The following is a 62,726-nucleotide window of genomic DNA, read 5'->3' as shown; positions in this document are numbered from 1 at the left end:
TAGAAAGGCTTCAAATATTCAAACTAACAGACAAGCTAACCGGTGTTAAAAGGTAATAACATGGGGGGAATCGTGAGGTTAGGGTTATGGATGGATTGCTCCAAATGGTGTGCTGAAAGTAATGGATACACAGTTGAAATAGATAAAAGTGATTTATACTTGATGTAGTTAACTGTGAGCTAAAAGTCATGAATAATTGAAAAAGATAAAAGTAATGGATAAATGGTTGAAATAGTTAGCTTACAGGCTAAATGAATGACGCGCTCGGGACACTTTGAATTGTACCATTGTAGCACAGGGGAAAAAGACACAGCCAGGTTGTATGAAAACAATGTGGGAACAATAAGCTGTTATTGTTGAGCCTTATTGTGTGACATAGGCTATTTAAAGAAGGCAACCCCATAAAACCCTCTGTGGTCCTGAAATAAAGACGTGCCTGGTGATCCTTAGAGACCAAGGAAAGACTGTTTTTTGCACATTATCAGATACAAGGATCATTAACTGACTGCAAACACTTCATAGTCCTCCTTAGTTTGGAGTAAACAGCGTCTCATCATTTTCTTTGGTCTTCTCATTTCTTCCTCCAGTACAGCTTCACCCCCGCAAGGACCCAAGACAGGATGTTTAGCGGCCGCACTCCCAGGTTTACTAGCGTCTTACTCACAGCCCTGTCCCTCCCTTCTGCTGTGGGAGGGAGGGAGGGATCTAGGAGCCAAGATGATGAAGTCAACATTTATTATGTACACATACGGCTGATGCAGCATATTTGGAGTGCAGCCATTCATCAATGCCACATACTTGTGGAGAGCGTCTAATAGCTGTATTAGTATAAGTCATCAGTAAATACATCCCAGATTATAAACTCACTGGGACAATGTTCTATTTTGTTAGCTCTTTGTGGGATGGCTGAACAACCCAGAATAGCTGCCTCAGATTGTTTGAATTAAATATGATTTTACACAACGACCAACTTCCCCTTCCATTGTCATCGAGTGGAATGAACTGAAAACACCTTGACGAACACACAACACAACACACACAGAGTCCAGTAAAAGTCAGCCTGAGAGAGAGAGAGAGACTGTACAAGGGAGCTGTTGGCAGATTAATAACGTCTGTCTGCGGGCAAAAAGAGTCCAGGAGGACCTTTTGCTTTGATGTGAGTGACACTTAGACATGCCAACTGAAGCCAGAGACACAAACAACGAGTGGGAGGAATGGACTTCATGCTCACAACAAAGAAAGAAGACATCTGGGGAATATCTCTTTTTGCTGATTGTAAGTTCACTCTCTCCACAATGAAGCCCTTTTACCTTTACCAAAATGTAAATGAATCCATAGTATCAAAACTGTATGTTCTTTTTTCTCATCCCCTGGGCATATTTTTGAATCTGTTATTAGGTTATTAGGACATTTTCCTCTCAGCAAACACTTTGCTGGAATCAGCAGTTTTCTTCTCGAGCTGCACTGAAGTTCCCTGGTATAATTGCTTTCCAAAGCCAAGGCAGGAGTGGCATGTTCATGAAAAGTCCCCATTTTAAAACCATAGATTATTTAAAAGTGGGCGCCGCCACCGTTGTTCATTGTTGGATATAAGCTTTATAGTTATGCACCATGCAACTTTGAAGGAGCAATAACACAAGCTGATTTCACAAGATTATCACAAACTTCAGATAAATAACTTTGGTACACACATGACTCTGTCAGCTTTTTGCCGGAATCACTCTTCTCTACTATTGCTGTGAATTAGCATTATGTCTTATTGCCTGGAGCTTTGACTGGCTCCAACACCCCCCCCCCCCGACCTGGAGACGGATAAGCGGTAGAAGTCGAGTGTGTGATACATGGTAATGTGTAACCTTGCAACGTGTAGGCCTTAATACCTTCTGGTCACATGGACATTAATGGCAAGCAAGGATTTAGTTTGAATGTAAAGGGGACCATCATCAAATCCTTGATGTCATAAAAGGTGTCAGAAACTACAAATGTGTAATGTTGCATTTACTTACATTGTGACGGCTGAAAAAATGCTACGAAAATATATTATTTTGCAGCACAGAAACGTAGTAGATGAAAAAACATTGAGAAATTACTTAGTTGCTTTCTAAATAGGAGGTCAGAGGTCAAACGCACAGCCACAGAGCAGCACCCCCTGAAGACACCTTATCGTGAGGAGTGGGAATTCAACATACGTCACGTGGCTTAATGCTAGTTTTGCCAACTGACGTACCGTCTTTAAAAGCATCAGCTGCTCCTGTTGCAAAACTGCTCCTATTTACAAAATCAGATGAGAGCCATTTTTCATGTCAGCTCATTTGCAGCTTTAACCCTGAGCTGTTAGCATTCATTTAGCAAGGCAGATATGCTGCAAATGGCTGTTTCTACTCCCATCGCCATTGTTTGCTTTGGCATCGATCAGACCATGGCAATTATTGTCTCCCTGCTGTCTCTCGGTTTGAATACCACTCAGTGGAGCTGACATCCTGTTGACAGACCAGGCTGGAATTAAAGAGAAACTCCAGCCTGTAAGACAGGCTTTCAGCTGGTTTTGTAAGAGCCACACCTACTGTCTCAGCTGCTGGGCCTGACTCTTAGGGCACATGTGTGAACGCTGTGCATGTCAGTTTGTCAGCAGGCTGTTTGATACTGTGACTCTAACCTCCAGAAAAAAAAAAGAGAAAAGCACAGGAAAAAAAAACATATGGTAATGAATGAGTCATTCATTTTCAGTTTAAAATGACATCGTATGGACGCCCAAGTGAGCTATGATAAAAAACCATCACCATCAGCATCGGTCATACATATTTGAGCAACTTTTTATTTTAGTGACTCCAGTGAGAAAGCTACACAGAAGAGTGGAGTTGGAGCTCATTGGACACCAGTGAGGAGGAATAGATGACAAACACTCCCCCTGACGCTGTGAGTTTGTACTGAAGCGGTCGTGGTTTGGCAGCAGAGCGCAGCGCGCAGCTCCGGACGCACCTGAACGGTCCGAGCGGTGCGAGCTGGAGTGACCTGCTCACACACACACACACACACTCCTCCTCCAAAGCTGCCAAGTCGTCTCTGTTGCAGAGAGGAAGAACCCGACGGAGTCTTGGTTGATCTGGATTAATATTTTCTCCGCTCCTCGGAGCTGCAGCCTCACATGGACGTTTGAAGGAGACCTGGAACATGTGAGCGCTGCAGGCTGACATCCAGTCCACAGTCTCACACCGTCTGCGGGGAGAAAACTTAAAGAGGCATGCTGCATGTTGAACAGACAGGCGAGCTGAGACAGATGGAAACCAGCTCAACAGCAACAACAACACACCGGGTAAGTCTGACTAAAAGCATCTCAGCGGCTGATTTGACTTCAACTGTACCACAGTCAGGACAAAAACACATGCGTGATGGAAGAAACCAGCAGGACTATCAAATGGGACAAACTTCTTCATTTTCATCGTAATATTCCACAGCTTTTCCTTTGAGAGGAAACGAGGACGCTCAATTAATGCCTTCATGTCCTCCAGGTATCTTTGATTTATTAACATAGCAAACCCCTTCATGTTTGTGAAGGAGCTCCAGCTCTTCCACAAGTGTGCTTATTGCACTTAATGGTATCTTCCCCTGAAGTGTTCAGACAGTAATCGTATTGGGGGGGTCTGTATCATTACATGATCTCCCCTCATCACCTTTGCTCTCCATCTAACGGTGCTCTGCTTTAAATTTGATCTAACTGTGCAGCGCCCCTCTCTCATTACACAAACTGTACCTTACCACAGAGTGGGCCACAGATAATTGGATTTGCCGGTCAATATTTCACTCAAAGGGTTACACTTTAAGTAGATGAGAAGCTTTTAAAACAGTCATCGCCCCCCCCCCTGCCCTGCCCCTGCCCCTCTTACTTTTACTCTATGGATTGGTCATATAAATGTCACTGCCTCCCTCTGCTGGGATCATTAACCTGTTGATGTGTGCAGAAGGATTCTTGTGTTGCCGTAAATTCAAATACTGGCACTCACAGACAAACACACACACACACACACACACACCTGTGGGGCCCTTGAAACCACAGAGAAAGGACCTAATGAGAACAGATTGAGCGGAATATGGCAATCTGCTCCAACACACAAAGGTTTTTTCAGCGTGGCGTGCATCAGGTTTGCCGTGCAGCCAAACACTACAGCACCTCGTCTCAGTCATCGGTCCTCCTACTCTGCGGTTAAAGGTGAGCTAATGGGATGAAGGTGTTGGGTGCCGAATCTCACGGGGCCCACACAAGCTAGAAAGTTTTACAACTAGAGGGACACAATGAGGGGGCTGGACAGAGAAAACTGGGGGGGGGGGGGGCTTGTTGCTCTTTCTTTTAGTTGTTTTTGTTTTCTGCTGTGATCTATCAACTCCATCTGTGTGCTAATAACTGTGCCTCCACACAAACAGCACATCTACCAGCAACACATCCTTTCACTTTCACCCCCCTCCCCCATGTTACACTGTGTTAAATCCAGCCTGTCGAATCAGCTGATTGACACTGACTGTCAGACTTAAAATTTCTATTAGAGATTGCAATGTATCTTTGTAATCTTTGTAAAAGCTGAATTAAAGTGTAAAACCGTCAGGCTGTCGGTATTATGAATGAGCTTTTCCAAAAGTGAATGGGCTGATTTTTAAACTGTACTTCATGAAATGACGTCAAATGACTCACATAGCAAAATACTTTTACTGTGCAACGTTTTGCATGTCACGGGCAACACTGCCTGCACTGCATGTTCAGAAAGCTGTGTCAGCTGGTCAAAGGCCGCAGCTCCCAGACTAAAACCTCTCTTTTACAGCCCAGGCTGTCCAAAGACAGCAGGTGAGTTTCTTCTGCAGAATGTATCTGAGAACCAAAGTAAGTTAACCTGCACTGTGTTTACTCTCACTGCACAAATTACACTCTTACAACAGGAATTGCACACCATGCCCCGGATAAAGGTAAAGCTCATGCAATCGTTGCTCATTAGATTTCACACATGCTGCTGGGCCTGTAGCATTAAAACCTGCCCAATGAAACAAAATGTTTCATGGCCATTTCTGAATGTTTGACAGAAATGTGCATAATTGGATGTTACGCTTTGCAAAGAAAACATAAACCTCTGTGGTGAGAAGCACTTTCCCGTCCTCACTGTGCACACATGTACTCTCACATTTGGCTGTAAATTAACGTTTGAAACACGGCGTTTTTTTTTTTTGTGTGCTTCTGATTTTGTTTAAGTTTTAGTCTTAATGCTCAGGTGATTTTTTTTTTCTTAACCGAGAGAGAGCAGAAATCTTTGCTGTATATAGTTGCCATGGTTACAACTTTTGTCATGCCACTCGCGGAAGTGGGAAAGGTAGTGTTCACGGCATGCTTTTCTCCTCACTGTCGTCTGCTGGAGAAGCCTCTTGGCCCTGAATACACGGGTGAATGAAACGGAGCGAGTGCCTTAGTTAAAGTTAAGTTAAAATGTCCAATTTTACTGCAGAGATAAAAATGTTTCCAACTCTAGGGCATAATTTTCATCCAGCTAACCTGTTTATATGTATTTAAAGTTTAGATGTCTAAATAATTGGGATGGTGACTCTTTTGAATGACAGGTGTGTGCAGTCACCTCAGTTAATTGAATGTGAGTGAATGCCCTTAGCTGTGATTATGAAACTGGTGCTGCTAAAGTGATTTTTTTTTTTTTTTGTTCATTTAGTTCTTCAGCATGATTTAACAGGTTTCAACAACGCTCCCTCTCCCCCACCCCATTGTCCTTTTTTTTTGGGTCAGCTGGGACTTAAGCGGTGGCAGGCAGGAAGACTTAGATGGCTGACTGTCTAGCGTCTATACTTTCTGACAGAAACACAAAAGGTTCAGCGACAAATATATTACATATATAACACAAAATAACTGTATTTATAAACAACTCACCACTGCAGACGACTGCTCCCAATTGAATGAGGGGCGCTTTAAGCCCTTAATGCCTTTTAAATAAGTAAATTACAGGGTTTTGGATATGAAAAGTATATTCTGCCCAGAATAACCCATTCATAATTTATGCTGCATGAAACATGAGGATTGCCATTCATGTTGACGGACATTGTAAATAAGCCGACGGTCATAAAGCATCTCTCACGTCAAAACCCAACCTGTCAACGAAATCATCAGCTGCTGTGACTCATAATGTCATAGTTGCTCTACATCGCAGTGCCTCGCACTCGTGTGTGATTAAGTTGTGAGAAGTGCTCTTTTATGGTTACTGCAGTACAAGAGATACATTTTGCGTCATTTTAGATTATGAAATCTACTGATTGCTAAGCTGTTTCTTCGGGCAGAGAAACTTAATTGTTCTCATATTTTCCAGTAGAGACCATCACCGACACAAAGTCGCCCTGAAGACTTCAATCAGTCTGATTTCGTAGCTGGTCAGGTGACAGTTCAGTGTCACTCAAGCTCTCTGTGTCCTTAAAATAGACCTGTACCTTGACGGAGAAGAAGACTGAGTGGCTGAGGGAAGGCGGATGTATCAGTGATGCCTCGGTTATACATTTGAATAAAGCCTCATGTAAATCATATTTGCATGGACAACTGGTTGTAGATAAATATTCAGAGTTGAAAAGTAAAGCATCTTCTTCACATTTCCCTGACCGTCCTTGAGAATTTCCTGCAGGTTTGGAGGAAATGTTTTTAATTTGCAGCACAAAGCACTCAGTGTTACAGGTCTATGGGAAAAGGCTTCTTGTCCAGAAAATGACACCACGAGCTGCAGGCTGATTGCTTTGCAAGGACAGAAAGAATGAAGAGACGAGCATTTTTTGCATGAATCCAATGGATTCTATTTAAGCATTCTCTGAAAGAAGTGCAAGTTTTGCCCTGATCATAACAGTTGTTGGAATTAATGAAGTTTCTCCTCAGGAAGCCCTGAAAATCAGCAGTGCATTTCCTGGTAATGCCTGTAATGGCTCCTCATGCTGCTCACAGTGCTGAAGGGAAAGGTCAGGGGATCACAACAGTTACTTGGAGTAACCTTCTGGGACCCATGAAAATTTCATAGCAATCCTTCTGATAGTTGTTGAGATATTCCTACATGGTTAAGGCAATGGAAAGACTTATATTACCTTTCTTCCAGTTAGCTCGTCTGAAAGTAACTCTGTGTTTGAACAAGTGTGTCTTAACCTTCAATTAACAATTGCTATTCCTTTTCACTCTTGTCAGTTGGTGTGAGCACACCAGCTATTTAAATAAGATGTTCTATATATTTTAACCGCTGCTGCGTTGTTTTAAGTGCTACGTATAATCTATAACATTTAAAACTGAGCTAATTCAACTTGAAATACCCCTGAGCCTCGTACAGAGGAGGTTTCCTTTGTTACAGTCAGAAAACTGCAAAGTGAGAAGACTTCCCACTTCATTCTCTTTGGTTTGTTGAGTTCAGTGACCTGATTTTATTTCCATAAAGCTCCACCCGACTGGGACCTGCAGACAGATAACACAAAAGCACAGATGCTATGGTTATAAGTATACATACTTCCCCTTTTCCCAGTATGATACCCATATTCCCCACAATGCAAACTGACCACGTTCAGTTCATCCAGAGATCTTTTTCTGTCAAATGAATATTCTTCAGCCTCATGTGACATCATGTGAGGCCCTTAATCAGACTTTGTGTGTCTCTCAGACACGGACCCTTACATGAAAAGAAATAAGTGGTAGCTGATAGCTTAGCTTTAGAGGAACTGGGGGCAACTAACTGCACTATGTTGGAAGGTTAAAACAAGTCCACCCACCATCAGCTCTAAAGCTCCCCAGCAGCCTTCTGTTGGACCAAGAAATTGTCCCCCTGGCAAAGATGTGCAGTCTATGCCTTAAAACTGCAACCTGTCAAGCAGTTAAAGTTAAACTGTCTGCTATATCGATTAGTCAGTGTTTAAATATTCCTTCAGCAGTGATTAAATTACAAAACATTATTTTAGCAGCAGCAATCAGCAATCCTGCTGCAAATGTTGCACTTATCTGATTATAAATGTAGGATTTCCACGAGTCAACGCACCTTATGTGACACGTTACTCCTCTGTGGTTGTAGCTTTTCCTGTAAGACTTGAATTCACCCTCTGTGCTGCCGAAGCCAACGCCTGGCTGCAGTGTCATGCTCAATAAACCGCTCCTGTCACAGGCACTTGCTGAGTGGCTGCAGAGGTGCCGATCTCTGACCCTCTGCCCCGGAGAAAGTGGCCTGTTTCAAAATGACTGGCCTCCCAACAGAAGAGGAAACTCTGCGATAGCTGGAGGGGGTCTTCTCTTAATTTGTCGTGATGATGTGCCCGGTCGCACTACATCATCCCCACTGCCTGTGGCCCAGTGCAGGCATCCTTATCTGGACTGTGTATCCAGATGCCCATGTTGAATAAGTAAAAATAAAATAAAAAAAAAGTCCCATCTTATCAAGACGTGTAAATGTCATTTGATCTAAAGGCACTGATCTAAAGAGCTTGTTTTTGGAGAAGTGAAAAGAGTCAGCACTGGCAGACTGACACACTGCTTGTTCAGACAAAAAAACAGCAGAGGTAGATCTCACTTTTTTGATGGGTTAAAAACTAAAAAGTAGATGGATGTTTTTTGTTCCTCATTTTTAATTCTACGGCTTTTTAAACCCTCAGTGGGACTTTACAGGAACTAAAGTTTATTAAAACACTGGTGCCGTCAGAATATCCATAAATAAAATAAATATACAGGCAGCATGGTGGCATAGTGGTTAGTTGTTGCACCACAACAAGAAGCTTTCAGGCTCGATTCCCAGGTCTGGGGCATTTATGTGCACAGTCTGCACGTTCTCCCCATGTCTGCGTGGGTTTCCTCCCAAAGACATCATGTTTCGGTTAACTGGTGAATCTAAACTGTCTGTAGGTCTGAGTGTGAGTGGTTGTTGGTCTCTGTCTGTCTCTGTGTGTTGGCCCTGTGATGGACTGGTGACCTGTCCAGGGTGACCCCTGCGTCCTGGAAAATGGATAAGCAGCATTCAGAAAAAAAGGAGCTTGTGCAGAATAGTGCAACTGCTTGTTTGGCCACATTCCTTCCAGTTTTTGTCCTTTGACATTTCCATTAAGAGCATCAGAGGGGAAATCATTCTGATCTAAAGATTTCCCTCCTTGATTTTTGTCATTTTGTGCTATTAACTCTTTCTTTCCACATATAGTCGTGGTTAAAAGGTTTCCTCGACTGCCGGAGAAAAGAAAGGCAAAAAACAAAAATGAGGCGAACACTTCAAATTCTCCTCAGTCTGTTTCAGAAATATAATAAATGTGCCTATGTGGGTTGTGTTAGAGAGCTGCGTTCAGGCTTTTATTTTGGATTTTGGTGTCAGTGAAGAAATCCACAGAAGCAGAAATGCCTACAGTAGCTGTTCCTTTGTTCTTCAGAACACAGACAATTTTTCATGCTGTTTTGAATAATACATACATTCAGCAGCTGTTTGTTCATATGAAGTGAGAAATGAACAAACCACGTCACTTCATCACGTACATGGAACCCTTTTGATGTCTCACGTGGTTTTATACAGTGTAGTAGTGGTCTCAGTGCGCCCCTTTATTGAGTTTGTGATTTCCTACAGTTTGTTAAACAGAGCTTTAAATTGTCTCATTCCGCAGCCTGATGATGCTGTAAATAGAAAAACAACATTATTAGTTTCTCAGCATGGCTTTGGACCACAACTTGACATTGAATTGCTTTCCCTCTGTGCTTTCATTGCAATTAGAGTCCAGGGAAAAGGTATTTGACATTTCTGTCTAAAACACGGGAAATGTAGACTTTTGACAGACTGTTTATTCCTTTTTTCACTCAGACACAACAGTAATTAAAAGCCAACAACTTTAGGATTCTGCTATTCAGATTCATATGGTGATTTTTTTGTCCATGTGATGATTTCGAACACCTTGCTGTTCCAGACGTTGTTGGTCTGTCAGCTCATGGTGTTCAGAGCCTCGCTTTGATGTATTCCAATTGAATCAAATAGGTGCTTTTGCAATATATCAAACTAAAGAAGTTCCTAAAGGGCTTGCTCCAAAGCTCTTTGTCGTTTGGCAGCCAAAGAGGGAAATTCTGCTAATTTTTTTTCACAAATGTAAAGAGCAGAATTTCCCTCCTTTGGATTTTCCCTGTTTGGGGTCACCACGACTTCCGACGAGCTTCCTACGACTTCCATAATTTATTTGGCTATAGTTTTCATGCCAGATGACCTTGCTGATGAAACCCTGCCATTTATTCAGGCGTGGGACCAACACAAGTGTACTACTAGTGGGAGCGCCTTGTGGCTGGGGTTCCTTGTCAGGTTATCCAACCCCGGTCTACCACAGCAGGTATACTCACCTCAAATGAGGTGAAAGAGCGGAATGTAACCCCATAATATTAAGAATTATTCCCTTTGATAATTTGACCAATTCAATTCAGTGGCAAACATAAAAATTTGAATTAACGAGAGACAAAAAAAAAAAAAGAGAAACCCCAAAATAACTAATAACACCATCAAAACATTAAGCATTGTCATACAAATCACACATCCTTGCATTATTCATCACATCTCTTCATCATATTTTTAAATGTTCCTGATTCCGCAATATAAAACAATAAAACAAAGGCAAATTTAAACCTGCAAGTCGTCCTCACATGCAAATGTGATTAGGAAACAACACAGTGATGATTAAGGTCAGGTCTTATAGAGATACAGAAAGAGAGTCCTGCATGGTTTTACAAACCTGCACCTGTTCCACACCCACAAAGCTCAGTACAGCACTGCCCACTGACTCTAAATCAAACCTGATACCTGCTGATATGTGACCTGGTGTTGTCCAACTCAAAGTTTTTCTAGTTGCTGGGAACCGGATGAAGACGCTGCAGTTGAAAGGCATGGTCGCAACGGAAAGTGGCACAGCAAAAGTACATCTTTGATAAGTGTTTGATTCCAGAAGGCCGATGATACAACTGCAACTTCACGTAGGGATAGTGGTTCATATTTCTGTACTTTCTCCCTTTGAGGGCAGTCCTGGTGTTGTACTTATTTATACACCTGAACATTGGTGAAGTACAGCTTCAGGAATGACAGTGGGAGCTTTAGATAATGGTGTAGAAATACCAGCTTCCTCCACCTCCAAAGCCTGAAAGGTGTGAACAGATTTCACACATTACAATGATCCAACACACGCTTCATTTGAAGCTGACTGATCTGTTTGGTGTTTTTGAAAGATCAAGACTGCAATCCTAAAGAGTGTGTAAAGACAATGAAAAATGTCATCACTGACTTGTAATTTCTGCCCAACAGAGACGTGCCGTGTTGCTGAATGGGTGACAAGCTCCCGGTCATCCCACATACCCTGTGAAGCCCCACCCCCTTCACATTGTACAGGACAGGTTCCCCCAAAAGTGTGGCAGGGATGTACCAGGAGGTGGCCTTCCTAGCAGGCAACACTGATCACCAGTTCACCACCTTCCACTTCAACCGTGTGGAGAACCCACAGGAGGTGACGTCCAAGAAGGGCCTGTTCTACAAGCGAGCCCAGCTCCTGCTCCACCCTCAACCCCGGCAACAGGATGGAGATGAGATCGGCCTGGCTGATGGGGCAGCCATAATCAATGTAGGGGGCATCAAGTACCGTATCCCATGGTCAACGTTGGAGGAGTTTCCCTTATCAAGACTGGGCAAGCTGCGCAGCTGCAGCAATGAGGCCGAGATCATGGACGTGTGCGATGACTACGATGGCAGCCGCAATGAGTATTTCTTTGACCGGAGCCCTTTGGCTTTCCGCACCATCGTGACTTTCTTGGCAGCAGGTAAGCTACGGCTTCTGAGGGAGATGTGCGCCATGTCCTTCCAGGAGGAGCTGCTGTACTGGGGGGTGGAGGAGAACAACCTGGACTGGTGTTGCCTCAGGAAGCTGCGACTCAGGCAGGAGGAGTACAAGGAGCAGCAGAGGCTGGAGGAAGAGGAGACCGAGCTCACATCGCCACAGTCCTGCGAGGAAAGCCAGCAGACTCCAGGAGCCGGAGCTCAGGAAGAGACCCGTGTGGGAGGCTGCATGCGGCGACTGAGAGACATGGTGGAGAATCCCCACTCTGGCCTACCAGGGAAGATCTTCGCCTGTCTGTCAGTGTTATTTGTAGCCATCACTGCTGTGACGTTGTGTGTCAGCACCATGCCTGACCTCAGGGAAGAGGAGGAGAGGGTGAGTTTCCTCTCTTGCTTCCCTAAGAACATATTTCTTATTCTTAATCATAGGTTGCATTGAAATTCTCCAAAAAGTCCCGGCATGCCCCATATTTCATTTCTGGAATATCTTTAGAAATTGTATTTTTCTTCAGTAGCACCAGTAACAAGCAGCAGCAAAATCATTGAGAAAGTATGATTAAACAAAGTGACAGCAACGAATTACCAATTTTAGAAAAACAATAAAGAGTAGCTTAGTAAAAGTGAAATCATCCGAAAAAGGAGCTAGGAATGTTTTGTTGTTGTTGTTGTTGTATAAAAAAAAATCTACAGTTGGCTCTAACAAACAACATGCTGCACCATACTTATGATTTTACAAAACACATCATTATGAAGGAAAGGAACCTCAGTTTCAGTTTTTTTTTTGTTTGTTTGTTTGTTTGTTTGTTTTGTGCTACAGCCTGAGGGATGTGTGTGCTTTTTACAGTCCAATTCAGATTATGTTGATGCAGCAGCCCACATACCAAGTCTTCCTGAGCTTTATTGTAAATCATTGTAATGCAGACACCGAGGCGAAGGCTTAGGGACAACAAGACTTCCTCTCCTTTCACTCAAATACCAGATTATTGTGTAGCAGCCCTCATAGCAGCATTCATTGCTTCATAGCAACATGAGACCCATATTCTCCCATGCATGTGATAATTGACAGCGCATACACAACGGCAAAGGGCTATGCATTCACACACACACACACACACACACACGTATAAATGAATGAATACTGTTTGGGCTTGGTATTTGCAGAATCCCACAGATGTTTCCCCTGTACAGTTGGTTTTACTTGACCTCTTTCCAAAGCTGCATATGAAATAAGCTTAAATGAATGTGAAATAAGATCATAACAGTTATGCAATATGCAAATTCGCTGTGGAATCTTAATGTTCAGTTAAAGGCTTGTTTACCCAAACCTTATCTCGGCCGGCTGACCAGTAATGAAAGTAAGGGCTGTATTTAGGTTCTTTTATGCACCATACACTGTCATGTTTCTGTTCACGCTTAATTTAAAAAGGCAGATTCTAACTGGCTTTTTGTGATGCGCCTTTGAGGTTTCGGTCCAAAGATCATGTGCGCGAATAAATATGAAAAACAAGACAAATCATTATTTCTGTTGGGGATGATCTGGAGATCAGCATTTCCAAAGTTAGATGAGCATAGCATGTGGACTAGTCAGAGGTTGGAACATCTAGCCTGAATATTTCCACAGCAAAACAAGACAAGACCACGAACTGGTACATCCAGCGTGGTGTGAGCTGGTTTCAGCCCTTTAACTGTTTGCTTCTCTCAAACAGCTCTGCTACTGACAAAATCATCAAACACGCAAGTTAAAGACCAAAACTCTGATGAGCGTTCAGCTATATTTACTTAAAAGATCAGGGAAAGTTACACAGATGTCTTTAACACAGCACGGGTTTGTCAAAAAAGTGGCTCCATTTGTTGTTTGGTGCTTTAAAAAAAAAAAAAAAAAAAAAAAAAGTGCCTGAAATGGGCACAGTAGGCTGCGAACTGTCTCTGATAGAAACCGATTCATTTTTGAGAGCAGCAGCCACTGGGGAAACTCATTTGAGCACTTGGCCTTCATCTGATCAATGGTGATACTATAATTAGCCAACTCTGTCATTCAGTCAGTCAGCTGAGGTTATAGGGCCAGCCCTGCTGTGATGGTGAGTAAAGAAGAGGATGTGAATTGGCACACAGAAATGTAAATGGACTAGTTGGAATAAGTGTATTTATCTGTCATAACTTAAATGCTGCGGCCATCTGCTGACTATTTACAGTGAAAAGGTGCAGTGTCCTCCTCAGAGAGCCGCCTCGAGGCTTATAAATGTGTAATGTTATTACACTGGGATTTGCATTGCCGTAAAAGACAGTATTTAAAAATGTAACTATTATGCTGTCAACATTTATTTCAGAGTGTAAGTGGAATTTTTTAACTGATAGTGAAACAATATAAGAAGCAAGACAAAGAGAAGAGCAATGATCAAGAACCTTTTTCCTCTGCTCAGTCACATTTGTTCCAGGTGTTGTCTGGCCGCATCGACTGCATCTGGCAACTTGTAGTGCAACTCAATATGAAAACACAAAGGAGCATGTGAATTCAGCGCAGATTGATCTGTATGTTTGTCATTCAATCAAAGCAGTAGGTAGCCTGGAATTCAAAGGCTACCATCATAAGTCTGTCAGAGCCTGACAAGCGTTAGCTGCCAGTTAGCTGTCATGACAAAACGACAAGTCCCTGGCTGCTGAAAGGTGACTGAACCGACGTGACCTTAGAATCAATTTCCAAAAATCAGTCTCAGAAAGTGAGCACAAAGCTGCAGTTAAACAAACTGCAGAACTGTTCTTGTAACTGCATCCTAAGGAATCTTTATGTGACATGGCTTATAATACGGCAGAGCTGCAACAAATAATCACACTCATAACTTTCAGTCTCTGGTCTCTAATTAGGGATGAAAGTAGGAGCAAAGCACGCCAACTTATTTCTCTTTCATCTTCAGGAAGAGGAAAATTGCCACCTTAGGCTTTTGTTCCAGCTTTTTTTTTTTCGCTCTGACAAGCAGAGCGAAAAAAAAAAATCACATTAAAACTGACAATGTCTCGCTCCTGATTCTTTTCATGTCTGCTTCCGCCTCGGAGACTTCAGAAAGCCTTAGAGATCTGGATCCAGATTGGGCTAATTCACCTCTTGAATGACATCAGCAGACCAGATAATGATTAGAGGAGCCCTGAAGCTTCTCCCTCTGTCAAAGAGGCTGCATGTCTTCATCAGTAGGCTGGGAGGGGGTTGTTCGGATAAAGTGCTTAATCCTCAAAGGGGAACTCAACAAAGAAAACAATGCCGCTGAAAGCAGAATGAAGACCGGATCGGATCAAACATTAGTCTATAAATGTCGTCTGTCACTCCACTCGGTATGACTCTGCAGCTTTAACTATTTGAATGAGAAGAGCAACAGGTAAGCCTATGATGGCAGACACAGCGTGTCTCAAACTCTGGACTGCTGAAATCTGTCACCAAGATGTTCTCATTCATCCAGAATTGAGCCGAGAGCAACTTGACTTGGTTCTATATCCTCTTTGGATAACCACAATCTCCTCCGAGAGAGAGCATCAGGTGCGGCTGCTTCATTAGGAGGGAGAGCCCAACTGGAACCAAGACGAAAAACACAAGGGTTAATGGGCGTAATGAGGTGGCTGTGTCATTCCTGGGGAACCCAGCATGACTAAAGGAAGGGTGGCTAACCACAATCTGCCACTTCTTCACCGCCATCAAGCCACACCAGACCAGAGATGGTAAATTAAAACGGAGTGGCATTCCTTAAGAAGTCTCTTACCGTGGCTACAATTCTTTTTTATTGCAGTTTTGTGGAATAATGGAATAATGAGCCCCATGCATATAAATCAGATGGACAAAGTAAACTCTCTCACAATGGACTCTGTTTCCCTCCGGATCTCCCGGCAGTCACGGCGTGACAGGCGAGGTGTCACGCTGAACTGGCTGTGGAGCGTCTCCTCTCCTCTTTACCATGTTAGGAGAGGTGTTTGTGCGGGCACGACTTCCTGCGCTGCCTTCATTTGCGCTGATGTCAAGCAAGGATTTAATGTCACTGAACACTTATGCAGTCAAGCTCAACTTGGTGATTGCTAATTCCTGTATCTTTTCCAGTCGACTCCCCAAACTTGCCCTCCTCTGTTACAGACCATCCTAATAACCATTAGCCTTGATAGCCGCCGTTTACTTCTGCACAAAGCCACTAATGGAACAATAAAGTGATCATTGCATCAGAGACCCATTTCCATATTACAAGGCTTCATATTATGTGCAACTTTTTGACACATAAATTCTGACAGCGGGGGAATATGAAGGAAGCAAAGCACTCCGTGTCAGATGCTGTTTTCACACATGTTTTGGCCTTATTTAACAAACTGGACAGCTTGAAGAGTGTCGGGAAACGGGAGAGAGAGAGAATCAGGAATGACACGGGACTACTGACACTGGCTGGAGCTGAACCAGTGTCGCCAACACAGACCCTGTAGTCTCCTGTTTGTAGGCCGCACACTATGCCAGCGCTGCTTCACGGCACTAAACCGTCTAAGCTGACCGAGACTTGCCATCTGCTTTATAATATTGGTACCATTCAAAAGCCTCAGACTGAACCAAATGTGAACTTTTATTATTAAAGTAACCATTTAAACCTGTCAAGGTTGTGCGCTGGGGTGAAGAGCAAAATGAAGCAGGCCGAAGCGGGTGGAAGGCTTTTAATGAAAAAAACAAAATACGAGGAACAGACACAACCATACGATTAACAGGACTCAAAACAGGAATGACTAAACTGGAGCAAATACAAAAGAAAAATAAAAAATGGCAGGGCTCTCAGGAATACAGAGGCGAAAAGGACAGGGAGAACAAAGGATCCGACAAGGACTGGACAGAAACCAAGAATTAAATACAAACTGAACTTAACGAGACAACAAGGGGCAGGTCTGGGGACAGGAGCAGGCAGGGAGCGGACTGGTGTGCAGGCACAAGAGGAGGAGAAACACATTAGGGCAGGGAGGGCAATCAACAGGTGGGAACTTGACAGGACGAGGGAAGAGACAAGGACTTCAAAATAAAACCGGAAGTGATGAACTGAGTCAAAAAAGAAACTTAAACTTAAGAAATAAATATCTTTGACAGGCCACACACACTGAGCTTTAATACAGTGATTGTTTCTGAAAACAGTTGCTTCAAGGCTTCAAGCACCTTTTCATCGCTACATCAACCGCCTGGAAACCAGTTCGAGGAGAGTGGTGACAGTGAAACTAATGGCTAAAGAGGTAAAACAAGGTAGTTTTTTGACAAAAATATTTAACATAGCAGCGTTTCACTCTATGAAAGTCAGAGAGAAGATCAAAGTGCTTGACCTTTTTATTTGGCAATAAAGGAAGTCGCGCTTTGGGACTGTCGATTCCGGTCTGAACAAAAGTGAACAATGACGCATGAGAGCAATGCAACCTAAACCCAGGAAGTGGCTACTTAGATGCATTTGGTCACTTGATCAGAAACCATAAGTTTTTAGGGAGCTGCTTGCAGTGGAAAGCACTTAGCCTGTCTGTCGAATATACAGTAATGCAGCTCTTAGAAGCATTCATTGGCTGAGAGACTCTTCCTCTCACAATACACACATAAGCAGGAGCAAAAAAAATGGAAAGATGCAATATTGCATTTACCATTTTATGGTCTCTCATCCACAGTCCTTGGATGAATAGTGGATTAAACATCTCAAGTGATTTTTTTCGATTCCTTTCCTCAGAACTGCTTACTCTGTTCTCATAAGCATTTTTGAAAACTGTGTTCTTATCCCATTTATCTCTTTCTGGAGCCCAGGATATGGATCTAACCTTTCAGTGACTCGGCTCATGCCTCACTGCACCAAACACTCCATTTTGATATAAATCTCAGCCACTTTAAAGCACATCCCTACCACAGCTATATATCATCACAGGGGACCGGGGAGCCAGAGCTGAAAGGGTGTGGATGGATGGAAGAGAAATGTGTGCAAATGGAAGAATATAGAGCGAATTTTGTCTTTGTCTGTGCTGAAAATAGGACTGGCTGTCATGTCTCCTGTGACTGTGAGTTAGACAAACCACTGTTCATGCGCAGAGAAATGTGAAAATTTGTGTTTCTTGTCCAGTGTTTGGTGAATAATTCCTGGTCACTGATTTCCACAGTGTACACGCCCATGTGAAGATTATGTTTGTTTCATGCTGGACTTTTAACAAATCATCCAAACTGCCGGCTTCACAGTATTAGTTATAAAATATGTACCAAATGACGAATAATGTAACATATCGGTGATATGAATGCATTTTACTAGAGTACTCAACAGAAAAGGCAAACAAATATATCATTTTTATTAAAACAGGCCAGAACCCAATTCCTTTACCTCCCACTAATTTCAATTTGTTGCATGTCTCAAAATGAATTCCTAAATCTACATTAAGCTGCTGTAGCTGCCCGGAGTTGCCAAGAGTTTGGCAACAACCATGCAGGACAAAAAGAAGCTACAGGTTGCTATTTAAAGGCTGTTTACTTCAAACCTGTATCGAAATATATATTCTGTATTTGAACATTAATTGACTAGTCAATTATCTTTATATATGTAAAGTAATGGTTATCAAATTGGTCAGGTTTGAAGTGTCAGTGCTCCCGCACAGCACGCCCACACAGACTAACATACCACCGACATAGCTATAAGGACCTGCCTGCAAAGCTCTTCTTAATGTCACTACACTTGGATTCGTGCAGGAGTTGTCAGGTGGCTGCAAATAGTAGATTTTCAAGGGACTAAATGCCCCCGACAAGTGAGAATAATGCAAGTGACAGCGTCTGCCGAGGCAGTCAGTCTAACATGCACAGCTGAGTTTTTCTGAAAGGAACAATGGATACAGTCAATAAGCGACGGACATTGTGCTAATCACGTGGCACTTGCCCTCCGCAAGCCGCAGTGTGTCTGAGTTACTTCTGGATTCTTTCTGCCTCTCGAGACTAATATTGACTAATATTGGTTCAGTACTGCGGCTAAATTTAAACCCTAAAGGCATGTTTTTAAATACATATGCAACTACACTCAAGCTTTGCTTCCTCAATTAACTCTCCTTTCCTTTATAATATTCAGCACGAAGGGGCATGGCCATTTGGATTCAAGACAAATCGGAAAAATGCAAAAACAGAGAGTAAAAGTGTTTAAATGATGCTTTTTTTTCACAGCTTTTTGGCTACTTACTGCAAAGAGAGAAAAAAAAGCTCCAGTTGCTCCAGCTCTAATTGTGCCTCTCTGTGGAGCTGCAGGCATGTCCAGTTGAACGGCCTCTCAACACATGAAGAAGGACTGATTCAGATGCTAGAAAATGCTTCTCCTGTTACCATTCAAGCATTTACATTTGTAAACATTTTCAGCTAGATTAGTTTGCCATTAACTGAAACCATGTCAAGTAATACCCAACATTCACACATTATTTTCTTCCCCACAAAGTAGTCACAAAGGAAGCACTTTGTTGTGGAAAAGACAAAACATATTGAGTGGTGATCCTCCAGGGACATGAGGATACAGTTCTGCCAAAACCTAATCAAAGCATGTAGAGGACGTCAGGTCCTCTGCTACATACGGTCGGCCTGTAATGGCTTTGTGCTGAAATGCTGGTGAAAGAGGCAAATGCTGACTCACGGTAAGAACACCCTGTCCAAAATGTATTAAGATACATTTAAGGTTTTAAAACCTGTTCACAGAGAGCAAGAGCATGCACTTGTCAGGCAACTGCCGTCAATACCGACGGTAGTTTAGATTTGGTTAGATTAGATGACACTGGAATGACTCCCATGGGGTTTACGTTGTCACACCAGCAGAGAGCGGGATATAAATAAGGCTGTATGGACATACAGTGTAAAGACTACCTGTTCCTATTGTTGTAGGCTGAAGTGGATGGCCTTCGATTCAGGTATACCATTATCAGGCATGCAGATGGAAGAGTGCATTATGTTTCCAGAAGTGCAAATAAAGATCACAGGCTATTAGCAAAACAGTAGTTACAGGTCATATGGATCCATGAAAAGGCTTAATGTGTGTCATTTTTCAATGGGAGCAGTGTATGTGTTTACTGAAATCTGCTCAAGGTTGCGGAAGGGCTGCAAGGTGAGGCAAATAAAACATTTTTCTCCAGCAAACAGGAGAAAACACCAGCTGCTAAGTTTTCCCATTATTATTATATATTGAGAAGAAGCAAATCTGCTCTGGTCAGGTTTCAGATTACTGAAAGTAAATGACTCAATGAACAACTAGTTGGACCTTGTCCTCTTTAAAGGTGACGTTTTTAAAAAGAGTCATGTTGACAATGTAGTTATTGAATCTGGTTTTCCGAGATTCAGCTTCATCGTAGGCACTGATGTAAATACCGAGGTAATAAGACGTACTAGTTTGACTGTTCGTATATTTTTACATGCCAGCTTTGTCTCGACTCACACCGGGGCACTGTATGGTGTTGACTTAGCGGGAACATTGACCTTATTTATTGTAATTTGTGTGAAATTGCTTCTTTCTCCCTCGTGCAGGTTTCCCTCAAACTTCCTTCCGTCCACTTTCTCAGGCGTCCCTGTTTCTCACATTAATCTCAAAGCCAACGTGCAGCGTCAGATTTCAAATTGAATAAATGTCATTTAAAGGTTATTGGAGAAATGTGTGACAGTGTTTGGATGTATGCACAAGGCCTCATGCTGATGGTGACATGTAGTAGGTTAAAGAAGTACTAATGGTTATTGAATTTATCATCACTGTGCGGAGCAGAAGCATCTCCCATCATGCACTGGGTGAACAGTAGGGTATACTGTACTGTACCCAGAAAGGTCATCCGCCTGTCACTGAAGTAGACATGCACTACTATGGGCTTTTTTCTGTTTTTCCTATACTGCAACAGGTCCATAAATGACCAGAATTATTTTTATTTATTTATTTATTTTGGTTTTTCTTTTAGCAACTGTCGGCTTCCAATTCACAATAATATCAGATCATTAGTAGCCTTACATGTAGCTTTCAACCAAAGTGAAATATCTCAGCAAATATTGAAATTATGTGCAGATGCCACAATGCTCTCACAATGAATTGAAATGAAGACCATGGTGTCGGTATTTTAATGTTGTCTTGGTAATATTTGGCCCAAAGCTCTCTGTGACTGATGCATCCCACATCCCATCTACTGTGTAGGAGATGATTCCTATTGAAAAGCTCTGGGAACGTGGGTGTGCGTGCATCTGGTAAAGCAGGTAGTGATCATTGAATTATTTTCCTTTGTGAAACCATGACATAACACATTTCTGCCCCTTGTCGCTGATTGGAGGGGGGGGGAAAAACCCACTTACAACAACCGCAGTTCTGTCCAACTGCAGTTCTGCAGGGAGCAATAATAAGCACATTAGGACTTGATGCAACCCAACGAGGGAAAGAAGTGCTCTCGAAAACATAAGCTCTCAGTATGACCGACATGGAAATGCTGGAAATGTGTGCATGTAGTTGCGGCAGTTGTCACTGTTTTCCGATGCTGCAGTGGGAGCTGTAGCTCAATCAATAGCAAGAGAATCTACCTTTTCCCTTTTTTTCCCCGTCAAGTTGGTTATTTGATTACCTCTGTGTGTGTGTGTGTGTGTGTTTTTCAAGCAGTCTGAAAAGGAAGTGGCTGTCACAAGAATGACATAATGAGTGTTCTGGACAGTCATGATGAGGCAAACGGAACCATGATGAGTGCGCCGGTTGAATCTTCAGCTCCCAGTATGTCTTATCAGAAGCTGGCCTTTCAAAGCTATTATAAAATCTTGATTTCTAATGCAGTCACTCCACGAATCACTTCATTAGAGAACAAATCCCTAGCCTGTAGATAAAAGTGGCCATTGTACAAAATTATGCATAGAAATGTGTGGAGCCATGTGTGGAGAAATAAATGCTGGCTTCCTGAAAGCATCCAAACCCACTGAACTATTTACATAACTCTAAGTCTACATAAAACAATAGTAATAAAAAAAAAAAAAAAAGCGATATACATAAAAATTCCTGTACGGCTGTCATGAAGAAAGAAATTAGTTCCAGAGACCAAAACAGTCTTTTTGTACCAGGCTGTATAAATGTAAATTTCTGCTTTCAAAATTTTTGCTTTGTTTTTACCATTCTAGGGAATGCAGTTTTTGTTTTGTGACTGCCAGCTTAATTTTTCACCCCCGAAGTTTGCTTCTTGGTACAGCCCAGCTGTTAATCTATGTACGTTTTAGTATTTGCTTTTTAAAGAGCTGATATGCGTCTTGGCACATGGAGGGAAGGGGGGCTCTCTGTGTCAATAGCACATTAAATCTGTCATTTAATATTATTAATGTAAAATCTGTTGTCCAAATTTGAACTTAAAAATCCTGAGGATCCACATGACACCATGCCATTGTTCTGTAATAAGTCTTTTTATGTAAAGTAGCAGATTGAGATGGTTTCTTCAATATGGTGACAGACTAAATGCACAGTCTTCTCAGTGAAGCCCAGTGATGTGCACAAATTAAGTGAATCAATTGAAAGCCTGGGCGTGTCGAGAACAGACCCAGCTCTTTATTTGAAGTCCGCCTGTTTGTTAAATCACGCCCACTCGAGCTTATCTGCAGGGGTCAGAGATCGGCTGTCGCTTCCTGCATTGTTTGGTTTGCATGCTTGTCTTCAGCTCTGACAGGGTCAGAATCCCCTGATTACTGAGACGGATAATTGTGTGCCTCTAATTTGATCCCTGCATGGTTCTGTGTTCATCATCATAGGCTGTTTTGGGTGGGAGGAGGAGCAGGAGGGAGTGGAAAAAGCACTCAGCCAGCAAGCCTCTGAGAAGCGAATGAAACGAGCCCGCTCAAAGCCAAGGAAAGGGACAGCATAAGCTTCAAACATGTGACAAGCAGACTCAGACTCTTGTGGATTTAGAGGAGAACAGTGACAGGACGTGCGAAACATTGCTTTGCATGGTAAAATGAACAAAGTCCTTCGGGATTTAGACAGAAGCACTTTTATTTTGTTTTGTCTTTTACATCGCACAGTAGATACGAAGTGTCAGGTTCACTGGTTAGAGGGTGGATTTCACCTCACATTCCACTTGTTGTGCTGCAGAAGCACACCAAGCTTCAAGATGGCACAGTGCTGTGGCGCTGGGAGCAAAAGCTGAAGAAAGACAGAAAGTAAGAAAAATACTTGCACACCCATCAAAAGATTCACCACAGGAGCATGGCCATTTGAAACAAGAGCATTTTAGAGAGCGAATATCACGCTGAATCAGATTCACTGAAATGGTGTTTATACTTTCAGAGTTAATCATTCCATCCAAATGTTTTTTAAAAAGACAACATTTCAGTAAAAGAGCCTTTTTTTGTTTCTGGTTCAGTTGGCCGAAACTCAACCCTCATAATTAATGTGTTATTTCTGTAAAACAGAGAGCATGAAGCCAAACTCTAGGCTCGGTAGCAGTGGTGCTACAGAACAGACTCTCTCTTGTTTATTTTAATTCAGCTGTGGTCCCAAGCCAGGATGTGACTGTGTCAAACAGAAAGTAACATGTCTGTGAGCTCTGCTTTCACTCCTCACTAAACAGATTACTGTATGAGGGCATCTCATCATTTCGAGATATTCTTCAGACGTTGTTATTTGACAGTACAACTCAACCATTGGTAAAGATTGAAAGAGAAATTTTAAGATGAAGACACAACACCTTATTTTTTGGCAGTTTTATGGGTCAAATGTATTTTTTTTCAATAATTTAATCAATAGTAATTAACAAACACTGACAGAATAGCTTGTCTTTTGTTCATTTGTTCCCAGGACTGGGAGACCTGTTATCTACCCTGTGTTGAAAGTTAGTGACGTTAGTTTCATTCTGGCAAAGTGATGCAATTTGAAGTAACGAGGGGATGACAGGTGATGTCAGTGTTCAGGATCCGCCTGTTGAATTGGACATTAAAGTGGAAGTTAACCAGACGTAGCTGCCCTTGCTTTATCCACAGCCCATAAATAGATTACTAGAAAATAAATTAAATTTTAATTCATTCTGATACTTAACTCTGTTTTAATGTCTCCAATGCAAAGATCTTTGACATCCAGCCTATGATGAGATGGGACAGGAATGGTTTTCCCCAAATCCAACAATTGACAAATTTATCGAGGCCTGTTTCTGTTTCAAAAGGAGCACCTTTGTCTCTCAGCCTAAAAATATGGACTGTCACTGTCTCTTTAGTGAAAAGATACTCCTTGATGGCTCACATGTTTGAGCAAGACACATAAAAAGTGTGAAAAAAACAAAAAAACAACAAAAATATATAATGCCAAAAGTAGAGAAATTGACAGATCAGGCTGTACTTTAATAAAAGCTAATAAGTCCATATCCTCAATATTGTTACTTAATTTAATCAGTTCTTTAGTGAGCCCCGACTTCAACCCCTTGTTGTTGCTCCTGTGTGAAAAACTGCAACTCCATTTTTGCTGATCAGTGATTTCCACGGTCCGTAATGGCTCTAGGAAGTTTGGCGTACTGTGGGCAAAAACCTGTGCTATATTCAAAACTAAGTGTATGTGCTTAAAAATGCATGAGACTAAACCCCAGAGGAGCCTTTTCTTTTCCCTGTGCGGGGAAAAGCCAGTTGGAATGACATCTCAATGGAGCAGAGATGTTGACGGAGCAAATACAAAGGAAAAAACTGGTTCGCTCACATTCACAGTTGCCCACCTGCTTTATGTTAGCGTGCGTTGTCTAGTCGTGAATATCTGAAACAGCCAACACTGCAGGGAGAGCACTGAAGACATTTCATCTCAAACACCGATTTCACTGCATTGCATGACATTACGGAGATGAAAGATACATTTTAAAGGAGAAAGCAGGGGAAGTTTTCTCAAATGCTCGATTGTTTCCCCATATTTTAATTAATCCACATAATTATCCGAAACAAATATGGCAAAGATTCCTTGTCAGTGATTAATGACACTTTAACTAAATGTGGAAAAATGAAAAGCATTACCCACGCACTCCTCTTACACTCCTCCAGGGGTGACTTTGACTTAATAACCAAGTAATCCCTTATAATTATATTTTCAAATATTTATGAATGCTATTTCAGCAAGTCTGGAAAAAAATACAGTACAGGCCAAAAGTTTGGACACACCTTCTCATTCAAATGAATAGGAAAGTGTGTCCAAACCTTTGGCCTGTACTGTAGATCCCCATCAAAAGATTGAAATAGGGAATATTTCAGATCTGGTAGTTTTAACAATCATCCGCCGGTGCACACCTTTGAGGGAGCTTCCCTAGATAAGATAATCAAAGCCTTCATTTTAATCTTCTTCAACCTTTCGGCACTTGGTTGTATTTGGCAAGCAGAAGACTCTTGTTTTGTGAGATCGAATGGTCAAACTCTTGTCAGGGACAAACCCGCAAATCAAATGCACTCTGAAACAGATTGTTAATTACTATCTGCACGCCACCTCTGTCTGAGTTCACCTCTCTCAATGCCTGGACGCTGCCGTAGCTGTTGTGTAATGTAACACAACCCCTTAATGTCTGTCTTTATGTGCTTTTTATTTTCCGCAGGGTGAGTGCTCCCAGAGGTGCTATAACATCTTTGTGCTGGAGACAGTGTGCGTCGCCTGGTTCTCCCTGGAGTTCGTGCTGCGGTTCATTCAGACGCAGAGCAAGTGTACGTTTCTGCGCACGCCCCTGAACGTCATCGACGTGGTGGCCATCCTCCCCTACTACATCACACTCATTGTGGACTCTCTGTCGGTGGGAGGAAAGCCTGTGGGCTCAGGGAACAACTACCTGGAGAAGGTGGGGTTAGTCCTCCGAGTCCTGCGAGCCCTACGGATCTTTTATGTGATGAGGTTGGCCCGACATTCGCTGGGCTTGCAGACACTTGGCCTGACAGTGAGGAGGTGTACGCGTGAGTTCGGCCTATTGCTGCTGTTCCTGTGCGTTGCCATGGCCCTTTTCTCCCCACTGGTGTTCCTCGCCGAGAGCGAAATGGGCGCCAAGCAGGAGTTCACCAGCATCCCTGGGAGCTACTGGTGGGCAGTCATCTCCATGACCACGGTGGGCTACGGAGACATGGTCCCCAGGAGCATCCCCGGCCAGGTGGTGGCGCTCAGCAGCATCCTGAGCGGCATTCTCCTCATGGCCTTCCCCGTCACGTCCATCTTTCACACTTTCTCGCGCTCCTACGTGGAGCTGAAGGAGGAGCAGAACCGGGCGATGAGGCAGAAGCTGGACTCACAGGACAGCACCAAGTCACAAAACAGTGACGACTCACAGGAGACGGACAGCTACCACGGCATCATGGAGGCCACAGCGTCAGTGGTGCAGCGGAAGAAGTCCATGGCTCTTCAGAATGCGGCTGAGATCAGGGCGTCCAAGCAAACTTAGCTGTCGCTGTGCAGCCGGCAGCCTGGGAGGCCATGACTCACAGGCTGGGACTGTAAAGCTGAAAGGGAGACGTTCCTCTCTTGAGTTTGAGGTCACTGCTTTGATCATGTGGAGCACTTGTACCCGCATTTCCTGATTTTTACAGGGAAGCTGCATATTTGACTTTCAAAGATGGGTAAAGATGGGCACAGTACTCATTGTAAACAACTCAAGTCGAATGAAGTGAAATATTGAAAAAAAGACAGCTCTCTCTCTCTCTGACTGCGATTCAGACTACAGGCAAGTCTGTACAAAATGGAAACCCAACACTAAGCCATGACACGTTCTTATTCAGTCCTCAGACTAATAATTCATGTTCCTCGTGTAGCTGCATTGGAGAGGATTATCTTGAATAAAGGTGAGATGCCAGACATGCAGTTCATTGTTGATGTGGAATATGATCTTAGTTCACCCTGTGTTTGCACACTGCCAATAATTTACTGTAGGTAGGGCTCCATTATGTAAATACACACGGATGGTATTGTATTTATTTTCAATAAAGCAGAGCCAATTAATCTCCAACATAATAACAGAATAGTTATGTTTGTGTCAAAGGGCTACACAGTGAAAGGTTGATACCACTCCTGTCTGTGAGGGCTCATTTGCTGACGCCTTTCGAGAAATAGTTTGACATTAGTGCAGCTTTTTTGGAAATTATTCGATGAGAGCGTTGACACCACCTTTGCAGCTGTGGTGGCAGATAAATGTAGAGCTTTAGCTTTGCGTAAACTTTGAGGTTGCTTGATGATCACGCGTGAATCGATTCTAGTGTTGAAGCGAAGCTCGCTCTTTTGTTCGAAGCTGAACAATTAAGCTTTACATGTGTATATGTGTACAATCTAATGTTGTGGCAGTGGTAGCAACCTTCTGATGTAATTCTTAGCAAGAAGGCAGAAAAAAAAAATGCTTATCAAAACATCTACGTCTTAGATGATACCATAATATACGTAAATCCTTAAAATGACCACTTATGACTTTTTGCTGGTTTTTAGCATGACAGACCATTCTTGGCCGGAGGAATAGTTGTTAACAAAAATAACTTGTGGACTGTGTACTGGCCTATTCCAGCACTTTTAATCACATCTCAAGGTCTTTAACAGGTAAGACTCAGGGGTTTGTCATGAATTTGGCTCAGCTGTGATCACGACCCCTCAAGAAAAACAAGACCCAGAGGAAATAAAAGCCATGAGATGCTTTTCAGAGTTGCGGATAACACAGATGACTGTCTCTTAACTAAAGATTTTTTTAGCGTGGTTGTTGCTCTTCTTGATCTATTTGTTCATCTCAACTGGAGAGCAACTGCCAAAATTGTTATGAAATCTGGTTTGGCTATTTGTGTGCACTTATTCAGTTATTCAGGATTGATGGAAGATTAATATTAAGCATTTTGGTGACCTGTTGCAGTCATACATGATGTGTCAAACTGCAATTTTTTGGAAACGATATGGAAATGAATCATGATCTTTAATGTTAAAGAACAGGTTGCATGGCGTTATAAGTGTAAGAAATGGGATCTGAAGTATGTTGAGGGCTGAGAGAAATCTGCTTTAAACAAGTCAGTCAGACACTTACAGAAGATAATTGTCATCAGAGAGGCTGAAGGATTTTAGTAAATATTATGCACCCAGCTTAGGGCATGGAAATGATGGGCCTGAAATGCTTAATCCTAAACTCTTTCAAGGTGCTGCAAATGATGTCCACATTCTTGCATGGTTTCCCCATATAATTGCAAATACAGAGCTTCATTTTTCTTTGGCTTGAGGACCTTGTACTTTGAAGTGACACATTAATTCCCCCAAAATCGTTCAAGTTGAAACCAATCAACGCATGTAAGTGCTTGAGAGTGCAAATTAGACTGAGATATTTTATGTGCCACAAAGATTGTAGGTATGCGTTTAGTCTGCCAACTCTGAATCGCAGTCACCGTATTAATTGAATCATTAAAAAGCATGAAAATATCACACAGAACACTGTTAAAACCATTATATCTACACTATATGAAATTATTGTTTTGATGAGGAGTGGATGTTGCAGTGGGACATCATCTGAATAGAAACCCAATTTAAATGGATTTGTGCTTTGCCTCATGAATCCATAGCCTGAGGAACAGCTTCTTTTGAAAAATGTAATAAAGATTATAATGAACACAGTCCCACATGGAGAAGCTTTGATTTAACAATTTATTATACACAAGGACTTTCTCTACTTTGGAAGACAGTGCAGGCTGTACTGCAACATTTAGAACATTTTAAATTGGTCTGACTCTGGCTTCGTGTAGCCCCCCCCCACCCCCCCCATGTGCTATTAAAAATACATATGTTATTGCTGGAGCCATGTTGTTTCAGAGCTCTGTAAAAACTGACAAGTGCTTCACTGAAGGGTTCGGCCAAGACCAATAATGTGAACAACGTCCCCATTCTTGTGACCTTCACCACTTCATCACTACCGCTTTTAGACTGTGGAGCCATGAACAACGGAGTATTTTGAAGGTTTTGTTGGACAAATTCTCCCGCGCCAACTGTCATAGTGCATAGCTGCTAGAGTAGGTGTACTTCATGCAGCTATAGTTCCCACCTGTCATCGTGAACATCCATCTGACACAAGGCAACAATTATAGTTACCTTTTTTGTTACCACACAGATGTAAGTTCAATATTCACTCTCCTTTAAATGCTTTTGGCCTCCTGAAATCAGTCTTGGTCTTTTGTAGTGAAATATACGCCATGTTCATCTGCTAGTTGCTTATTTTCTGTAGATACAACAATGGGGGGCTCCAGAAAGTGCATACTTAAGGAAAAGCAAAGAAATTGTTGTCTGTGGTCTTTTTCAGAAATTAGCACGCGCTATTTATATGTCTACGGCTACACTGCAATGTTTTCATCTTCTCACAGTGTTTAAAACACCTGAAAACGAACATTGTATGTTCATGCAAGCAAGGAACAGCAGAAGTAGTTGTGGCAATAAATTACAAATCTAAACTGCTCAACAGCTGCTACTGAAGACAAAATTGTCAGTAACGTCTGTTTTTCTTGTTTTCACCCTTGGGGGTCAAGGCTCACAGGACCAATCGGTGAGTGGCCGCAGGTGGCTACATTTTTATTTCCAAGGATTTCAGTCTTTTGCCAGTTCAGCCGCAATGTAATCCTGGAGAAAAACTAAAACAGTGTCAGCAGCTTTTCTAAAAATCTGCTCAAGGGGCTGAGGGGGCTGCATTCGCTCCGAGTGTGAGCTGGGATTGGCTCCAGCAGCCCCGCGACCCGAAAATGGATAAATGCTAGAAGACGAATGAATGAACTACTAAAAAGTAATTCTCGTGTAGATATATTTTTGTAAGTGGTAATGTAAAATACCCTGCAGCTAGCAATCTGCTGTATTTCCTGGACACCACTTGATGTGAATTTTTTCTGCTTCTTATAATTAATGGATTTTTAGATTTACACCCAGGAACCTAAATAGATAGTATTTCCTTTTCCATACATGGAAACCTTCACTTGTAACATAAAAGTAAGATGTATATAAATGTAAAAAAAGCATTTATTAGCAGCTGTGTTGGCTGACTGATAAATGTTAGTTCATGTTCCTGTATTAGAGAAGTGGGTTACGCCAAATAGTAAACTGATATGGTCGGATAGATAAATAATACTCAACACAGCCGACTGCGAATTTAGCTGATAATTCTGATATTACAACAAATATAAATTGGAGCCACTTTAGATTTCCAAGCTCGGACATTTGATTAGCATTTTGGAAGTAAAGTGACAGAGTTTAACCTGTTAACAAATGAAGGGGTCATTTTATCTTAGATAAGTGTTCCAGTGACAGCTCTGCCATCCCATCTGGTTTGAAGCAGCAATCCACTTTGAAGGCTTGGGGCGATAACTCTACGGAACCAGCACAAGGTTCCGCAGGATTTGCATAAGTCTGTGCCACACATTTATCCTGCAGGAAATAGTCCATCATATTTCCAGGCCCCAATTTAGGCATTTTAACTTTCTGACTCCTGATGTTAACTTCAAATCCGAAACATATTTCTTTCAGCAAGGGAACATGTGTTTTGTTTATCTATATATATATATTTATCACACAGTGGATTGGGCCTTCATAGTTTGTTATGTAAATATTATTTTATGTTTTTCGGCAGATAAACACAGTAAAAGAACTTGAATTAACAAATAAGCAAAGCCAATGCACAAATGTTATTCTGGCCTAATCTATAAGAAACAGGGATGTCTTGGTCTAATCAAATTTTGAAAGACTTCAAAGGGGAACATTATGAATCTGGATTTGCATTTAGAAAATTTCTTTTCAAAAACCCCTTTTTACCCCTTTTTGGCTGGTAAATCAATTATTTGTTTAGCGTCTCCTCTGTGAACAAGGAGCTTAATTTGAAATTATGCCTCAAATGGCAAATAAACAAAACCCAAAGAGGGACCATGGCTGGTGGTCTTATGCTTCCTTTGACAGCTGATGTCTGATGGGAATATCACAGTATGCCTGTACAACTGACACACATCAAACAGAACATGATTCACAAGTGTCTGTGCTCTTTATTGGGTGACACTGCCATATTTCTTTCTTTCGGAGATGGGCTCGCATTTACATGGAAAACACAAACAATCAGAGTCAATGTACAACAAATATCATAAAAAATATCCTTGTATTGACTTGTGGGAAGATACTTTCACATGAGTAAATACATGAAGCAAATGATACAAAACAAAGTAGGAAAAAAATGAAAATCAGGTACTTGAAAGGAAACAGTTTAACAAAGTGGAACTCTGCTGTCATTTTCACAACACAACAAAACAAGTCAGGTATCACACATTACCATGTAATACCGATATAAACATTTAAAGATAGTAAAAAACAAAACAAAAAACAATATAAATAACTGACTGAATAGGTGTAACAACAAAAAGTGACTCCACCACTAATCCATCAGGTCTGTTTTTAAAATTTGAGAGATGAAAAGGGAAATATTCATTGAAAACTTTAACCATGCCCCAGAGGAACAAAATGGAATTTTCCATTTTTTGAGCCTTAGAAGACGAGGACAGAATCAGGTCTGCACAGTTCACTGACGGGCTGATAGTCACACACACACTGGTTTGGCATTTCTTCTCTTCCCGCAGAGAAACATCAGGAATAACAAAGAAAGTTTGGACTGTGACTGCCTCCTCCTCTCAACAGGAAATGAATTTTCTTATGACAAAATGGGGACGACCTGCCGACACAAACGCACTGTGAAGTCACTGGTATCCATGCCATGAGCATGAGTTTGCAATGTGAATGAATAACTGGCCAGTCAATGTTAGCATGATGGTTTCAAACTCTCAGTCTGTAAAGTGAATCTGTTTTAAAGGTGAAGTCTTCATCACAACTTTGGCCTTATTTGGTCAATTCCATTGGCAACTTAGAGACAAATAAGAGACCACAGGGACACTTTTGTTGCTGCATTCCAGGACTCAGCAATGACTCATTACGAAAAACAATGCCACTTCTCGTCTGACTATAATTCCAGGTAGGTAAATGGACAAAAACAAAAAACACTTTGTCAGACAGAATTTGAACAGTTAATTCATCTACCACCTAATAAAAACATACACATGTCCTCAAAGTGGTGACAAAACAGCCAAGAAGCTAGCTGCCAACTCTGACCATTAATTTAAAACAAAATCCTGTATAAACTCAACTCAGTCGATTCAGCAATGACTCCGTTTATAAGTCTGTCTGATATATCTTGTTACTGAACTGGTACAAAAGTGCAACACAACAAAGGAGGCCAACTTTCTGAGTTTCCCAGTCTGCAAACATGACAAATAAGGAAGTTTATAACCTATCTAAGTCACTTCCATGATGATCCTCTGGTGTAAATGCTGTTTTCATTCTAAAGGCATGTTCATACTGAACATGAGTTTTATCTTCCTCTTGGGATATTTTACTTCTTTATTCACCCGAAGCAGACATTATACGGACAGTACAGACATTAGCTGTAGGTAGCTAACAGTTTACACGCAAGTGTGTATGTGCGGAGTGTGTCTGTGTTGTGTTTGTGTATCAGCTCATACTCTGTTCTCAGCAGAGAGATTTTTTTTTTTTTTGCCACTTACTTCTGAAGTGGAAGCCCATTGCAGAGCCCCGGTTTGGCTTAAATGACTTTTTTAACTTATAAGTCACTCTCGTCCCAGAGTAAATTCACCTTCACGTGCTTCACTGGCTGTCTCGTGTAAGGTTCACAGATCAGATTTACTTACAAAACATCATCAGCAGCTTCAGTATAAAAATGTTGGTGTTTTGGAAAACCCAACCAGATGATGATGATGATGATGATGATGACGATGATGTAACATGTTATTTTCTAGGAATCGTCACCTTTGCTTCCAGCAGCACTGGCCTAAGACTAAAGCCTGCTCTCTTGTCTTTGACGCAGTTCTCATGTCTCTTTTAGTTTGAAGGCCACTAATGTTCATGACACTGTTTTGGGAACTTCTTTTGGTAAAATTCGCCCGCCTGTAGTTTCTTACAGTTTAATCCCACAAGGATAGAGCCTGTGTGTCACAGCACATGGTGCCCATCTGTCCAACAAGTGGTAGACTGACCAGCATTTCTCCACTTCATTGGGGAAAATAACTAAATAAGAAATGCCATTTTCTACATTCAATAGTATTGTATATCAAGACTTTTTTTTCTAAGGTTGATTAATATATTTAAATTGCTGGTAACGCAGCAAACTATGTTTGAAAGTGTGTGCTTTAAGGCAGAGGGTCCATGCAACAATCATCATGTGTGGACTTAGGAAAAAACTGGTCCACGTTTCCTTGAGCACGGATATCACTGCATACATCTGCAGTTTCTAGATACGAAATATTCATGTATGTGCATAATACTCTCCACATGCACAGGCGATTCAAGGATATAATCTTTGTGAAGTCTGCATTCCACGATGCAAGCATACCGTCGCTTTCGCTTTAAGAAGTCAGTAGGATAATAAATAAAACAGTAAGGTCAAGTTTGTGTGTAAGAAGTGTCCTTCAGGTATCACTGCAGGCACTGACATCACCAAGTGTTTGTGTATGTTCATGTCTTATTTATGGGTATGTATGTATCTTCATGTATACTCAATAATGGCAGTGAGCAGCCTGCATCATCTCACGGTGCTTTGGTACTCATGTAAGTTTACACATATCCGCAGCTCCTCCCATCTTATCTGCTCGGTCTGAGTGTCCTTGAAGAGCTTGCAAGAGGATTTCAGAGGGCTTTGGCACTGGTGGTGTGGGAGACAGTGTGTGAAACGGGTTTCTGTGGGTAGCGGCTGTAGTAGTAAACCTGGAACAGGATGGCGACGTCGACGAAGACCTGCAGCAGGCCGCATGTCCAGAACTGCATGGGAGCCTCGGTGAGCAGGAAGTAACCAGTTTTAAAGGTGTCGCCACTCGTCCACATCAGCACCATCTTGATACTGAGAGGAAAGTGTGAGAGATGAGATGATGAATAAACAAGATGTGAAAATAACTTTTTCTCATTCATAACAATTTTACTGGGGGTTATATTTGCAGCTTTATAGACATTTAGATTTTTTTGATGCAAGAATTAATGCAAGAATTATGGCCCAAAGTGGAAACACTTTGGGTCATAATTCTACTTCACTATGTCACTATGTCACCTTTCATGCTCCGTCTCCATTTCGTCCCTTGGGTGTCTTAATCAAGCACTGCCGCTACTGTCTCCGGTTGGTACAAACACCAAGCCAAAGTCATACAAGTCTAAATTTAGAGATTGGTGCAATGAATAAAATTCGAAGACTTTGTTTTACTCAAGAAAATGGTTGATTATTGTTTTCATGAACACTGTATCTATTAACAGAATTACTTTGTTGTTTCTTGAAATGAAAAGAGATCACAGATTTTTTTTAACAGATATATTGAAATAACTTTTTTTTTTTACCAAGCCAATAAAACATGTACATATGTACATGTGTGTGTACATGTACATGTACATATAAGTATTTTCTTATGATGGTATTTTGCATTAATTTTGCATTAAAATCTCTAACAAAACAGTCACTGGATCTTAGACACATTTCCACCAGGTTTTCTGCTCTAAATTCAATTTAGTCACCAACAGTGGTGGTTAATGACAGTGTGACAAGGGGTCAGAGAAATGCAATATCAGTTCAGGCGAGAAAGGAATTGGAAATTTGCCACAATAACAGGTAAGGGAAATTGAAATAATGAAACTTCTCAGGTTGGAGGCTTCTCATCAACTCTACATCCTGTGGCACATTTTAACAATAAAACTCATGACTGTTGCTGGCACACACTGAGGTGGCTGTTTATAGGATGGCCCATGAGACAATTCAGAGGGAGAACATCACAGTGGCATGAAAGATTTTTGTTATAGAAGTGATTGGAGGAAAGTTTCTTAAAGTTTGTGACCTGTACCCAGATAAGCGGATGAAGATGGATGGAAGTGTCTTAAAGCGAAGTCTTTGTCCCCTTGCCGACACTAAAAAGTAGTGCTAACTCAACTAATGAGGTAGAAAAGGAAGTCAAACAAGAAAGGAGGCACAATGGGAAGATAATGAAGCCTCGAGGTCCAGAAACACAATTAAATATATGTCAAAAATAGACACTGACAGTGTATTGCGGCACACTGATGATTATGGGGACTTTCTATTCATGTTTCTGTTAGTATCAAGGCATCAACTTTTGCAATGCTCACTGCTGCTGGACGTTTTTTCCCCTCACAAAATGTTTTGCTTGAACCATGGATATACATAGGCAACGGTGACAAGTGAAAAACTGGGCCAGCACTGTTTCTACAATGTCCTGTTTAAACACACACAAACAGCTTTTCAGAAGTGCCCACAACAATACCAACACATGCTGAGACATTTGAAGTCTTTTCACTCAAGCGTGTCAGTTTGATTGGTCAGCATCTTTTTTGCCGCTGCTGCCAAATGCTGCTCACAGTGAGAACTGGTATGTTTCTTAATGCATGTTACAATGTGCACATTCTTGCATGCTTTCTTTGTTTATATGTAAATTGTCCACGCTGCCTTCATGTGGCACATGAATGGCTCACAAGATCGCTGAGATTCTCTGAGTTGTCTACGGCACTCTCCATTCACATGAATGCATCTATCTGCAGCTGTATCAACTTGGGGGAGGAGATATAAGTAGCGAGCTCCCACTGGAAAAAAAACAAAACAACGAAAAACACTGCCAATATGAGCCGAAGGAAACGTAGCAGCATCTGGAAGCACCTTTCTGGGGATGACAGGAAAGGTGGAGCACGATGCAATATTTACCAGAAAAGCATCTCATTCAAGTCCGGGTAAACAAACCATTTACACCACCATATGAAAACTCAACACCTGACAGTTACAGTATTGGATGTAAGAAAAGAACGGACTGACTCTGGCACTAATGAGATTGACATCTCTGTCACTGAAACTCCCTCTACTTTCACAGATTTAACTAGTTCTGCCTCCACCTCATGTAGAGTGAGAGGCCAGATCATATTATTCCATCTACAGCACCAGCATCACCCAACACCATTATTATTATTACATTTCAGAATGAGTCCCACCAATAGAGTATATATTGATAAGTTTGAAATGTTTTGACCCAAATCGTAACTCATAAGTGCTACCGCTGATTATTTCCTTGATAAAAATTCATTGCCTCTGGTTGACTTCTAATAAATAAATAAATATAGATATTACACTGAGCCAGTCTTCTGCTGGAAGACTGCTGGACATTGCCAATTCACATGGCCTTGGATTTACTGGTTTTAGGCCACCGGACTTGTTCTCTCCCGCAGCTGTCACCACCACCAACCCCATGAAGGCCCCGAAGCACCGATGACCACTGGATAGCGCTCTGGAGACGGCGAATGCAGGCGAGGCAAGAGGGGAAGGCACCATGCAAGGCTAACAGCACGCACTAGCTGACCACTGGTACCCGGCCTCTTGCTAGCTGACGTGCGGTTTCTGAAAAACAAACTCCATGACTTCATCACTGCGTGAGAGACGACTCATCCTGACGCTGATTTCATCACTGCGTGAGAGACGACTCATCCTGACGCTGATTTCATCACTGCGTGAGAGACGACTCATCCTGACACTGATTTCATCACAGCTGGAGAGTTCAACCAGTGCCATCTGCAGACTGTATTCCCCCAATATTATCAACATGGGGACATTCCTACCCATGATAAGAACACACTGGGCCAAACTCCGCACAAAAAGGCCCCTGGGAACAGAACCCGCAACCTTCTTCTTGTGGGGCAACCACTATGCCGCCTTGCTGCCATGTTCAAAACACGATCTAACATTGCACTCATGTCATCATCAGTCAAAAGTGTAATCTCATAACAGGGACGTAAACTTTAATCCATGACAGGGTGAAATTGCCTACTATGCAGAAATTCAGAGGTGAATTTTATCACGTGTAACGACTCCCTTGTGGATCATCTGCCACAATTAATATGTCCAAAAACAAAGCTTTGGTTCCTGCAGCGGGTGAAACATGCTGCTACAATGAAAACGGTAGCAGAATGAGTCTGTGTTTGCAGGTTCACTGCTTTTCTATAAGCCTCTTAAACCATGCAAAAAAAGGGATGAGAGGTAACCTCGTCCCACCCCTAAAGAACTCCACTGTAGCGCCAAATGCCTGGTTTTTAGCCCATAAGAAGCCAAAAGCTTTGCAGCTGAATCTTCTCTATTCGAGGCGCCATCAGCTTTACAGCCTTTTCATTTGTAAATCTTGCCATTTCCCTATTATCACACTCCTAAAAAAAAATGAAAATAAAAAATGGTCTTCTTTCCCCATTTTCATTTCTCACTTTTTGCCAGCTCTTCCTGCAGCCTCTCTAAATGTCCCTTCTAGCTTCCTTTTTTTTCCCACAGCACACTTTCCCCAATACTTCTCAGACTATCCATATCCATTCATCTTCTCACCACCTCCTCTTCTCTATACCTGTTTGCTTCTGCGCTCCCCCTGCCTGACATCCTCACACTCCTCGCTCTCTCTCAGTAAGGAGCTTGTTAGCTCTGTGGAAGGAGACCCGTCCTCCTCTCCTCCTCCACATTCCTCAGTGGCTGCTGTCTGAGCTATGACAATGTGTACCTGCAGGCAATGATGAGAGAGGCAGAGTTTGTGTTTGATCAATTCATCTGCTGGTTCCCTAATAAGAGGTAACTCAGGGAGGACTGGAGGACAGGGCATGAACATGTCTGGCTACTTATATGTCACCTTCGAGACGTATATACAGAGGAAGGGAGGGAGAAAGCAAACTATGCCCCAGGGACAGATAATGGTGGTGGAGATGTAAAGCTCAACTGGACATTCAATGACCCAGTGAATGTCAAGGCACAGACTGGTTGATGCTAGCTATTTATATACACTTTCCCCATTCACTAGTACACTGTGTTAGTTTAATAGCTATAACAAATCTGACCCAGTGACACAGAAGCTGTTCAGCTCCTTCGGATTAATGGCTCCTGAGCTAAATCCTAAAATCCACATTTGTGGCAGCTTAATGCCTTTGGTGTATTAATATTTCATTTAATAAGGAGTTACTTTCACATATGTAGTCATATCTTACCAAACACACTTTGTGAAATCTGCAGTCTATGGCTATTCATCTTTATCTTATCGTCTCACTCCAGCTGTCGAGCTGTTTAGCGAATGTGTCTCTGTGGGGTTCTGCTGCGATTCTGCTCAATTCTTAACTACTTTGATAAGGCGCTGAGCACAGGGTGGACTTAAAGGAGAGTCCACCACTCAATCATCACACAGCTGCTAAGAAGCTTTGACGGTGGGAGGTATAATGAGGGGTGAGGTTAGTAAAGTGAGAGGAGAATTTGCAAGGGATAAGAATCATCTCTCCCCAACATTAAAGCCAACAAAATTTTTAAACTATTCAACCCGATGTTCTCCATTGGCTGCCTCAGTAAGTACAAACTCATGCTCTGGGTGTTTTCGTGCCTATTTACTACGGTACTCAGCCCATATGAGCCACTATGCTGCCTTGCACAAAGGCTTGAACAGGGCCCTTCTGGCTGTTCAGGGCCCCTCGACTCAAAATGCCAGGCAAAATGCCTGAGCAGATATGGCGAACAGAATCACTCAATCATTCCTTTCAACCATTTCTAAAAACACATTTTAGCCCTTTATGCCTGCTTTTAAACTGCTGTTCAAAAGTTTGGGATCTGGTTCTTGTTTTCCATGGAAACACATATGACATTGCTCTGAAAAGGAATAATAACAAATGAACGTGACCTGCTGACATTGTCAGAGTTGGAAATAATGAATGTTTTCTTCAAACTTTGCATTCACAAAAAATACATTCTTCAGCATTCTAGCTCTTAATTTTTCAAGGTGATCTGATGCGATTTCACCATGTGCTTCTGAGAGCATCTCCCACAAGATGGATTGGCCTGACGTCGTCTTCCTCTGTACCATACATCTGCTCCCACAACAGCTCAATAAGGTTCAGATCCAGAGGCCGTGCTGGCAACTTCATTACAGTCAGAATTCTGGCTGAGTTATTTTTTAAATATTTCTGAAACATTTCTGAGGTATGTTCTCAGCCATTATCCTGCTATAGCATGAAGTCAGCCCCAATTTGTTAATTGCATGGAAATGTTTGTGAATTCTGCAAGTGATACCAAACTTTTGTGCAGTAATGTAGGTGGGCCAATTTATCAAGGTTTACCCAAACAGCTCAAGTGTGGACTGTCACTTGGAACCAAACAGGTGAGATAGTGGGAGCACACCACAGCTCTACTCACATTCAGGTTTTCATTCCAACACTGGAAAACTTTGTATCAGGGACACGGAAACGAATGAAAGTCATTTAGTGTATAGATAATGTAAGATATCAAATGTGTGATGTGATGTTCATCCAATCAATGTAATTGTGTAGCCAAAAGGAACATTGGACCTGAATTACACCAATCTTTTTACTGTAGCCACTATGAGCAGGAGAAACTATTTCAGAACTCTTTCAGTGTACATTTGGGGACAAGTGTATCATTTTAAGAAAGACTAAAAAAAAAAAAAAAAAATCAAATGTAAAATTGGGAATGACTGGTACCATTACATTCAAGCCTATAGATGGTCTGGGCTGCAAGACCATTTATTATTTTGTGGACAAAGCACTTCAGTTGTACCTTGTTTTCCAAAAAGTAACCTAATATATTTTTTAAGATTCCATTTTTAGCACCAACATTTTTTAATGAGCCTATTGCACTTAATCTCCAAGTCTTTTTTTGGACATGGCTATCTCTGCACAATGATGTTAAATTTGTTTTGTTGGTGGGAAACCCCCCTCACAAAAACAACACACAAAAACACACAAAACAAGACTTTGCTCTCATCCCTGAATCTCAACAGGATTTCCCCCCTGAAGTAATGAACGGATTGGATTTTGCATCCACCACAAGAAAGAGAAGCAAGCCCCTGATGATGTGAGCAGATGGCAGGTGGATGGGTTGGACAGATGGTATGCAAGGTTCTCCAGCTGCAGTGATCTGCTTCAGGGAACGGAAGCTGCTCTGTTCTGCAGTCCAGCTACACACAGCAGCGCCATGCGCCCAACCACCGGGTGACGGCCTAGTACCATCAGTAGTCAATACACATCTATCCCAGCACGTGGCTTTGTGCTTTGTGCTTTGTGCTCTCTCTCTCTCTCTCTCTCTCTCTCTCTCTGTCTCTCTTTGTGTGTCTGTGTGTGTGTTTGTGTGTAAGCAGCTTGTAGGCTAAATAAGGCCCTGGCTCTCTTATCTTGCACACTGGGATGCAGCTCAACACCACAAGCCTTATAAGGCTTTTAGTTGGCCAGCTGGATGTCCCATCTCCCTGTTTTGTGTGTGTGTGTGCGCGCGCGCACATGCTTCCCGTCTGCATTGTTGTATTTTATTTGTTTTATGGAAAGCTGGTCAGTATCGGAATGCACCTCTGGCTCTGCAGACTCAGGACTGTATAATAATAGCAGCAGCTTGAAAACTATTAACACAAAAACTTCAACACCCTATTATCCCTCTTGCACTCCACACAACCACACAGACACACGCCAGATAAATGTTCTTCAAGCAGTGTCTGTCTTCACAAGTTTTTCTGGCTGCTTAAGCTCCAAATTATATTTCAACCAGTTTAGGGTTCAAAGAAATTTCGAATTACATTGACATGACTTTTCACTTCACTTTTAAAATATAATACTTGGAGACTTATGTCTCTGAAGTCTGAACAAACTGCCACAGTTAATCAGTGTGAGCAAACAACACCCAAGCAGCTTTGCTGAGTTTCTATGCAGAGTTTTCATTCATTCACTGATCTTCAACTGCTTATCCGTTTCCAGGTCGTGGGCTGCTGCATCCAATCCCAGCTCACACTGGGTGAGGGCGGGGAGCACCCTGGACAGGTCACCAGTCCATCACAGGGCCAACACGCAGAGACAGACAGAGACCAACAACCACTCACACTCACACTCAGACCTACAGACAGTTTAGAGTCAGCAGTTAACCCAAACATGATGTCTTTGGATGGAGGGAGGAACCTGGAGCACCCTGAGGAAATGCAGGCACAGAGAGAACAAACTCAGCAGAGAAAGGCCCCACTCTGCTGCCGTGCTACCCTGAGTTTTCATATCATACTTTATTGTAGTTTAGAATTGTTTGATGACCTTGTTTTCAAGTTAATGAATCGTTAACTTTAATAAAGGCTCACCTGTCACTGAGGGTTTTCAGTAACTTTATGTAAGCTGTAAAGCCCTGATAGCTGATGGTTGAGAACTTGTCAAGGCTAAGTGAGGTTTATGTATGTGGAAACAGATATTGACTAGGAAACAGGCCCCTCAGAATCCTTTTAATATATCCATCCATCAGCTAATCCACAGCCATCCACAGAAAACATTGGCTAAGAGGCAGGAGGTGCCATGCACAAGCTGCCAGTCCAGCACAAAGCCAAGATATACAGAATGACAACTATTCAAATCAAATCAAATCAGATTTATTTGTATAGTGCCAAATCATAACAAAGTTAAATCAAGGCCAGGTCTAGACCAAATTCTTTATAAAATTATTTAAAGAGACCCAACAGATCCCCCGATGAGCAAGCACTTGGCGACAGTGGCAAAGAAAAACTTCCTTTAAGAGGCAGAAACCTCGGGCAGAACCAGGCTCAGGGGGGGCGGCCATCTGCCTCGACCGGTTGGGTTGAGATAGGCAGTCACATTCAGAGTCACTCCTTACCCTCATCCATTTTTGGATTGTGGGCGTAAGTACCTGCAGTAAACCCACGCTCTCAAAACAAGAATCTTGGTTGGCAGATTTAGGGACAGAACCTTCTCACTGTGAGGGAGCAGGGCTAACCTACATTTGGAAAGCCAAAACGGAAAAGCAGAACCGCTTTATGGCACAAAAGAGGAAGAGGGTGTTGTACGTGGTCATACTAATCCTTGTGTTCAGTGGTTATGCACATAGCTGATGATGGAAGTGCTAAGTGTTATATATCAAAGTGTTAATGATGAGTCGGTTATAAAGGGAGATAGGAAGATCAGTCTAACCTTCTGTTGCTGCTAGACCGTTGAGTTCTGACTGCAGTTTAGTGGGAATCCAAAAAAAAAAAAGAGCAGCAGTGGCACTGAGGTGAGAGGATGGAGGCACGGTCAACCACTTGGGCACAAGGGGAAAATATAGCACAAATATGCTTTGCCATGGCAGAAGCTGTCAAAAAGCTTATGCTTTTGTCAGAGCTTTGGCTCCAACTCCTAACTAAAAGAAACTGATCCTTTGTTGTGTTTTGTTGTGGCACCATGGGTTTCAGAAGTCCTGATGATTGGTTTTAAGGGCCAGTTTCAGAACATACGCTACGATCATTTCTCTGTAGACCGAACTTTTTGATAATTTCACTGTAGTGTATGAATACAGAACCTAGACCTGATTTATAATCAAAGGAGACATGTAAATGTAAGATGAGACTCCTTTAACAAAGAAAAAACAAAAACAAAAACTGGGGCTAAATTAACACCAGATACATATATTGAACAACATCCTCATGGGACAAAACATAAAACTCATCACCCTACCTCTGAACTTCAGCCTTAATTCATTGTTTAAAAACTGCTGTCGACACAAGTGTCGTGCTGCAGTTCTGGTGTGTATACAAATGGAGACCATCCAATATGATTAATGTCATTGGCAGCGTTTGCCCTGCTCTGATGTCATCCCCTGGGTGAATAAGGTGCTAAAACTTCCAACTGTGAGCCTGAATGTCGAAGTACTTGGAGGCAGCAACACACTGAAATGTAACTCTAGTGGGGGCACACTGGCTGGGCCATTAATTAGAAGGAAGTCAGCGTGGTGTTTTTCCACACTGATGACGCTCCATGAGACCTGATATCTATATGCTTATTGTTATTCCAGGCACTGACAGGAAAGGGCGCCCCTGCTTTACGTCTCCTGTCTGTTTGTTTTTGTCTCTGCAAAATTATGGTAGCGCTTATTCATTCACACTTGCACACATCCATTCACTCCCTAAGCCTAATCTCTCACGTCTGGATAAATGAGAATACCTTGTACTCAAAAAGTCACCTGCTGATAATTCTGCACCCAAGCTCTAACCTGACAAAATGCAATATAAAAGAAAAGCAGCCTCACTTTACAGGAATTTGCTTCCTATTCCTACGCGTACACACACACACACACGCACACGCACACACATACCTTGAATGAGGTGCTGAGGCAAAGTAACCTAGCAACAGCTTGCCACACTCAACAGGTTGTGCACAGAGATAGGACCCAAACAATAAACAAAAACTGGAAATGACAATGTCCTCTACCTTCTACATAAGATTTATCTGCAGCACAGTCCCCATATGATCTGAGAAGAGCATGACAAAAGAACTGACTATCCTGACAGTCAATATTTAATTTTTTTTTTTCATTATTTTACACATTACTGGTTAGTCCAGCTATCTAAAGAAACAACAATAAAATAATGCTAAAAAACAAAACTAAAGGAATACTTTTTTTTTTTTTTTACCTTTTATTTCCTTATCAGCTTGGTTTCAAACGACTGCCAATGAGGTCGTTAGTAATTATATTGCAGTGCTTCTCATCAAGGAGGATGTTGTTATACTGCCTGCAAGCTCTTGTTACATGGATTTGAGTTGTCCGTATCCTCTGTAACCATGGGCTGATGTGAGGCTATATTTTCAAAACTGACTATATGAGTCAATGTTTTGCATTTTGCATACATGGATATTTTGTTGTGTTTAATGGTCCTATATTTAGTGCCTCTGGGCCAGAGTCAATGGACCTCTATAGCAATAGCTATGTAGTTCCATTATTGTTCTCCAATGCGCTTATTTAGTGCCACGGGCTTCAGCAAAGAGGCACTACTTAATCTTCTTCATACTTATTTATTTATTATTTATTTATTTATTATTCCGTCACATTTTCGCGCATAATACAGCCTGTTCCTTTGAGAAAAGCCCAACAATGCATACATCAAAACGTGCGGATTGATCGGGAATGGTGTGCTATCATTTGTCTGGGTAGAATATGATATTTTGGTGCCATAAACGGTCTCTCTAATGTGAGACGACGAAAATCCCTCAAAACCTTCAGCGTTTTCAAACGTCTGATACTTTGGTTTACTTAAAACTACGCAGTCCATTTAACTTTTAAAGGAAAAGGAGGAAAATATGTTCTCTTTCAAGTTGCGTTTTCATCTTTCTGATATGTTTTATACTTTTCGATCAGCGATTGTTCAAGGGTCATGCTCGTCTCACCTCATTTCTGCTGAAAATGTCAGTTTCCCATGTGTGTGTGGTGGCTTAGAGTGGAGGAATCTTCAGTTAGAGTGTGTCGGTGAGCTGATGATTGTTGAAAAAATTATTTGTAAATTGCCCTCACGGGCACATAGTTTCAGGTGCACACGCCATTTTCTCCAAAGTAATAGATTCTTGTTCAGTCTTGAGAAATGTGTTTACTTTAACAGTCAGACAAACCAAATTTGAACTGTGCCCCTCTAAAGGACATGCTCACCCCTCGTCTCTGCTATGTCTCCTCATATATTTTTCTCTGGCTGGAGGGAGAGTCGTCAAAATTTTCACGTTTTTAAATCGCTAGATTTAGAAACACCAAAATACACACATAGCAAACACACAGCTGACACACATACAGAGACTCACAAAAACACACACAGACAAATATACAGACGCACACACAGAGACAAATAACTTTTCAAACTATGACTGCTCAAAGTAGAGGTCCACATCACTTTTTCGTCAAAGCTAGAGTGGAGTTGCTCTTTAACTTGAGTGATAGAAGCATGGAAAATTAACGAAAAAAATAACATTATGCAAATTCATTCATTGATTGACTTTCTTTACCAAGGAACTGGCAACACTGATCGTTACATGTCTGTGCCATGTAGGGCTAGGAGGGCCCTACTGAACATACTATTCAGCAGACTCATTTCTTCACTCTCATTCTGTGCATATTCTAATTCATCCAGGTCTTAGTCATATTACGCAAACAACTGAATTGAACGCAATCGGTTCTCCAAACCGAAATGTGATCGGGGTGACTTTTGAATGCAGGACGGTATGTGGGTTGCTCGTCTGGGCGAGGGGCCCCGTGGCACTTCAAATTTTCCCTGGAATTTTCTAGTTTTTCTTCTTATTGTTATGCTCCCGTCAAAATTTTTAGAAAACCCTACCGAATCATATACCATTATGTTTCAGCCTTTTTCAAACTACTTCCCCATGGTTACAGCTACAGACTCCGTTCAAATTTTAAAACGTTGACAATGGTCTTGTCTATTCATCCCAGTTTGAGCTAGTTTGCATGATTTATAGTTTTTGGGCAGCAAATGTTCAAGTATCATTTCCTCATAAGATGTCCCAGTTTGAGGGCTTCATCAAGCCAAAGATCATCTCGTTTTGGGCTCTCTGCCTCTGCTCACAGGGCGTTGTCCTGGCAACCCTGGATACTACAGGGGACAGCTGCAGGAGTGTGCATGTGTGTGTGTGTGCGTGCGCCTGAGGTGCAGACTCCTCTGATATGTGAGCAACTGAGCAACTGATCAACTGGCACACACACACACCAGGAGAGGGTTAAGTCCATGTAACTGTGTCAGTTTATTAACTGACACACACAGACACATACACTTAGACATATTGAGACATACACACAGACAGACAGACATACAGATATAAACAGATATAGACAGACGGATATACACAAATGACATACATACACACACACACATATATTCAGACATACACACACTTAAACATATACAGACATAAACAGACATAGACAGACAGACATACAACAAACGACATACATATACACACATAGATATTCAGAGACACACACACACACCCAGTGAGTGGCGTACAAGAACAGACACACACAGAGCTAAAGTCAATGTTGTTCACTTTGTTCATACATTTCTGTTGGACAGACACAGCCTGCCCTCCCCCAGCAACAGCCCCCTGAGGCACTGGTATGAAACAGTTCATACTTTTCCCTTTGCCTTATTTTAAGTGTTGCTATCCATAACAACAATGGCGGTTGTGGTTTTAAGGACCAAGAGCCATCTTGTATTTTTAAATTTCTTATCCCAGGCTTCTCTCTAAAGCTCTAATAAAATAGGTCAGTGATAAAATCACAAGAGGGGATCTGAGCATCTCCTCTTGATTGGCTGGATATTTTCTGGGTGATCTAATGAAAATATAGCAGATTGGACAGAGAGCCCAAGTGGGTAGTGCTGGTGGTACGGTGGAGGGTGGGTCAGGGGGGTTACTGTTTTACTGTGACTCCTCAAAGTCACGGAAGCCCTATGGTGGTTGGTTGGTTTCAAGGTTCAGCTCGTGCCATATATTGTGGTCCCCCTAATTCAAATCCACCCAAGGACCTATGCTGCAGGCTATTCCCTTCTCACTTTCCCTGTTTCCTTTCAGCCTCTCAGCCAGTTCCTGGCTGAAATACAGGCATTAAAGGCCAATCTTTGAAGTAGTGCTATTCATTCCCATTGTGAGTTTATTTATAATGAGAATTATTATACACTATATAATGGACCTAAAATATCCCACATGTTTGAAATTACTATATAACAGATGGTCACTGTTAAACAATACATACCATCATGCATTAAAAGTACTGAAAGAAAGAAAAATAGATGGTTCATAAGCAGTACAAACTGAGTGACTGAGGAATTTTGGACACAACCCACATGATGCTACTGAGTTTGACAGCAGAAAATTGTTGGCCTATTTCTGAAATATGATGGGCAGTCATTAGGCTTTGCTGCTGGGCTTTCAGAATAAGAGCATAACTACTTATTCTACAGGCTCCCAAAATCTTACAAAGAGAAACCAATCATGGAAGTGGCACAAACACCAAAAAAGAGCAAGAGAGCACTGTAGCTCATATGAGTGGTGAAATAACTCATTGTGCAGAAAGCTTCACGAACAATAAGAGTGGTAGGCAAAGTGTTGGGTGGACAGAAGGCAAAATAAATAGATAGAGCATGTGACAGAGAGGGTATGGAAAGGCCCAGTGAGGGAGCTGTCACGGCTGTTTAAGTGGACATGCTGCTCTGATGGAGCTCTGCTACCGTCTGCTGCAGAAAGCCAACCACCACCGGAGGGGGGTGCACTGCTCTGAGGCAAGGCACACACACCAAACTCACACATCTTGCAATAAACACAAAATCAGTTTAATCTCTTCAATTACGTTTTTACACTTGCATTCGTTTAAAACCAAATCTATCTTAATCATATTTGTGTGCTCTTTTTGAAACTGAATGGACGAATTGATGTCTCATCAGTGCTGTACAGCTAAAATTATACAGTGTACAACATCTCAGAAAAGTTATTGATTGAACTCATTGACTCTTTGTATGCTTTTAAAAATCAGTTTTAGTTGCAGCTTGTAATTACAGCCTGAGACTTAATGTAAATCAGCATAAGTGAGTTAAAATGACACATGGGCAGTTGATAAAAGGCAGGCCATATTGATTTTCAGAGAAACTTCAGAGGGGCAATTGTCATTTGAGCATAATGAATAGATGTCAGGAGGCCCATCCTTACTTCCCCCTTAACAGGTGCCCTAATAATAGTTAATAAACTCATGTCAGTGCTAATGATCATATGAGACAATATAATTCAGAGCTATTATTCACAAATGTGGGCAACAGCACAACACACCCTCAGGACTGCCTGTGATACAAGTGGCATTCATAAATAAAACTGCTCTCATCAGGACCAGCGTTATTAATCATAGATAAAACAAGCTCTGCATTGATTTATGTCTGAATGACAGTAAAGTCTACTTACGGCCCAAATATAATAAATACCTACATATTAAATAAATATATAGCAAATAACTTCTATGAATTTGACACTGTCAGGTTTTGGGCTGTAAGAAACTTGGAAAGAAAACAAAAACATACACACTGACAATCACTTTTAATATATATGATTAAGGCTCTACAACTATCTATAAAACTATTTTTTAATAAGTAATGCTAATTCAAACTCAAAGTTAATGTGGACATACGCAAATAAGCAGATTATCAGACAGTGAAATAACTGAGCCTGGAGCTCACATGAAAGCTCTAGCAAGATCTAACAAGAAAGAATTAAGTTTCTTTTCTGCCATCTTTGACGTGCATATACTTCTTTTTTTTTTTTTTTTTTTTTAAGGGTGGTGTGTTTGAACATACAATGAAAACCAAAAATAAAAATGTATCTCAATGCTTTTGTAACGTCTTTAGAGTGAGAGTAAAGAGAGATTCCTGGAAGTGCTGTTGCCTGTAGTGCTTGTCACGTAGCTGCAAACCTAATTTCTCTCCAAACTCTGAGGTATGGCTCTATTATCTGTTTCTATTGTGGCACCTGAAGGCTGAAGGCCAAATTAAACAAAATTCACTGTGAATATGACTAACAAGCAGCGATGTTCAGTACTTCATGCATACCTCATGCCCTCCGTAGACTTGTTCTGGTAATTGCAGTAGAGCTGTGGTGTGCCCAGCATTGCTTCAGCAAAGACAGCCAAAAATCCAAGAGTCTCCACAAACAGCGCTGAGTCCAGGAGGAGGTAGGTGATGTAGGCCGCCACCAGTGTGAACGCCAGCACGCACTGCACATAGTCCACGAAGCGGCTCCACGACCAGAAGTAGTTCCAGTCAAAGTCTGAAGGTGCACATTGAGAAACCAGAGCGTAGTTCACAGAAATTAATATTTTGTAACCACTACACAATAAAGTAAAATGTATGACAAATTCTCAAACACATGTGGCCAGCACTGATACAAAGTCACTTTGTTACAGTTGTGACTTTATCAGAGAAGAAGAGGTAGAAGAGGGGTTTATGTGATGGGAAACTAAAACAAAAATGTAAAAAAGACATGCTGATTGATATTTTATTTAAACAAATGAAATGTAGCAAGCCTGCTTAATAAAAAAGGTTGTTTGAGTTTGAAGAGTGTTTACTTGGGGGATCAGGGAAATGTTGCCACTTGCATAATGGGATATGTAGGATCCAGCGTTTTTGGGGCTTGGCCTATACTTGGGACAAAAAAGAAATCAGGATTGTTTGACCATTTTTTTATCTGTCATGATCACATTCGTTTCAATGTAGTTGAAGTGCCATAGAAGATTTCTGTACCTACTCTTTAAAACCTTACCAGCAGTTTCAACAAGAAACTAACAAAAGAACGAAAATAAATAAATAATTAAATAAAAAATTAACATACATAATTGATAAAAGTCTCCTCCTCTGGGGAGCAGGATGGTGATATGAAGTGATGCTTAATGTGAAAAGAGGACATTATGGCTGCATCTGAATGATAACTTAATACTTACTACTGCTACATGTCAGACCATCATATTCTACTACTACTCTGACATCAACATATTAACACTTCTACTGTTGGTCCAACATCAAGCATGTAGGACCAATAGTAGAAGTTGGATAGTATATTAAAATCATGTCCTTTCATATCAGAGATAAGGTTGTAATCTGAGGGTTTCTTTTAATCAGTTCTGAAACTAGATAATCCTTTTTACATGCATACAATCTCCCTCCCTCACCCCATGTCTTTTTTTTCCAGCACTGGAGGAAATCATTATCCACTAACCCTGTCTGTTCTTTTATTTTTTTTGAGCAGTTACCCAGTTAATAAAAGGAAGCAAAAAATCCTTCCTTGGGAAAATTAAACTAACTTCACACTTAAGCTGTGAGTTTTCACACGACTCCCACATTCCCTGCGGTATACTTGAAAAATATATGTCACAGCTACATATAGGCAATTAAAACTGATATAGACTTTGTTCTCACTTGGATTCTAACTAACAAAAGCTTGTAAATCCAGGGTCTTGAGGGACTTCACTCCGTGAGAAAGGTGATGGCAATCCCTATGGGAGGGTGACAGTAAACTGAACTTCTACTATTTTCCACCCAGTAGTAGTGGGCTGGGTGGCAATCTTGACATTGATGAATGATTTAAAGCCTGCTTTATGCCGTAGCACCTTTCATGAGCTCTCTTCCTCCAAGGAAATGATCTGATAAAGATTCTGATCACAACATCTGCGGCTTCCTGTAATAAGCACCAGAGCCGATGCTAATCATACTGCCCTAATATCTCAATGCTGCAAAGTGCAGAATGCCTCAGGTACCGATTTAACTGTGGCTGAAAAGTGGATAAGCACAAAAAAAAAACAATACTTAAAATCTTTACCTATAATTTATACAATGCTTTGAGATTCAACAGGCATTTTGGGTATGAGGGCTGTGAAAACAGAACAGCTGGTTTAATGTGAGAATTAGTCATGAAATTCTATGGCAAAGAGCGAAAGATATTGGATTTCTCATATACAACAGAGCTGATTAATTCAGTCACATTCCAACCAGACTTCCTTTGTTTAAGAGGCACCTGAACACGCAGTGAGGCTAGATCTACAGGTCCTTGTAGACCAGCTGAAAAGGCCCCATGGAGCATTCATTAATTCCTACATCTTCAACCACTTATCCGTTTCCGGGTCACAGGGTGTGGGAACCAATCCCAGCTCGCACTGGGTGAGGGCGGGGTCACCCTGGATAGCTCACCACTTCATCACAGGGCCAACACACAGAGACAGACAGAGACCAACAATAACTCACAGTCACACTCAGACCTACAGACAATTTTGAATCACTGGTTAACCCAAACATGATGGCTTAGGATTGTGGGAGGAAACCCATACAGGCATGGGGAGAAGATTCACAGAAAGCCCCCAGGCCCAGGAACTGAACCCATGACCTCCTTATTGTAGGGCAAAAGCAATAACCACCATTCCCCCCATGGAGCAAATAAAGCAAAATATACTTTCCCACTAAATTTGTCTGAACTGTCAAATGCTAACGTATCACCATACACCAGGTTTACCCATTAAAAAAAATTGGCCTGGCAATACAATGCAACATGCAAAGCAAGACGTTTAAGAAAGCAAAGTAGGTATGATTTCTGTTCTTGGTACCATCAATGTTAATATGCTTTGATAACTGTTATGGCTACTGTAAAACTGTGACACTACAGATACCTCGTGTAGCTGTGGTGTGTTGATGTGTATGAGGTCCAGATAGCTCTAGGCTAATGCCTCATGATAACAGTGGAAAACAATATAGAGTTGAGTTCAGCCTCACACTAAACACAAATCTGAACATCTAATGTATGGCTCCAAGCGATGATACATCCGAGGATGAGTTTAGGCTGCACAGGACCAACTCTTGGCAGCATCATCATCTGTAGTGTTCTGCTAAACTAATCTGTTGGATAACAGTACAATGCAGCTAACTAAGCTGAGCTGAGTAGCAGATAACGAGATTCAAAACAAATCAGCATTGTGTTCTCACATTTATGGATAAAAAGGGGTCACCAACTACAAGTAGTAAAAAAAACACAAATTTTGTGCATTAGCAAATACAAAGAAATTACTTAATATTTCCATTGGTTCCTTTTAATTGTGTTAAATTATTAGCTTTTTAAATATAATCCATACAATAGTGGCTTACTTAAACAAATAATGAGCCATAACTTTGAATTTATATGTTGTCATATTAATACAGCATTCGAAATTTATTGTGCACTGTATTTGTATGAGCAACTTCGTAAAAATACTACAGCGTTACATGCATGAATGGTGGTACAGTGTAAACTGTCCAAAGTGATCAAATCCATCCCAAGCTTCTTGATCTCCATAAGCAACTGTCCCCTAGACACAATTTTCACTGTAACTTCAAACTTTCTTACAGTACATTTTATTTGACCATCTGAAACCTTTTGACATGTGGCTTAGGTGGTTTTGTGGACTTGTTCCTTGCAGCTTCCAGGGCTGCAAAGGCATTTAGGGCTTGAGGAAAGATCTTTTTTTTTTCTTTATATGGTCACAATGAATGCATCTTACTTTGAAGGTGAATTTGTTGGTAAAGGACAGGACACATTTCCTTAAAACACCTTTGCCTTCAACAAAAATGGAAAGATTACATTTCATCATGCCAGTGCTGAACTGTCATCTCTTAATCTTGTATGTGCAGGACATATCTACCTCCAATTCAGAGTGGGTAATTTTTTTCTCTCTAAAAATACAACCCAAACCAAAAAAACAAAACAAACAAACAAAAAAACAACTTTTTTTTTTTGAGCTGAGCAGTTGGCGCTTGACTTCACCTTGACCACGAAGGGGTATCTAACACAGCACTGTGTCTCAGCCATAGCCTACCATACAGCATCTCTTGCTGAGCCACTTATATACCCCGCAGCATTCTCCTCTTCCTCTTTAATCCCTGCACTGTGTGGCAGCAGTGGTGGCCCTGTGTGGGAACATACTAGAGCTGCCTACAATAAACTCCCTGCGGTGGCAATGCAGCTCAGTTTCAAATCCCACAGAGTTTTGGTATATGTGTAGGAAGATTCAAATGATTGTTTACCGAATGCTCAGAAAAGTAAACATCAGACATCAGAAAAGTATGCAGGAGGAGCCGAAATAACAGCTTGGTGTCAGTTATAGGCAGTCGTCGGAAATACAGGAACTATGAAAGATGGATACAACAGCCCAGGAATCTGAACCTCTGATATTAACAAGCTTCATTTTCTGAAATTTGGACATGTAGCTTTGTAAAAAAAAGTTATTAGGTTTTCACTGCCAAGCCAAGAACTGCTAAGTTGTTGCACTACCACTCCCCCGTCCCTTTTATAAATTAGACTAAGGCTATAAATTAGGCCTCTACCTGTCCTCTGGGATGGGATGACTGCACCTACAGGACAAAGCGGTTTATTCCAAGATGCCATACCCAATAAAGCTGCTGGAACAGATGCTCTATTGGGCCAGAATGACTAATGAGGCAATACAAGACAGTACAAATAAAGGATATTTCTTATATTGCCAATGGAACGAGTCCATGAGTGTGGTCATGCCAAGAAGCAGCCTCCAGGTCAGGATGTACTACATTCATGTACATCTTTTAAATTCATGAACATCCATTCAGCCCAAATGCATATATCACACAAAAGAAACAATAAAATAAAGTTATTACATAGACATTTCAGTTGTATAGATGGCTTTGCAACGCCGACTCTTTTGAGTAACTATCGAGTAATTATTTCTCCTACCTAAAAATTGTTTTCTAATAAGGATAAAAAGGCAGCAAAACATCCTTTCATTCATCAATCACTCTTCTGACAGGTTCTTTATGTGATTGCAGAGGAACATTACAAAGCCCATTAGACTAGGACATCTACAACCGTGCTGCTGGACATGAAAGCTGGCATTGTTGTGTTTTCACAACTCACAGAATTTGCTTAGCTTGACCTCTGTCAGCACTTTTCTTGATGTTTCCAGTGTGGCTTTGTTTCATTGCTCAGCACAAGTAATATAAATGAAAGACTTCTGTACATTCGCCCACGCTCCTTCATGTCACACTCATCGTGATATTACTTTGCTAGATGTTTGACTGAATCCTCAAAATAATGAACTACTCATGAAGTCAGTCGAACATTTAATCATGTGGGCCGCTATAGTAGATTGATGTATATAAACTTGCCACTATAGGAACAGTGTTATATAACATTCAATAGCAGCCACATTAACAGTGTTCCTTGCACAACTGTGTTACTGTCACAGTTTTAACAAACAGCACCATACATTCAAGCACTGTGACATAATTGAGATATTTGCAGATTTTCTGCATTTCTTGCTGGTTTGTCATGGCCATTAAACGGATAGCATTTTTACTATTTAGTGAGCCAGCGGGGAAAAAAAAAAAAAAAAAAGTTTCAATTTGTGGTCATGTCAAGTTACACTGGAGTCTAAACCCTCAGAGGTTCATTCAATTATAAAAGAAACTCTTGTTTGATGGTTTGCCTGCTGACATAAATTCATTTATGTGGATGCACATTTTGAAAAATCAAATTATGGTTGCCTCTAAACTAATAGAACTAAATAAACTAATGTGTGCCCAAGCCTAAATTACACAAAGTGAAAGTTTCCCCCGCAGTCTCAGCGAAACGTTTTCTAGAAACATTTCATCTTCCCTTTCTCCTTCAAACTCTTTTACCTTCAATTGAGCGATCACCGGCATTTTACCATCACCAAATTCAGACGCAGCCAAATGATCTGATCTTTTAATCTCCTTAGAGGATTGCAGCAGGCACTCTTCCATATAAATCACTTTGAGCTGCTATTACACCAGGATTTATCCCCTGTCTGAGAACTCAAACTACACATGCTACAACAAAAGAACTACTGTGCAGCACAGATGTGTCAATTATTGTGGTATAGGCTTATTACAGCACTGCTCCTCCAACCTATGCACCCCCTTCAGTTACAGGATGTCATTGCAGCCACCAAATTATGAGAACAGTGTCTCCATGTGAAATGCCCACAGCTGGTTAAATCTATTATAATACAAGCTTATTTCGGCAATCTGTGAAGTGCATTAAAGATAAACAGCATTGTGTTTCTCTGTCTGGGTTTATATGTCCAGCTGTTTGATGGAAGTAGCTGGTGGGATAATGATTCTGTGCTGCTATGAGAGAAAACATATCTGCTATGATTAAGGCTCCACAAACATAAAGGGAACAATCTGAACAATCAGAGAAATGTGTCCTCCTGAGAACACAACACTATGGTGACTCATTGCTGAAAGCCACAATGTGAAGCTGGTCATTCTGACAGTTGCACACTGACACCAGTTTGATGCTCAATGTTACTGCACACTGAGGCCACATTAGTTTCCTTTTTCTTTCCCAGATATCTGACTTACATACCATGAAGCTAACTACAACGGCTCAGAAACCCCCCCGCTCCCTCCCATTGCTTACCCCTAGCAGATTAATGAGCAAGCAAGGACCAGCAAAGCTACGGTCCGAAAACAGGGCTTTGCATCAGTTCTATTGACGCTTGGCAGAGCTCACTGGTCGATGACCATTCGCACAAGAGCCAGCTGTTGGCAGTAAGTGAGCCAGGCATGGCAAGCCATGAGCAAGCCATGTGTGAGCAAACCATGCTGGTAGCACCACACCAGGGCACTGAAGAGGAGACAAACACCCTGATGCCAGAAACAGACAGAGAACCCACAGTGTTGATGCTTTTTCTGCTCCTGCTCATCTTAAAATGACTGATGACATTTAATAAAAGACTACAAAATAACTCTCCACTAACAAACTGCATTAACCTGCACCAGGAGGTGCATTTCTCATGTAACGCACCAGACCCAGAGTACGATTAGCCTTTTCATATCATGCAAATGTTGTTTCCTACTGCCCTCTAGTGTTCTTACCAGGAACAACTGCCTTCTCTTTACTAAGAATGCTGTGTCCCAATTCCTTAATTCATACTAACTGTATGTAATGTGCACTATTTGCAGATCTTTTGATTTTGATATAGCAAATCGTTATATTTTTTTGGTTTTAAACAAACTTGGATATGATACATTTATTCTCCCAAACCAATCTTCAGACTTTAGCAAAATCGTTTTCCAGTAATGGACAGTGTTTTAATTCATATGCATAGTATTGTTGGGTCAGTAACACCCCTAATGATACATATCCCTTATGTTTCAGCTAACAAATAATGTCATGTATAATGGAAACTTGCCTCAACGCAAAGCAATTGGTATGAGGGTATAAAGTGGGGCACAGCTAAAGAGTTTGATGTGAAGTTTTTGGATAACAGTAGTTAGGCTCTGTGTGTTGTCCAACTGTGAGGTTGCAGACATTTTGAGCGGGTTTATCCATCGAATCAAAGTTTATTGTGAGCTACATCACAAGTCCCCATTCACAGATATCTTGTTGCATCACAGCAGGAAAACCACAGATGTAACAAGCAAAAACATAACGCTCACTGAATTGCATTTAGCTGTGTTGGACACTTACAGAAGAGAACCACAATTATTTGTGATGGTATTTGTAACAGAATCTGTGGTTTTCTGACTGTCACAAGTACAAAACGCTCGCTGTGAAAAGCAGCAGATGGAAACAACACTGACTGGACACTGGCAGAGTGACATTGACAGCAGGAACCCATAGTGAGGAAAACAGTGGCTTTCTGTCCAATGTGATTCATCATTTTTTAATCTGCCTCTGTGAGTGGGCAGTTAAATAGAAAGCTCCTACTATAGGAAAGGATGACTGCGGTGTTTAACTCCAAATAAATGCATTTTTTTTTTTTTAAATTAAGTCATGGTTTACCCAGTCTGCTGTGGCACACTTTTTCTTTAAATGGACTAATTTTGACACATTTTGTTTTCTAGTGAGTGCCTATGAGAAACAGACTCAAACTGAAGCCCCTCGGGTCTATATCACAGTAGTTGGGGCAACACTGATGTGTTTTTAAAGATTCTGAAAGAGATTGCACAGGCAGCATTGATGATCTACTTTTTACAACTCAGATTCCCAGACAAAGACTGATATACTTGCAGTGTCCTGGCACACCCCAGTACATAGTACTCTTGATACATCAGTTGTAAAAGAAGTATTAAATGTGGTCAGTCAGTAGACAACATGGATAAACAGTTATCAACAAAAATCAGGCTCAAGAAAAGAGGCTTTACATTCATGTTTCAGGCAGGTGAGATAGGCGTGCATAAGTTTAAAGGTCACTGAACACACACAATAGCACATTTGGTCTTATAGCTTATTTCAAACAACTCTTGCATCTCAAACCGCAAAAATATAAAGTTTAGCAAGAAACGTTACCAATACACAATGTAAGCAAGGGATGTAAAAATTGGAACACAACATGAATATAAATGTAACACGGACACCGACGTGATGTATCAATAGGTTAATGATTGTAAGTCACGATCATTAATGACTAGACTGGATGAGAGAGTTTGCAATACAGCTTCGTTTAAGCAGAAATAAAACATGCAAGATGACAGCCAAACAAGTTTTTCAGTGAAATTGTACCAATCATGTGTGTTGAGGGTGCATAGGGTAACATGCATTGAAAGCATCACAGCAGTAATGGCAACAGCTGGACAGTGAATGTGAACACATGAATATGCATGTATCATGGACTCCAATGTGGTGTAATAGTTGTTATTCATCATAAGTCAGTAGGGCTGCAGGGACAGCCCCACCGTGTTGTCATGCATGAGGTACAGAGATGGAGAGGGACAAGCAGGTGAACTACAACTGATGGTTCATGGAGGATATGTTAAGTTCTGTACATACCTAGAAAGTGCCTCTTAGGGATTCTGACCTCTTCGTCCTTACTGTCTGTTGCTACAGACAATAAAATAAAAAAGAAGAAGAAAAAAAAAAAAAAAAAAAAAGGAAGAGAGGGGAAAGAAAAAAAGAGCTTGGTTTTCTTCATTTTTTCAGCAAAGCCAGAGCTGACCCCTGATCAGTCAGGTTACTGAATGCGAGCATGACTTTGTAATAATCAGTGACATTTGCACAGAAGTCATTATGAATAATTGGTGAAGACATTGCTAAAACTACTGGTGGCCTGAATCTCTGATCACGTATTATGGTGTTTTTGGTACAAAAGGGCAGCAAAGTAGCAACATTTTTGAAAGCATACTTGGCATCTTTGGCACTCTAAAATGTGTTCTTGCTATCTGCTTCTGAGCAAAAGTGACTTGGGACAACATGAACACTGTATTCTCAGAACAGTTTTGGTTATTTCACATGATTTCTGTTTTTTGTCAGTGATATTCTAGGCAGACAATTGGCCACCATGAACCATTGGTAATGTCCCTTCTCTATGGAGGCATTGTTTGGTCTATTATCAGTGTTAATGTAAAGAGGACAGTCTGGGCCTGCTTTATGTGAAAAGTGCTCCGAGATATCCTCTGTTATGATCCAACACTTTATAAACCCCCCTTGGCCACTGTCAATCAAACTTCACCCACAAAAGTCCTGATGAAGCAGATATGCTGCAGTTTTTTTTTTTTTTTTTTTTTTCAAGCTTCAACACATTATTTTGCTCATTTAATGATGATTGAATATCATCAAAACCATATTTGAAGCCAAAGCTGTCAATGGCTGGGAAATACACTTGCCAAGTCCTGCTGGGCAGTGTTTCGCTTTGATTGGCTGCTCCTTCCCTTTCATCCACTGTCACCAGCGAGTGTTTCAAAGAAAAATATATAATATTTTCAGTCTGACATTCAGACACTTGGGTTTGATACCTGTTCCTTTTTGGCTTTTAAAGGGATTTATACCATTTCTTGAAGCTTTTATTGCACTAAGATAATGGGCTGTCAACCTGTTTCTCCTCTGCTCCATATGTGTGGAGGTGAAACAAAGCACAGGAGAGAAAAACACTGAGCTGCAACGGAACAAGGACGCATGAAATAAGTAAATAAATAGAGTATTTCGGTTTTTTTCCAGTTTCCTCTGCCCTGTATGGTAGTGGGAGAAGTAACATTGGTAGCAGGGCAATATCACAGTGACTCAGCAAAATTGTCCTGCACATAACTGCAGAATTTGAGATTATAGTATTCAGACGCCTATAAATTGTTCACTCTTTGTTTGCCATTTGCTGAAATCATTTAAGTGAATTTGTTTCCCCTCATTAATGTACACACAGCATTTAGACATTTTTGCTAATTTATTAAAGATCCTTTTGAGTTAATACAGCCATCAGTCTTCTTGATGCAACAAGTTTCTCACACCTGGATTGGGGGATCCCATGCCATTCCTCCGTGCAGATCCTCTCCAGTTCTGTTTAAGTCAGGGTTCTGGCTGGGCTATTCAAGAACAGTCACAGAGTTGTTCCAAAGAGAGACTTCTGTTGGGCCACTCTGCCATAAAGCCCTGAGTGGTGGAGGGATGCAGTGATGGTTGACTTTGTAGAACTTTCTCCCATCTCCCCACTGCACCACTGAAGCTCGGCCACAGTGATCTTTGGGTTCCTCTTTACCTCTCTCACCAAGGCCCTTCTCCCCCGATTGCTCAGTTTGGTGGGATGGCCAGCTCTAGGAAGAGTTCCGGTTGTCCTAAATGTCTTCAATTTAAGGATTATAGGGGACACTGTGCTCTTAGGAGCCTTAAGTGCAGCGGAAATTACTTTGTAACCTTGGCCATATTCTGTCTCTGAGCTCTTCAGGCAGTTCCTTCAACCTTATGATTCTCATTTGCTCTGACACGCACTGTGAGCTGTAAGGTGTTATATAGACATGTGTGTGCCTTTCCTAATCAAGTCCAAGAAATTTGATTAAACACACCTGGACTGCAATGAAAGTGATCAGAAGAAATGGACAGCACCTGAATTAGATATACAAGTATTACATCAAAGACTCTGAATACTTATGGCCATGTGATATTTCTGTTTTTGTTCTTTAATGAGTTAGCCAAAATGTCTTCATTTCTGTCAATATGGGGTGCTGTGTGTACATTAATGAGGAAAAAAAAAACAACAAATGATTTTAGCAAATGGCTGCAATGTAACAAAGAGTGAAAAAATTAAGGGGGTCTGAATACTTTCCGTACCAACTGTATGTATAACATCTTCAGAAGGACTGGTGGGTGGATTCTGTTACCTCTGGTTTTCAGCCTAAGCTAATCAGCTGTGGCCATTTTTTTCCAATTTTTCTTAGAACGTCAATATTGCATTAAGGTCTAGTTCTGAAAACATATTTGATCGTGTGTTAGTTCAAATTTGAGATTTTTTTTAAGTTGAACATTTTCAGTGAGATTCATGTGCTCCATCATGTGAGCTGTTAAAACAGTCGAAACTGTCGCATGTGTATAGAAAGGACAGCAGCTGCATATTACATCATTCAACCATCTGCTACACTGGAGAACAAATCTTTTAATCCTGCATTTGTGTCCTAAATGACAACGGGTGCTGACATGGCTAATGACCTGATGATGTAAGTTATCATCTCTGTGGGGTGAAAACTGTTATTTTGTTCATTTGTACTCATTCAGTTTGATTTCAGAGTCTTCAGGCAGAAATCATCTTTTCTACTTCGTGTCCTGCCCACTGTAGTCTTCAGGCAGCTGCAGGAAACAGGACAGGGAGCACTGCTAACATCCGGCCCTGGATTGTACAGTATGTGCAGATGGGAAATGCCAGCTCTGATCATAGTATGCGGTGCAGCATTTGAACGTGTGACTCTTAAAACAACTGAAGGCAGTTCCTTGTCCATTTGTGTACATACGGATGAAAATGTAACGAATAGCGTTAGGTGTGTCAGCATCCCAGTTACTGAATAACTTCTGAACAACTGAGCTTTGAACTGTGGATATTTTGGGTTATTTATATCAGACAGATTTGAAGCCATTTTTAATATCTCATTTGTAGCACTGCTATTAATATTAACCTTAGTCCATCAAATGAGTCATCACCTTCACTTACTTAAAAATTGTAAATGGCATAAAAAAATGAAGGGCAATTCAAACCTTAGTTTTAGTAGGGGGGTTGTTTCTTTTAACAATCTACTCAATTAACAACTATCAATATAGATATGAGGCAAAAATGTTCCTTTCTGATTTATAGCTATAGCACTATATCAAGTAGTTGTTGAATGTGGATTACGCCAACACACCTGATTTAAGGAGTCAGACTGTGTAACAATAGGGAGAGGTAAGGTAACCTGTAAACACCGAGCTCACATACTCTCGAGGTCATTCATTCACACATTTATTCATTCAACTCTTGCAGGTCTTTAAGAAATCACTCTTCCACCTGCCTACACACATTCAAGTTCACTTGCTCTCAGACAATTTAGACACATTCATATCTTGATCACACGTTTTCTCTATGTTGCTCATATGCTCCCACACATATTCATTCTTATACTTGATACACACTAACCCATTCAGTCACACAGTGTTGATGTAAGTGAGGCCCTGCAAAGGATTTCTGACCTATAAAGGAGCGTCTCTTGGTGCTCAGTTCGGTGGCCATGCGGACACTCGTGCACAGGTTCAGCATGACGAGCATGGTGGCGATCATGATGATGCTCTGCCACAGCAGCAGTGTCTCAAAGTAACGGCCAAATCTGGAAACGGAAAAGAAAAAGAATACATATGAACTTGTAACAAGCTTTGACACCTACATTTGCTTGTTATTCCAGTTTTCTACAGTGATGTAGACCTAACAAAACTAGCAGCAATCAGCTCCAACATCTTTTGTTATAACTTCAGAAGTAATTGCAAATATCATTTTGTTGCCACATGAGCTCCCACAGTGTTTCACCCACAAGTTGCCCAAGCAGTTCAATTAAAGAAACAACTAACCAAACAGCAGCAAAAGACTGTAATTTGTTATCAGATAATTCACACTTGAGTAAGGTTTTTAAGGACCCCATCCCAACTTAGTTAAAACTCAGTCACAAGACATTAAGTCGGATCCAACTGGCGCACTAAAACTTAAATTAAACCATATCAACCACTCTAATTGGGCATTCACACTGCAAGTCAAATTAAAGTCATCTTTTCCTTACTTTGGTAGGTTAGAGGCCGTAATAAGAACCACATATGATGGCACACTGCTCTATGTGAATAATTATATACCATATTTCAGACAATGACTAATAAAACCACTTTAAGTCTTGTTCAGCAGAGCATATGCTTTCTTGAACACACAGCAGTGCATTCAACAAGCGGATCTCTGAACGGAGCGGACATAAAGAGAGCAGTTCGTCACCTGAACAGTATTCGCAGGATGTTGGCTACCAGGAGGACCAGGCACACGTAGGTGGAGAACCCCTCTGCATTCTGGGTCCGACGGATGTCCCTGTACTGGGGGATGTAGGGCACTACCCCGCCGAACATCATGGCCCCAGCAGCGACCCACGACACCAGGCTGTTGAACACGGACACAATCTGGTTAAACAGCTCATCTTCCATGATCGGTGGCTGCTCACCAGTCCAAACACCCGGGGGAGAAGTGACGAAGCGGTGTCAGCTGGCTGTCACGGGCTCCGCGGAGGCCAACACGGGGCGTTTCTCCTGCTCTGGGCTCCTCGCGCTTAGTTTGAGACCGTGATAAAAGTAGCATCCGTGATTGTCTTGCGCGATCCTTTCGAGGGTCATAGAGGCAGAGCAGCAGCTACTGCCACGCCATCGCAAACGCTGAGAAGTCAGAGGAGGTTGCGGTAGCGGATGAGAACAACGAGGATGTTTTAAGATGCTGAACCCACAGAGCAACACCGGCGGTCAGCCTCCAGCACCGGCTGTTGATCGAAGTCAACACTTCTGGTAAAGCTAGCTAGCGTTGTTGACAGGCTCCACTTAACTCCTGCGGAAGAACTCCCGGCTTCCCTGAAACTGGGCGGAAAGCCCTTAAAATGAGAACCACAATGTATATATTTGTCCGGCGTCCCTGAATTACACCCGTTTGCTCTCTGGCTGGCCCACATTCAGAGGATTTTTGTCTTGTGTTGTAGCCGGACCGCACTTCCTGAAACGTCACACAATCAAACAAAGCTCCTCTTTTTTCGTCTTCTTCTTCTGCTATTCATTGTGAGCTGTACTCGAAGACAATGCCACGCTTGTCCTGGAATCATACATCGTATCGGTGTTATATTCTAGACAACACCGACTCTGACTTTTTAATTTAGAAGATGTACCGTTTGATAACTTCAAGAAATATACACGTATTAAACGAATGAAAGAACCGATTTTTTTTTAATGGATGAATGGCTTCTTTGTTCTATGTAATTTCTGATATCAGAAAAGATTTTTCAAAATCTTCTCCTATGGGGTTGCCTACTAAGGTCAAACCCTTTCCATTTTTTTCCCTCTGTATATTCCTCTTATAAAATCAGATACTTCCCTTCTATATAAGAATGTACTCAAGATGTTGTGACAGATTCTTAATCCCTCAAAAGTGTTTCCATAGTTCCCCCACCACTTTTTGTGTGTGACACTGTTGATAATGCAAATATGTCTTTTACTTCCCCCATTCACTCTAATGCTAACTGCAAATGCCTGCACATACCCTTAAATAATCAGATGCTCTCTGACTCCGGTCTGAAGCCAC

At 41.4% G+C, this 62,726-nt stretch overlaps 2 protein-coding genes across 3 annotated transcripts; one reads left to right on the top strand and one right to left on the bottom strand.

Moving 5' to 3' along the window:
- Nucleotides 1-11,406: 11,406 nt before the first annotated feature.
- kcng2 (potassium voltage-gated channel, subfamily G, member 2) lies at nucleotides 11,407-26,183 on the top strand. The gene is made up of 2 exons (XM_029514694.1): nucleotides 11,407-12,195; nucleotides 25,356-26,183. Exons 1-2 carry the CDS (start codon nucleotides 11,407-11,409, stop codon nucleotides 26,181-26,183), a joined length of 1,617 nt encoding a protein of 538 aa, XP_029370554.1.
- Nucleotides 26,184-32,224: 6,041 nt separating this feature from the next.
- On the bottom strand, nucleotides 32,225-62,134 carry slc66a2 (solute carrier family 66 member 2). 2 transcript variants are annotated; one of them, XM_029513789.1, is made up of 5 exons: nucleotides 61,389-62,134; nucleotides 60,608-60,741; nucleotides 56,960-57,010; nucleotides 48,223-48,439; nucleotides 32,225-33,680 (listed from the first exon to the last, which is right to left on the bottom strand). In XM_029513789.1, the coding sequence occupies exons 1-5, from the start codon at nucleotides 61,589-61,591 to the stop codon at nucleotides 33,470-33,472; spliced, it is 816 nt and encodes a 271-aa protein (XP_029369649.1). In that variant the 5' UTR covers nucleotides 61,592-62,134; the 3' UTR covers nucleotides 32,225-33,469. The 2 variants fall into 2 exon arrangements, with proteins under 2 accessions (XP_029369649.1, XP_029369650.1); XM_029513790.1 differs by lacking the exon at nucleotides 56,960-57,010.
- Nucleotides 62,135-62,726: the final 592 nt, after the last annotated feature.

Source organism: Echeneis naucrates, chromosome 11 (genome assembly GCF_900963305.1).
Source record: "Echeneis naucrates chromosome 11, fEcheNa1.1, whole genome shotgun sequence".
NCBI lineage: Eukaryota > Metazoa > Chordata > Actinopteri > Carangiformes > Echeneidae > Echeneis > Echeneis naucrates.
This window is presented reverse-complemented; position numbering and strand designations above follow the sequence as displayed.

What these genes read in the sequence shown, in the direction of transcription:
- kcng2 (XM_029514694.1), top strand. Translation starts at nt 11,407, where the DNA reads ATGTACCAGGAGGTGGCCTTCCTAGCAGGCAACACTGATCACCAGTTC. An exon ending in TCAGGGAAGAGGAGGAGAGG is followed by an intron (nt 12,196 to 25,355) that starts GTGAGTTTCCTC and finishes TATTTTCCGCAG; the next exon opens with GGTGAGTGCTCCCAGAGGTG.
- slc66a2 (XM_029513789.1), bottom strand. Translation starts at nt 61,591, where the DNA reads ATGGAAGATGAGCTGTTTAACCAGATTGTGTCCGTGTTCAACAGCCTG. An exon ending in ATCCTGCGAATACTGTTCAG is followed by an intron (nt 60,742 to 61,388) that starts GTGACGAACTGC and finishes TTCCGTTTCCAG; the next exon opens with ATTTGGCCGTTACTTTGAGA. An exon ending in CCCTAAGAGGCACTTTCTAG is followed by an intron (nt 48,440 to 56,959) that starts GTATGTACAGAA and finishes GTGCACCTTCAG; the next exon opens with ACTTTGACTGGAACTACTTC.